The sequence below is a fragment of the Stenella coeruleoalba genome (genome assembly GCF_951394435.1).
Source record: "Stenella coeruleoalba genome assembly, chromosome: 8".
NCBI lineage: Eukaryota > Metazoa > Chordata > Mammalia > Artiodactyla > Delphinidae > Stenella > Stenella coeruleoalba.
The window spans coordinates 91,049,450-91,121,538 of NC_137154.1; positions in this window are offsets into that span (position 1 = coordinate 91,049,450).

A 72,089-nucleotide genomic window follows, 5' to 3' on the forward strand; every position below is an offset into this window, starting at 1 on the left:
GCAAGAAAAAAGCCCTGCCCTAAAGAAGCTTTTACTACACTGGGGAAAAAAATTTCAATAAAGGAGAGATACCATAAAGAAAACAAGAAGAGTATAGAGTGATGGTGTAATTGGGAGGGTATGATTTTATACAGAATGGTCAGGAAAAGTCTAACTTTCTGTGGGGAGGACCCATGTGATACGGAGGATAACTAGTGCAAAGGTCCTGAGGTAGAAATCAAATTGGCACCAAAAGAAGGCCATTGTAGCCATAATATAGTGAAAAGCTGTCCCTTTTACATAGGGTTTGTATGCTATCATTAAGATATCAAATTTTGGGCTTCCCTGGTGGCGTAGTGGTTGGAAGTCCGCCTGCCGATGCAGGGGTCGCAGGTTCTGTGCCCCGGTCCAGGAAGATCCCACATGCCGTGGAGAGGCTGGGCCCGTGAGCCATGGCTGCTGAGCCTGCGCGTCCGGAGCCTGTGCTCCGCAACGGGAGAAGCCACAACAGTGAGAGGTCCGCGTACCGCAAAAAAAAAAAAAAAAAAAAAAAAAGATATCAAATTTTATTCTAAATGCAGTGCATATTTTAGATACTATTTTAAAAGAGTACTCTCACTGTCTGGTGAATAATAGACCGTCAAAATGACAGTGGTCTTGATTTAGGTGAGAAATGACAGTGGCTGCGATTAGAGGAAAACAGATCCATGGTAGGAATTGGTCAGATTCAGGGAATGTTTTCGAGTTATTGTTGATAGTTCTTACTGGTGGATAAGGTGGGAGGGGTAAGGAAAAGAGAAGAATCACCTGTGATTCTCCATGAAGATACCTAGGCATGCAAACAGACAAAACCCCCAAAATGCTGCAGAAAACTATGACCTAGACCAAATCTCAAGAAACTCTAGGTCAGTCTCTCTCTTCCCTTCCTACCCATACTCAGATTTTTCTTTAAGCCATCAACCCCTTCCCCAAGGGACCACATCTTCACCGCTAGGGATCGGGGGACCATCCCCATTTCACAGTGATTGTTTTAAGAGATGCAAGCCAGTCACTGCATGCATTTCCTCAAACACAGTGATTAATCAATCAGAGTGGTTAACCAAAGGTGGCCAATCAGAGTGAAGCTTAGGGCTTCCCCCCCACCCCAGTAATTGTAAGAGGTGGTGCTCTTTTTTTTATGTGGATGGATGGTGCCTGCTTCACATCTCGGAAAGCCAGCTCGGTGAAGAAATTGGCATGTGCAGGAGGGCAGAACAAGAAAATCACTGAGGCCTGGAGCTGAGCTCTGTCCAAAATGTCCCTGAAATGCTTTGCTGCAGTGTAAATTGGTTTTGTGTTATTTGCAACCTAAAGCATCCCAAGCGCTACAAGCTACTTGCTGTTTTCATTGGGATGTAAGGACATGGTCTCCTTGAAATAGGGCCTGAAAGCCAGTGGAAAATAGCGAGTTTGGGTGAGAGGATTAAATAAGGATATGGACCAAGAAGAAAACAGGCTGAGTTAGGGGTGGATTCCATGGATACTAGAATTGCAATAGAAAAATTAAAATCCCATTGGAAGCAATGAAGAGCAGATATGACTTTGTGGAAAATTAAAACAGTGATGCTTACTACACACAAAAAAAACTCTTGTCTATTGCAGAGAAAGCTTGAAGAGAATAGAATAAATGTGGAAGAGAGAGAACAGAATTCTGCTGGTGTCTTCAAGGTACAGTCAACATCAAGTGTAGCAAACTCAATAAACAAGGCAGAATGGAAGAAACCTTTCCAGAAATGAAGAACACTCTGCATGTGCAGATCACAAGGGCTCACTTTGTTCTAGGAAACCATCATGGAAAGTACACCATGTTGCCACCATAAGCGGCATCGCAGGAAAACAAAACAAAACAGCCACCACCACTGAGGACAACAACAAGACAGGCGGCTGCCAAGGGACAAAATTCCTGCTGACCTTTGACTTCCTCTCAGCAACACTAAATACGAAAATCAATAGAGAAATTTGTATTTGGATTGTCTGTGTCGAGAATATGGCTGACTCAAGAATTATATACCCTGGTCTGCTGTTGTTTATGTTCTCAGATGTTCAAGGTCTTGTAAATTGCACAAAGTGGGGACAATAGTACTATTAAGTGACTTATATAGAACTGCAATATCATGTAGAGTTATTTTGAATCTTAAAAGATATAATCCGCATAAAGCATTTAGAAGACTGTCTTGCACACCTATCAGCTCTAAAAATGTTAGCTCTCATTGTTGGTAATAATAATAATAATATTCTTCATTGGGAAAACTACTTGAGGATGCACTTCATCTGATTAAGATGGAACAAAAGTGTGAATTCAGGAATAAAGAATTCATTATGCAAAAGAATTTTATGAGTATCAAAACTACTTAGACATGTAATTAAAAGCTATAGGCTAACTAACTCAAATTCATGAAGAAAATTAAAACTATCAATTTTTATAATTATGTCAGAATAACATATATAAACATTTCAAGTTTTCAAGAAGTCTTGGCCAATGGATTGTTTTCTCAGAAATAAAGATTCTCAGTCCAGGGACTTTGACCAGTGGATAGCTTCAACTCTCAAGAAACACATAACCTTTGTGTTATATGAACTGTCCCAGAACATCAAAATAGATCGATCTCTCTACCTAATTCAGTTTATGAGGCTTTTGAGGGACAACTGTCACAATGTGTGTGGTAGTGCCTTTAGGCTTCATGGGTAGAAATTGAATTGCAGGGCCAAATTTTCGTCCTCTCAAGTTTTCTGCCAACCACCAATTTCATCTGCTCAAAACAAAATAACTGTGAATAACCACATATTTAATAATTTTTCTTTTCTTTTCTTTTTCGTGTCCCTAGCTAATTTCTTTAGAATACTTGTAACTTTTAAAATCCTTCCAATAGAAAACTCAGATCCAGGTTTATATAAACTTTAAATAAGTTGGGGTTTTCAGAGGGCACAAACAAGCTCTACACATCAAAGAAGGGATCCTATACATGAGACAGGAAGGCATGTTTCATATCTGGTGGGAGGGAGTGCACGGTGTTGGAAGGATGCTAAGAAGCTACTGGAAGAGTCATGCTTAAAAATCATTGCGAGTTTGATCTTTCTGAGTCCAACCTGGGCTCAGTTTGCTACCCAACCAAACTTCGGTCCACTCACACCCGTGCAGCAAAGCCAATCTACTGACACTGGGTTGTGGTGAAGGGAAGTGCAGAGTTTATTGCAGGCAGCTAGTGCTCAAAACACTGAAATTCTCTGATGGGTTTCAGGGAAGCATTTTTAAAGGCCAGGTGAAGAACGGGCAGTCGCAGGGTATGTGATCAGCTCCTGCACAATTCTCTGATTGGCTGATGGTGGGATAACAGCGCATGTCACAGGGGTTAACATTATCAATCTTTAGGCACCAGTAGGTCTGGGGGCTACGTGCTCATGGTCATCAAGTAGTTAATGTCTTCCATTTGGTGGAGGTTTTCACATCTATAAAACACCTCGGGAAATGTGCATCAGATAGTGTTATCTAGGTACTTCAGAGAGGAGCTAAAGTAGAGAGTGTGCAGGGTCCTACTGGGTTACAGAAAGAGCTTTAGAAGGACAGGTTGTAGGAGAGACTAGAGTGTTAGCAAGAATGAGGTTGAGAAGGCTGAGTCTGGATTTCAGGCTGATATGAGGAGGCCAAGGAAAGCTAGGATTTGTCCTGGGAAGGTCCCATAGGGTCCTGCCCAGTTACAAGTTGTTACTCAATTTTCATGGCATGGTGAATGTCTCATGATCAATCAAATTTTCTAAGATTCATACAGCTAGTTCTCACTATTGTTATGTTTTAGTGTAACATCTCAAGGGCTAATGCTTCTGGAGGAATGGATCGTCACTGTCGTAACAGCCTAACTAACGTGGTGGAGGCAGCTGAGGAGGAAGTAAGACATGCCGGTTTCTAGATGACAATAGTGAGCTACAGCTGTATTGTTCCAGACATACAAGTGACCTATTACTAATTCCTTTCTTTCTCCAGCACAATAAACTACAGTTATCAAAGAAGCCTGAATATTATTTTTAAACTCTGACAGAGACTAACAAATGCCAAAGATTACTTTCTGCCAGTGTAATTCCTTGCCCTAGAGAAACGTTTCATCAATAGCAATAGAATTGCTATTGGAAAAGATGTTCTTGCAGCTTCTTCAACAAAGGTATTAACGTTTTCAGTGTTATGCCATTTTCAATGGACTAAACTTGGTTATTTTGTTTTCGCTTACATGTTTTTTCTTTCAAAATGTCCAAAGTATTTTAATGTTCAGAAAATAAAACTAACATCAGTGTACCCACTATCCAGAATTTTTAAATGCTAATACTTTGTATATTTTGCTTCACATTTTTAAATAAAATAAATAGAACAGTACAGATAAAACTAAAGTTTCCTTTTTTCTCATCTCCCTTCCATTCCTCACCCTCCCTTTCAGAGAAAACACCTATCATGAATTTTCTCTGTATCCTTCTGGTCCATGTTTTTATGCTTTTTCTACTTAAAAGTATATCTATAAAAAATAAATGGAGTATTGTTTTGGGTTTTTAACATCCGTATAAATCTTTTATATTGTGTGTATCTATTTTATGCTTTTTAGATATTTTCATGTCGATACACAGATCAAGCTCATTCTTTTTAGCTATTGTACTGTATTCCATTGTGTGTGACTATATCACAATTTATCCATTCCTCTATTGATGAACACTTTGTTTTTTAAAAAATTCTTCACTATTACGAGCACTGGTGCAATGACATCCTTGTATGTGTGTGTACGACAGTGTCTTTAGGGCTTATGGGCAGAAAATCAATTGCTGGACGATAGAGTGTGTATTTTCTGCTTTACTAGATATTGTCAAATTGTTTTCCAAAGTGGTTGTATCAATAAACGCTATCAGCAGCATTAATCTCAAGACTTCTCCCTGTCCTTGTCTCCTCTGCCCCTCTGTCCCCAATGGCTTCTGTCGGCTTGGGGCTTCTACTCTCATGGGCTCTGACTAAACTGCCTTCTCTACTGCTTCATCTTACCTTAAATGGCACTCTTTTGGAAAAACCAGCCCCACTGGGTCCACTTGTGTTCTAAAAGTGCTTACCACAACTGTAACTCATAAATCATTGTGTGTTTATTTAGTATTTGTCTTCCCATTAGGCCCAAAGCTATATGAGAGCAAGAACCTTTCTGCCTTATTTATTTCTCTACTCCCAACACCTATCATGGTACTTGCTAAATAGTTATTAAAGAAATGAATGCATTCAATGCCCCCTCTCCCAAGAAAGACTCCGACTGTGTTGTCCAGGCATCACTCAATACGAGGTGCCTCTGTTAGGCAGAGTACGGTGTTGGATTAAGCACAGGAGTTTGAGAGCCAAGGAGACTTGGGCGTGAGTCATAGCTCAGCAGCTAATTAAATGCCTATGACATTGGGAGAGTTATTAAAGCTTTCTAAATCACAGTTTTGGTCTTGATAAAAGGGAGTTAATAATATTACTTGCTTCACAGGGTTGTTATGAGAATTAAATGATATAGAAAATATAAAGCACTTAAATGGTACCAAACATATATTACACACCAAAAAAATGTCAGCTGTAAAGATACAAATAGGCAATATATATAGAAAAACCCTAAAGATGAATAAGCATATGGAGAGATGCTGAAATTAATTAGTGATCAAAGAAAGAGAAATTATACCTAGTAGAATGGCAAAATGAGGATAATGCCAAGTTTTGGTGGGAAGGGGTGCAGAGCCCTTGTGCCTGGCTAGAGGACTATTGAGTGGTGCAGCAGTGTTGACACACTTAAGCAAATTACAATCTAGCAAACTCTATGTCCAGCACTTGTGGAATATAACTGAGACAGATTCTTACACAGATCCATAAGAATGAGGCAGGCTGGGACCTGGGACCTGGGACCCTTTGCTGCAGTGCTTGCACCTGGACAAACCTCTCCTCAAGCAACAGAATACAAAGAAACTATAGGGACTGAAATAACTGGGTGCATGCACAATTGGGGCAAATTATGAACAAGATACAAAAAGACCAAATCCCAGCTGCCACTTCTGAGGTGCTGGGAGCAAAAGCAGGGTACTGTGCATGATCCCTGCACACGGCACCATCAAGGGGGTGGGCTGACCACCTGAGCCACGCCTCCAACCCAACCCACCCATCTGCCCCTACGCTCACCACATTTAAGGAAATAGCCCACAGTCCTCGGAAAGTGAGCAAGGGCACCTCTTTCTTGTTCTCGCTCCCTCATGCTGCAGCACGAGTCCCAGTAAAGCCTTGCCTGAATTTCTCATCTGACCTCTGATCAATTTCTCCTGATTAAAACATCCAAGGGCTCAGGTCGGTAATCCGTTGCAACACTTGTGGCAAGGGAGTTGAAGGCATCTGGTGTCCATTGCTGGGAGTGTGGGCAGATACGATGGGGTGGGAGCACATGCTAGAGTACCAGCAACACCAAAGAGCGGCAAACTGGATATATTCATGGTTAGATCCTAAAAACTTTGCTAAGGGGAAAAAAAAGAAAGAAAAAGAAGTTGATATATAATGCAATACACATTTTACATGACAAAAAGGACAAAAAATACTTAGTAAACACAATACTGCCTGTGAGGTTGGAACAAGAATGGAAGTGAGGAATTGGAATTAAAAGAGATAAAATTTTAAAAATATATCACAATAGAGGGGCCCTGCACAGACAATAGTATGGTGGTTCACTGAGGACTATGTTTAGCTCAACTCTCTATACCTGAAGCATAAAAACTAATTAGCAAAGGGAATGGCCTGGCACATCCTGTGGTAAAAGCAGGATGATCTATGTGGACTATCAGTTTCACTTCTGGCATGACAGTGCGAGGAGATCCAAGGAGCTGTCCCCTTGCCAAACTGGTGAAAATTATTTTAAAAAAAGTTAAGTTCTTTAGAAATGGTCCTGAGGGCATACAGAAAAAAAAGAAACATTTATTTAAGAAAATCTACTAAACTCTAAGAAAAGCAAAAGTCTTGGTGCTGAAACCAAAACCTGCTCCTTCCTCCCAGTCCAGGGAGACAGAAACTCCACTCCAGGCTGGGGCAGCAAGCTCCCAGAGGGCTAGCTTCTGATGAGGGGCTGGTCATCGGCATTTCTCATCCTGCCCCCAGTCAGCTGTGGCTGCGAATAACTTCTGTGCACATGGTTCTTAGTTTAAAGAATAAAAGGAATAAGGAATATCTTTTTTCACTGAAGTATAATTGGTTTATAATGTTGTGTCAACTACTGCTGTACAGCAAAGTGATTCAGTTATAAATATATTCAGTTATACATAAATATATATATACATATATATATATATTCTTTTCCATTATGGCTTATCATACGATAATGAATATTGTTCTCTGTGCTATACAGTGGGACCTTGCCGTTTATCCATTCTCTCTCTCTCTCTCTCCATATATATATATATATATATATATATATATATATATATATATAATAGCTTACATCTGCTCACCCCACCTCCCATTCCCTCTCCCCCAACCCCCTCCCCCTTGGTAACCATCAATCTGTTCTCTATGTCCGTGATTCTGTTTCTGTTTCATAGATAGGTTCATTTGTGTCGTATTTTAGATTCCATGTATAAGTGGTATCATATGATATTTGCCTTTCTCTGTCTGACTCACTTCATTTAGTATGATAATCTCTAGGTCCATCCATGTTGCTGCAAATGCATTATTTCATTCCTTTTTATGGCTGAGTGGTATTCCATTATATATATATATATATATGTACAACATCTTTTTAGGAATAAGGAATATTCTTTTTTTTTTAACATCTTTGTTGGAGTATAATTGCCTTACAGTGGTGTATTAGTTTCTGCTGTATAACAGAGTGAATCAGCTATACATACACATATATCCCCATATCTCCTCTCTCTTGCGTTTCCCTCCCACCCTCCCTATCCCACCCTTCTAGGTGGTCGCGAAGCACGGAGCTGATCTCCCTGTGTTATGCGGCTGCTTCCCACTAGCTATCTATTTTACATTTGGTAGTGTATATATCCCATGCCACTCTCTCACTTTGTCCCAGCTTACCCTTCCCCCTCCCCATGTCCTCAAGTCCATTCTCTACATCTGCGTCTTTAGGAATAAGGAATATTCTTGATGCCTCTGTTATTCAAGCACTATTCTAGGTGCTGGAGATTAGCAGGAGGAGAAGGGGCCAAAGTGCCTATCTTTGTACAGCTTACATTTTCAGTGAGGAGAGACATACAATAAACAGAGAAATAAATACATAGATAATATGATATCAGGCAGTGATAAATTCTATAAAGACAGTAAAGCAATCTAAGGGACAGAGATTGATGGAGGGGGTGGGTGCTATTTTGGATAGGATGGTCAGGGAAAGCCTCTCTGACAAGGAGCATTTTGAGCAGACACCTAAGTGAAGGGAGGGAGGGAAATGTGAATATCTGGGGGAAGAACATTTCAGGCATCAGGAGCCTCATGGTCAAGGGCTCTAAGACAGGGGTGTGCTCGGCAGCTTGCAGGACCAGCAAGGAGGCAGTGTGACTGGAGCAAAGTGGGAGATGGGCAAAGAGGTCATAGGTGAAACCACAGAGGTAGGCAGGGAACAGACTCTAATATTATGGTGTCCTTGCAGTTGTCCCAGGAAGGGATAACTGGCTTGGACAAAGGTAGGAGCAAAAGAAAGGGGGAAAGTAATTAATTTCTGGCCTCATTCTTAAAGCAGAGTTGACAGGCTTTGCTAACAGATTAGATGGGGAGTCAACAAGAGAGAGTCAAGAATGAAAAAGAGAGAGGGAGGGAATAAAAGAGGATTGAAGAATGACTCCAAGTGTTTTGGGCCTGAGCAACTAGGCAAATGGAGGAAACACTTGTTAGGATGGTCCTGACTCGGGGAAGAGTACTCAGTGTTTATGTGGTCACATCCATCTAAGGGCAGCCTAGTTTCCCCTCTTTACACAAGTCTAGCATTGTCAGAAATTTGATTTTGGTTGTGTTAAGTTTAAAATGCTTATTAGTCATCCAACTGGAGATGTGGAATAGGCAGTTGGAAATATCGAAATATAAATCTGGAGTTCAGGAAAGAGGTCAGACCTACCAAAATGAAATGAGAAGTGATCAGTATATGGATGGTAACTAAAGCCATTGGACTACATGAGATTAGAAGAGGTCTGTGGCCTGAGTCCAAGTGCACATGATCACTTAGAGGTCAAAGAAATGAGGAAGAACCAGCCAAGAGACTGAAAAGGAGCAGCCTGTGAAGGAGGAAGAAATTAAAAGAGAGGAGTGTCCCCCAAACCAAGTGAAGACAATGTCTGCAGTTGGAGGTGTTAATCCACCTTGCTGAGTTACTGCTGAGATATCGGGTGACAGGAGGAGTGAGAATTGACTCTTGGATTTGGAAAAGTGGAGATTGTTGCCACCTTGCAAAGAGGATTTTCATGATATCATGGAAATGAAAGCCTAGTGGAATGATGCTCAAGAAAGAATGGGAAGAGAGGAGACTTGGAGAATAGACACCTAGTAAGTAAGGGGTTTTGTTATAAAGCAACAGAGGAAAATGGCTGGAGAATGCTATGAAGTCAGTGTACTTTTGCGTTTTGTTGTTTTTTTTAAGTATGAGAGAAAATGAAGCTTTTTAAATGTTGCTTGGAGTGATCCTTTATAATGGAAAATGCTGATGATGCAAGAGAGAGATGAAAAACTGAAGGAACGAAATCCTTGAGTAGATGAGAGGTAGGCTCTAAAGCACCAGTGGAGGAACAGGAACAGTTGGGTTGGTCCACTATCAAGAAAGGATGGCAGAGGATGTACATACAGATGCAGGTAGGTTGGTAGGTTTCGTGGTGGGCGGATGTGGAAATTCCTTTATGATTGCATCTATTTTTTTGGCAAAATAAGAAGCAAGATTATCAGTTGAGAGTAAGAGTAAGAAGGGGGGTGTTAGACGTTAAGGAGAGAGTACGTATGGGTTAAGGCAGCGGTCCCCGACCTTTTTGGCACCAGGGACCGGTTTCATGGAAGACAGTTTTTCCACAGAGCTGGGGGGTGGGGGGATGGTTCAGGCAGTAATGTGAGTGATGGGGGAGCGGGGGGTTGGTTCAGGTGATAATGCAAGCGATGGGGAACGGCAGAATGAAGCTTTGCTTGCTCGCCCGCCACTCACCTCCTGCTGCGTGGCCCAGTTCCTCACAGGCCACGGACTGCTATCGGTCTGCGGCCTGGGGGTTGGGGACCCCTGGGTTAAGGTATTATTTTTCTATGAGTAGCAGAAGCTCAAAATAACAGTGGCTTACATAAGTCAGAAATTTGTAAGTAGGCTACCCAGTGCTGCTGTGGGAGACCTCCTCCGTGGGGCCTAGGGGTCTAGGGGTCTTCCAGCTTTCTATTCCACCATTCTTGGGACATGACCCTCATCCTTATAGTCTGAAATGAAGGTCCAGCTGTCAAAAACATGTTTCAAGTGGCAAAATAAAGAAGAGAGAAGAGGTCAACTGATTGGCCACCTGCAGTCTTTTAAAGGAAGTATTCAAAAGTTGCCACATGACAGTTCCACTGGGCACAATTGGGCTACAGTCCCACACATGGAAGATGGGGAAATGTAGTCTTCTGGGCAACCATATATCCAACTAAATATTTGATTACTAAGGATATTACAGATATTGTGGGATGACTACCTGTTGGTACCACAATATGAAATAGTTATTTTGGAGAATGGGATAAGGAATGAAGGAAAGGTAGTACAATTTTTGAGTAGCTATATCCTACTTCTTCAGTGTGAGTGAGTAGGGAGAGGTGGGGTTTTGCCAGATGCATTTAACAGAGGAAAAGAGCAAGGGAGTTGAGGGTATACTCAAGGGAAAGATTATAATGATGTGATTTGGAATCCAAGCTGAGTAACAAGGAGGAGAGGGCAAGAGACAATGGAGAGAAGTTTCAGAGAGCAAAATAACGAAGAGAAGCCAATGCGTAGAAGTTAGTGATGGGATTCAAATAATTTTGGAGGAGAGGTGTTGACATGAGTGAGAGAAGGAGATTAGCTGGGAGTCAGAGTGGGAAGGCAGAGCAGTTACTGGGAGTGACAAAGTCTAGGGCATGAGTGAAGTTAGAGGATAACTCCTCACTTCGTTGGAATTGAAGGGTTCAAAGATATGAAAAGGCCAGGTGTTTTGTGAATCATCCATGTAGATGATGAAGTGGCTAAGACCGATGACAGGAAGAGATGAAGGGAATCATTCCAGCGAGGATGGCTAACAGGTAACTGCAACGGGGGCTGACAGATAACATGTGCTTCAAAGGAGCTGGTGATTTAGAGGAAGGGTGGAAGAGAGGTGGCCTGGAAGCAGCAAGAAAGAAAAGGGGAACCCTTGGTGCATTCCAGACTGCAGTAGGTGGGCTGTGGATGCACCAGCAGCCACCATTTGGAGGGGTTCCTGGGAAGCGATGCTTCGGGGCACAGCGAGGATTGACTGAGCAAGAAGGTGTTGAGCCAGGATTCACTGAGCAAGTCGAGTAGAGCTTGAGCATCCCCTAAGGGGATGTTGCCAGTGATAGAGACCATGGGTTCCAGAGGTGCAGGGAAAGGTCTTATGGGTCGAAGAGGTGGGAAACTGAGTGGCATCTGTATTGGAACATTTTTGTGTGGGGATATGAGTAGAGTGGGAAAGGAGGTAAACAGTGTTGTAGGGCCTAATGAGATTAGCCCTGAAAGTCTTTAGAGGAAGATGTATCATCGGTTCTACATGTAGCCTCCTTTGGGGATAGTTGTGCCGGGAAATGTCTTCACAACAGGGGTGGGGTGTCTTACCAGGGACAGATGGAGCCCTAGGGGCTTCCCTTAAATCTTCTGAGGACCATGTCACAGCCACAGGTGGGCTGTCGAGCGCTGACAGCCTGGAATTCTGGATGCACTCTTGATAGAGTTCAGGGCGTGGGTTGCAGCAGGGGGGCAGTCAAACCAGGATAATCCTCCTTGGGATTATCTCAAAAGATGCTGAATGAAAACACACTTGACAAAATGCAATTCCTGTTCCTGATTTAAATTCAGAAGAGAGGGGCGTTTTCTTCATGTAGAATTAAAGCCAACATCATGCTTAAAAGTTAAAAAAGCATTTCTGTTAACGTCAGGAATAAGAAAAGGATGCCCACTGTCATCACAATTATTCAACATTATTTTGGAGACAACGATGTACATACTGGAAAAAGTAATACATTTTGAAAAGGAAGTTGAAAAATAACCATTTTTAGATATGAATGTAAGTCTGGAAAAACTAAGAGCAGCACTTTAAAAACTATTAACAGCTAAAAAAGAATTTAGCAAAATGTCTGGTTAAAAAATTCAGAATGTGAAAATAAATGGCTGTCTTTTATTTTATTATTTTATTTTATTAACATTAAGTAGCTAGAAAATATTACCTCGTTTAGCCTCACAATGATATACTCGCGAAAACAGTGTTACTCCATTTTTTAAAATAGATGAAGAAATTGGAGCTCAGAGTAGTTAATTTACTTGTCCAAAATCACACAGTTGGTAAGTGGAAGAAGTGAAATTTGATCTCAGGTTTTAAGCTGGGTATCTTCTGTATGCTCACCCGGATCCTCTCTTCACCTTCCTCACCCTGATTTGTTCCCTGGAGAATAAGACTCAGGTATTTTGTCAATGTTCTCCCCTGCCCTCGGCTTCCTATTGTGTTTTGCCAATGGGAGGCTCTGGCAGCTTACTGACTTGGGGGGAGTGAGGTCAGGATATTTATCTCCCACCTCCCTCCCCACTGGTGCCTCTTCGGAAGGCCACAGTGCAGGTCTGCTAATTTCCTTTTCACATCTTCTTCTGCAGGCTTCCCTTCTTTTGCCCTTCTGACCTAGGGGTGGTAAGGCTCCCTGCTGCTGCTGGCTCTTTTCTTCATCACCCCTGTTGTTTTCCCTAAGGCTGCCCACATTTAGGTAAGACAGTGCCTATATTGAGTTCCCCATCAATTACCTTGTTTTCAGTGCACCCTTCTCCCTGCTGGGGCCCCACTGATACAAACCTGATTCTAAAACCTAGGCTCTTTCTTAGCAGGGGTCACATGTAAGCACAGGGGTGGGAATGAGTCAGAGGCTGGTGTGTGGTCTGATGGAGGGGGCTTGAATAGGCAAATGTTCCGGAATCAGACGAGGAGAGTGTTAATAACACTGTTGAGAAGTTTCAAGACTTTCCAAGTTTTCAAGCAACCAAAACCAGCGATTCATTGGCAAGGCTGGCAGATTCCCAAGGGCCACACTGGCTTGGGGGGAATGAATCAAGCACGTGTGTGTCTGTGTTTTGGTGTGGGGTGGGTGGCTGTAGCATTCCACAAAATCTCTGCTCAAGATTGATGGCTTCATAACCTGCCTGGAGTCCTTGTGCTACTGCGGCTAAGTCATGAATCATCAATGCCTGATCACTGCACTCCCACCAAAGAAGACCCGAAGGACACTCCTGAGCGTGGGCAAGCGCTGGAACTGCTCCTCCTTGCCGGACACCGGAGCTGTGGCTGTGAGGAGGGAGGGTGGTGTGGCGCTGCAGGCAGGTGAAACTGCTTTCTGGGTTCCAGGACCCAGCAGCTTTGAATCAGAGAGCTACAGCAAGATCTCAATGAAGTGCTCACATCTGCCTGTCTTTTCAGCATCTTTCTTTGGTATTCATTTAATAGTTATTACAATCACAACAACAGGAATTAGCAGTTTCAATTGATAGAATCAGGTGCTTATGTCAAATTGGGCTTTTACATACATTTTCTAGTCTGATTTTCTTGGCAGAAATGCGAGCTCCGTCTTCTCTCCCATTTTACAGAGGGAGAAACTGAAGCATGGTGAGTGGGAAAACAGAGTCAAACATGGCTCTGATCCAAAGCCTGAGCTCTTTTGACTACGGCTTTGGGGCCAAGAAACAGGAGAGACATCTCTCCTGCATCCTTTCTGTGATGGCTTCCATTGTCCCCTCTGTCTCAGGAATGACCTGGTTAGGCTAGCTACTGTTTTCTAGGGTGGCTGTAACAAAGTACCACAAACTGCGTGGCTTAAACAACAGAAATTCCTTGTCTCACAGTTTTGGACGCTAAAAGTCCGAGATCAGGGTGTCAGCCGGGCCCTGCTCTCTGAAGGCACTAGAGGATGATCTGTTCTGGGCCTCTCTCTTACCTTCTGGCAGTTCCTTGGCTGTGGCAGCATAGCTCCAATCTTCCTACGGTGTTCTCTTTGTGTGCAGGTCTCTGTCGAAATTTCCTATAAGGATATTTTTTTCGACAAGGACTCCAGTCCTGTTGGATTCAGGCTCACCCAAATGATCTCATGTTAACTTGATAATCAGAAAAGACCTTATTTCTGAAGGTCGTATTGACAGGTACTAGGGGTTAGGACTGCAACATCCTTCTGGGGGGCACAACTGAACCCATAAAATATTCCCTTCCATACTTCCTGGCTGCCCTGCTTGCTGTGCTCCGTGGGCTTCTTGTCAAGATATCCAGTCATCCTGTTATGTCTCCAGCCTCAAGAACATCAAGAGGAGGCTAGGAACATGGGCCTCCTTTTGGAAGGTGGGGGTAGGGAACGAAGCCAAGGGAGGGAAAGCAGCAAATCCATCTGCCCTTTGCTGCCCTGGAGGAGAGTTAGTACCGTAAGAGGCTTTGTGGCCTTGCTAACTCCCCAGCATCTCCATTTTGTGAAATGAGGGTTTGCGGCCGAAGCTCATCCAAGTGCACAGATTACTCTTAGCAATAGCACGTCACAAGCACTGTACCTATTGTCCCGGCTGGCTCTCCAAATGCCAGACAGCCCTCCCGCCAGGGAATCTCACAGCGAAGAGGGCCCTGCTGCACCAGCAGGCTCAGTATCTCTCCCTGCCTGACAGCCCTGTCACTCAATATCCTGGAAGATAGAGAATCAATCCCAGTGCACCAGAGAGGAAACCGATCAGTCCAGGAAGAGAGGGCCTCGTGCAGAGATTAGCAGATCTTGGGGAAAAAAAAAAGAGTAACAGTAGCTAATTCAGTCACACTTAATTTAAAGTCTTCCCAATAAGAGGTTTAATCTAGATTGAATAAAGTAGGATCTGTGCATTTGCCAGTAACTGGAAAACTCTTGATGAAATTTTGCAGGAGTTGTTGATCACCCAGTTTTCTTATTTCCTGCATATCTCTAGTCCTGTGGATGATTATTGCTGAAGTGCCAGACTCTGTAAAAGGTTTTGCACTTGATAACAACATCGAATAAGATGGGAGACATCATATTTGAATACAAATGACAGATTCAAGTACACATACCACTTAGTTATTCTTCATTCACTGTTCATTCAGCAAACGTTCAATAAGCATCTGTTACGTGCTGGGTGTTGTGGTGGGCAGGTGTGGAGGTCACAGTTATGAATACAGTATGTTTTCTTTCCTTCAAGTGCTCTTGGTCTAGAAAACAGAATTGTAAGTGATGAAACCATCACTCAGAGTGATAAGTACTCTGGCAGATATTTGAGCAATGTGATTTGGGAAATGAAGAAGAGGGACAATTAATTCAGGGAGGGGGACAAGTTGCTGGTTGGGAAAGGAGTCACAGAGGAAGTGATATTTGAGCTACGTTTTGAAGGATGAGTAGAATTTTCCAGGAAGACACAACTTATTTTCAATCTCTTTTTTGCAACAGAGGGGCAATAGTGTCAAGTAACGTTTCCAAAGGTCCAGGCTGAGAATGGCAGAGCCACCCTTGAACCCTAGGTGTCTGACCTCAGAGGCAACATTCTTGTATGGCTCCATTCTTGCCATTTTTAGCCCCTTTGAGCCTGGGATTTGGGGGAGCTGGAGGCAGAAGCACCCAGAGAAGGCCCTGTGATGCCAAGAGAGGCTTGGAGTTCAGGATGGTCGGGGGCAGCCCCTCTGGCATGTGGTAGTGATGAACGCCATCCTCCCAGCACAAGCCCGGCTGCATTTCTTCCTTCAACAACTGAACTGATTAGAAGGAAACTTCGACTTGATTAGTGATTATTGTCTCAGTGCAGCCGTGGCTGTAAGCCTGCTCATTTTGGGGAGGGGAGGGATGTTTTGCAAAAACACGAGCAGGCATCTTGCTTGTTGCCTGAGTGAAAGGCAGGCTTCTTTCAGCCCCTCCCCACATCTGGTCTTTCTCTGCTTTGCTTCCAAACTGGTGTCAGCCTTTCCTGGGAGAGGACTGGGCGGGCAGGGCAGAGTGGAATCCTTCCCTGAACCACCGCTCTGGGGGCATGTGCATCTGGGATTGTGTGCCATCTCTGAATCCAGAGTCACAGAAGCTACACTTGAGCTGTGTGAAGTCTTCAGGCATCACACATCTGCTCAGTCTGTAGTCAGACCTGCCTGGGTTCAACCACATGGGACCAGGGGAAAGTTGCTTGACTTCTCTGTGCCTCAGTTTCCTCATCTGTAAAATGAGAATAATAATAGTATCTGTCTCATAAGTTTGTTGAGAGACCCAAATGAGATAATGTCAATAGTGCTATATGTTCACCATTATTATTAGTGTTGTTGTTGTTAAATATGGAAATCCCAGCTTGGCTTCTTAGGATCTGTGTGGCTTTGGGCAAACTCCTCCCGTCTCTGGACCTCAGTTCTCTCACTGATAAGAGAGATGCTATACTCACCTCTTGGGATTTGGGGGAAGATTAAACAGGACAATGAGTGTGACATGTCCTACACAGGCAGGATGTGGAACAGGACAGGGACTCCATATACATTAAATGGATCTGACATCAAGTTCTGTTGGACACAGTCATTCAGCCCAAACACCCCCAGGACCAGGGTCCGGGAGGGGGATGTACTGTGGAGGTTTAAAGAGAATGGGAGGTGCCGTCTCTATGCTGGGGAAGTTCAACCAAAGGGACAGAAATACAACACAAAGACTTGAGGATCTCTAAACCCCTGCACATGGGCAAGGCTGAGCCTAGTGCTTAAGGCTGAAGCATCGTAGAGGGAAGGCGTGATCAGCATGGGAAGGGGCTGAGGACAGGGGTGGGGGGAGGATTAAAGACACAGGAAAGGGCACTCCTCAAGTAGATGTGGGAGGAGGGAGCGGGCATTTACTGGATGCCACGAGTCAGATGTCTGCTCCGGGTCTCTCATCTATCACCTCACAAGTCTTTGAAGGGGCAGCATCAGTCCAATGTGACAACTGAAGAACCTCAGAGAGGTTCCGGAATGGCTCAAGTTCACACCATCAGCAGCGCGGCTCTGGGCTTCACTCTGCCTCCCAAACTCGTGTTCTTGCCACTGCATTTGCTATTTGGAGTCCGGTCCTAATTGAGCTCCCTTTTTCAGGCTGTGAAGCTGTGGGCCTGAGCTAATCTGAAGACTCCAGGCCCATCGTGGTACCTCACCATGCTTGTCTGTATCAGCATCCCGTTCCCGCACTCAGCAGTTCTAGGTGCCGAGTAGGTACTCACTCAATACGTCTGTGCTGCACAGGGAAAAACATCAGATGCCCTTCGTTGGGCCCCTCTTAGAAGAGGGCACTTGTGGCATTTTAAGAGCACATAGAGGCAGCATCCCTGGTGTCCCACTCTATCATACACGTTCCAAGGATGGGCTGCCCCTGGCCCAGTGCTGCAGAGTCACTCCCCCAGCCATGTCGGGCCCCAGCTTCCCACCTCCTGGGCCTCCTGTGCACACTTCCCCTCTCTATTTTCCTCATCTCTCATTCTCCTGTCCATGGCTCTTGCCCTTTGATGTTCCCTTTCTTTTCTTCCAACTCTTCCTGCTTCCTTTAGTCTCCTTACCTTTTTCCTCACCGTCTTTCTGTTTTGGGGGCCTGTCCCCGGCAGGCCTGAGCCTGATCCAGGGTCTGAGGGAGCTCACTCTTGTTTTGGGGGCCATAGGTGGTGCGTCAGCCTGGCTTGCAGCCCAGGTAGAAGAAGTACCGGATGGGGTGTTCCTCAGCCCAGCTGCGCACCAGCCTTCAGACCCCAGGCAGGCACTTCAACTCTGAGTCATATTTTCCTTTTTGTTCCATCTTTTCAGGGAACTATGGTGGGAGTCAAACACGGCCAATGCAGACCCTGTGATGTGAGTGACAGAGCACTGGAGTTGTGACGTCTTGATTCAAGTTCTGCCTCTGCCGTGTGGCTTAGGCCAAGGCACAATCCTTGAACCTCAGTTTCCCTATCTGCAAAAGTAAATACCTTGCCAGGTCGCAGTGAGGGTTCTGGGTGGCGACTATGGGAAAGTGCCTTGTAAATGCTAAAGCTTGGGTCTCAGCTGCAGTTTTGTGGACAGAGGCCCAAGCCATCCTCCACCCACAGCTTCCGCCTGGGAAAGGGCTGGCCACTCTCTCAAGGCTGCCTATGAAGATGCCCTTCCCCTGCCCTCCCAATGGGACTCTGCTCTGCTTCTCCCCACCGCCAGCCGCCTTCTCTGCCAGCTTGGCCACGTCACCTGAGGGGTGCCCCTCCCAGCAGGCCCCGTGTCCGAGAGTTGAGAGCCTGGTCATGTTGGGTTTGTCCGCAAACTCCTGGCAGCCAGGCCGCTGATTTATCTCCCGATGCACTCTTTGCCATCTGTTTTTATATTGCTTTCAGCACAAGATAAGTGGCTCCCATACAGCACTGAGCTTCAGAGATTGCAAAGTTCATGAGTTTGCAGAATTTATGATAAGGCAGAGAATTGTCTTAGCGCATCATTCATGGGCGCAAGGTCCAGAACAGAATGCTGCTGCTTCCAGATGTTTCTTTCTTCCCTCCAGTCTCCTCCTCAGGAGGTGAGATGGCCAGCCAGCATCCCCACCACTTGTGCCTGGACCTCGTGGGTGCTCAGTGCCTTACTAGCTTCTGCAGTGACACAGTAGGGTCACTGTGGAGGAGGAAGAGGAAAACAGGCAGGAGGTGGCTGGTCACCATCCCCTGTGTCCTCCAAGGGTGGTCGCTGACAACTGAGGTGCTAGGCAAGTGTTCCGTGAGCAGAGCGACAGTGAAAACCATTGTTCAGTGTTTTATTTCTCTTTGAGTTTTGGTTCTGTGAAATATTTCACCATCAAGAGTGATGATATATATCATAAATTATAAATAGGCAATAAAAAGACCACAAATGATTGTTCAAAGAGTCTACATCACTGCTCTACCATTTGAACCTGATCGTGTCATTCATTCATTCCTTCATTGGTCCTTGCATGGCAGGGTTACGTGCCCGGGCTTTGGGGTGAGATGACTCCAGGTTGGAATCTCCACCCCCACACACAGTTGGTTTTACCAGGACAAGTTATTTAATGCCTAAATGCCTCAAGTGCTGAAAAACAGAGCTAATGACAGTGTCCACTTCATAGGTGACGGAGGATTAGGTGATCCTCCCTGGAAACAGGGTAAGCACTCACTACATATTTGCTCTTCTTAACTATTTTTTCTGTGTCAGGCACAAAAGTGGCCCTGCTCTCAGAGTTTTGGTTTAGAGGTTTCAGCACAAAGAGCAGAGATACGGCCAAGGGGCTGACGATGGGCCTTAGACTCTGCAGAGGGGGAAGCCCCGCGTTTCAGGTGGAGCGTTAGGGAAGGCTTTGGAGGACATGGCTTGGGGGCTGATTGGTGGGTATCAGAGCCAGTCAGGTGAAGACGGTGGGAGAGAGCATCCTAAGAAAGAGAGGTGGTTTGTGCAAAATCTCAGTGGCAGCAGGGCACGTGGCTGGTTCTGGAACGATGTGTGGTTGAGTATGGATGGAGGGAAGAGGATCTGTGGCGAATGTGAAGGATGAGATGGAGGGGATGCAGGACCAGCTTGCTCAGGGCCTTGGGGGCCAGGCTAGGGATTTTGCACTCCATCCATCATCAGCCACTGCAGGTGTTCACGTGTGTTTAAATGAAGCTACCATGGATGAAATGCTTCCTACATGCTAGGTACTGAATGCACTTTACATACTCTCCTTTATATCTCCTGGCAACTCTGTAAGATAGATCTTATTACACCCATTGCACAGAGGAGAAAATTGAGATGATTAAGGTTGTACAAGTGGTAGAGCTGGGATTTCTATCTGAGTCTTTCTGACACTGAAGCCTTTCATTGGTAGCCTATGCTACCTCCTAGCTGGATCAATCCAACCCTTCCAAACGGTAAGCATCCGAATATCCTGACTCAGGATTAGGTGGGCGTGACCTGTAAATTAGAGCAAGGCTGGCGAGGCCATGAGCTGGAACGACTGGGAGGCATAGGCACTGGCTTCAGGACGGCCACGTGTGCTGATTTAGCCGCCACAGCCCACTGAGTGGCTGGCAGTGATGGGGACAAGTCCAAGTTGAAATGGCATGTGTTTTCAACACATGGGCAGGAGTGTTTGCAAGGCATATGAGGTGTTTGCAAACGCTGGCAAACAAACAAGGAGGCTTTGGGCACTCCCACCCCCAAGATCCTACGTAGGCCTCGAGGGAAAGGATTGTTCTGAAACCAGCACCTCATTTGCACACTTAGCTTCCGGGACTGCCTGACCCATTCATGGGTCATTCCCTTGTTTCTCTTGACAGCCCCAGACTTCTGCTCACACCTCTCCTCATGCCATTAGGCCTTTCACTGGTCTTCGTGGCTCAAAGCAGTACGCTCTTTTTTATGGACTTTTCCTCTTGACTATGGCTTTTCCCATTTATCCCAGAAATCCACCCTTGGCCCTTGGATAGCACTCAACATGTAGACCTTGGGCCCCAGGGCTCTTCTACTTGTGCTCACCTCCACCCATGGCCTCTCACACAACTTGCCTTTTCCTCATTGGTGGGACAAGACAAAGTCAGGTGACAGACTGTGTGTGACAAAGTAACAGAAACAAGTCCTAGGCCCTGGAGAGGCAGCTTGTAGAAGGCAAATAATGAGAATAGGCATTAGTGGATGGACCAGAGGGAGAGTCCACTTCTTGGACTGGGTCTGATGGGAGCCAACACATTGAGGGCCAGCCTGCTCTACCCCATGGCCCAGGAGCAGGGACCCAGGCAGGGGTAGAGAAGGGGTACAGAGGCTGAGACCAGGTTCCAAGGGAGAGGCAGAGTCATAATGGACCTCAAAATCATCGGACCAGTACTGGCACTGAAACAACCATTATAACCATGATGCAATTTTTTGGGAGCCCCTTCATGCCTCATGTTCTAGGAACATTGACTCTCAACAAATCCTTGTGAGAGTCAATCAAGCAGGGCCCCAATAATGGTGACTCATCTGGGCAAAAACCTTAAAGGGGTTTCTATGCAATAGAGGAGAGGTAGGGAGAGGGACACACAGTGACACAGAGGTCGATGGAAAAGGAGGTGAGCTGACACTTTTTGAGCCCCTGTCCTGGCACTGCAAGCCTTCTCTCGCTCGATCCTAATGTCTCCTTATCTCACAGATAAGGAAACTGGGCTCAGCCATGTTAAAGGACTCAGCCCAGGTCACAGTCATGATTGGAACTCAGGTCTCTCCAGCTCCGGGATTCACATTTTTAACCACCGAAGGTATTTCTGAGTGTTGCCACTAGTCTAAGATGCAACATTGGCCCAGCTTCAGCATTAGTTGATATCTCCCAGAAGTATTTACATTTTAATGATGAGCTGTTGAAAAGACAAAATTCATCATAACTCAAATAGCGGAAGTTTGACTTCATAACAGGATTTTCAGAGAGGGTTTTTTTCTTAGATCTGCTAGATCTGTGTTGCCTGATATGGTAGCTATTGGCCACACATGGCTTTTGAATATTTGAAATGTGTAGTCCAAAATGAGAGTGCTCTAATCCCACTATTGGGCATATACCCTGAGAAAACCATAATTCAAAAAGAGTCATGTACCACAATGTTCATTGCAGCTCTATTTACAATAGGCAGGACATGGACGCAACCTAAGTGTCCATTGACAGGTGAATAGATAAAGAAGATGTGGCACATGTATACAATGGAATATTACTCAGCCATAAAAGGAAACAAAACTGAGTTACTTGTAGTGAGGTGGATGGAGCTAGAGACTGTCATACAGAGTGAAGTAAGTCAGAAAGAGAAAGACAAATACCGTATGCTAACACATATATATGGAATCTAAAAAAAAAAAAAAGTGGTTCTAAAGAACCTAGGGGCAGGACAGGAATAAAGATGCAGACGTAGAGAATGGACTTGAGGATATGGGGAGGGGGAAGGGTAAGCTGGGATGAAGTGAGAGAGTGACATGGACATATATACACTACCAAATATAAAATAGGTAGCTAGTGGGAAGCAGCCACATAGCACAGGGAGATCAGCTCCGTGCTTTGTGTCTACCTAGAGGGGTGGGATAGGGAGTGTGGGAGGGAGACACAAGAGGGAGGGGATATGGGGATGCATGTATATGTATAGCTGATTCACTTTGTTATACAGCAGAAACTAACACACCATTGTAAAGAAATTATACTCCAATAAATGTTTAAAAAAAAAAGTGAGAGTGCTCTAAGTATAAAATACAAGCCGGATTTTGAAGACTTACTATAAAGAAATAAAGTAAAATATCTTATTGAGATTTTTATATTGATTCTGTGCTGAGATAATAAAATTTTAGATATACTGGGTTAAATAAAGTATCTTGTTAATTTTATTTTGTTTTGCCTTTATTAGAAAAATTTAAATAACATGTATGGCTTGCATTGTATTTCTATTGGATATACTACTCTGGATGACAAATTCTTTATTTCTTTCATTCAAAACATATTTATGAATGGTAACCACTTTTTATTGGAGCTATATTATGTTCCAAGAATCTACATAATTAATATATAATTATTATATATACATATATAATTTTTGAGTATTATTATCCCCATTTTACAGATGAAGGAGGTGAGACTCAGGTTAATTAAACCCAAGGTCCATCAATCAGTAATGGACAGCCCAGCACCTGGTTACAGGTGTGGACTCAGGACCAGTAGACTTGGGTTCAAATCTCACTTCTGCCCCTTACAGCACTCAACCTCTCTGTGTCTCTGTTTCCTGTTCTGCACTTGGAGATAAAAACAGAACTTACCTAGACTAGTCAGGGGAATTCAGTAACTTCGTACATGTTAAACACTTTTAGCAGTGACTGACACACATAAAAATAAATGATGATTAGCTATTATTGTCTTCAAGTGACAAGAGCTGGAATCTAAACCTGCTTTGCCCAATACTCTTTCCACAAGACAGCCTAGGGAACATCTTGCATGTGCCAAGTACACCATTTTGATGCTACGGGGTATGTGATATTAACAAGAAACAGGTCTTGCCCTCAGGGGGCTCACTGTCTAGTAGAAAAGATAAGACATGTAAAAATTACCACACAGGGTAGAAAAAGGTAAATGGTGACCCCAAAATGATGACATGAGGATATAGAGATAAAGTCCTGCAAGAGCTTAAGTTACGACAAGATCACTTTGACTTGGAGGCAATCAGAGGAGGCTTCTTGGAAGAGGTGGTATTAGAGCAGGACCTTAAAAATGTACATGGTAATGTTAGGCAAAGATGTGGTTCGGGCATTACAGCTAGAAAGAACAGTAGTAGCAAAAGTATAAATAAATGTGAGGATGTGAATGCAGGCTTGGAGAATGGTTAGGACTTGCCTTCTGCTGGAGGGTGGGTTTGTGGCTAGAGGTATGAGAGATTGAGATGGACAGTCAGAGTGGGGCTGCCTTACGGAGGGCCTGGAATGCCAGGCTAAGGAGTTTGTTTATCAAAGGCTGTTTTTCATGGCTGCTGCATATGGCTGGGCAGATGGTACTCTGAACAAGTGTGCCCAGCCAGGGGGCCAAGTGGAGGCCGACTGCATCCCTCCCCCACTTTCCATCAAGCCATGCATCCCTCACTAGTAGGACAATGCCTTTTTCTAATTCAAAGGCGCCTGAGCCCTGCCAGCTTTGTCACCAGTTTGCCCCTTTACCAGACTTGCTGACCACTGGCACACCTCGGTGTCACCTTACCCATCCTTAGCAGCTGCAGCAGTTAAGAGGCTCCCCCCCTGCCCCATCCAGGTACAGAGCCTCCTCAGGAATAGGCGCTGTCCCTCCCCGCTGTAACCGTAAATGACAGCTCTATCCTGTAAATGACAGCTCTGTCCCCTGCTGCTCAGGATCATTTCCATACAGGTTGGCATTGCTGACGAGCCCTAGGATGTCTCAGGGTCACGGCAGGAGGAGCTGCAGGGTTACCTCCCAGAGGCCCTCATTCGTGTTTATTCAGGTAAAAGTGCCCAATACCAGTCGCTGCTGTGACCCCAACAGCAACCCGGTCCCCATGGGGCCAAACAGAAAAATGGTACTTCTGCTGTCGTTTCCCCGGGAGCTTGGCTCTCTCAAATTGAGTTACTCACTGCTCCTAACTTTGCCGTCATCATTTCCTTCTGCAGCCCTATTAAAACTCCATCCCTGACTAATGTAGCTGAACACACTCTCCCACTCTGTTCTGCTGCCAGCAGCATCTGTACAAAAAAAAAACAAACAAACTCAGCTTTGTCAGGCGAGCTCTTCTTTCCCTCTCACTCCCTCTCCTCTCCAAGAGCCCACCCAGTAATTGTCCTCCCCAAATATTCCAGAAAGTTCCCCATGTCCTTGAGCCGTCCTCAGCCTGGATTCCGCAACTCTGGGGCAGGCTTCTCGTCTCTCAGCCTGGCAGGCGGTAAGGTCCTCACCCAGCTGTCACCTCCACCAGCCCATATGGGCTCACAATATACTTTCTATAGAAGCCCTCATAGCTCCATCCAGTGCAGGGCACCCGATTTCCAGCACTGCCTGACAGGGTTTATATGGAAGACAGGAACACATGAGACAGTTTGCTGACACGTTCAGCACATGTGGGTTGGCACTGTTTCAGGGTGAATATGTTTGGATGTGTGTTAAGTATGTTTGCAATTTGCAGCCTTGGTTTCATGCCTGTACGTGTCTCACACACACACATTGATATTACAAAGCCATATAAACACAAAACCACAACATTTCAAAGTCAGCAGGCAGCAGGCTTCTTTGTAGATGCTGCCTCTTCCAGTGATTGCCTGTTTTCTTTGATTTCATGGAATTCTGTGCTAGTGAATTCTGGGGATATTGGCCACAGACCTTGAGAAAAAGATCAGAGGCGTGTCAGTCTTGACCCGGGTTGGATGGGATGCAGGCATTTTGCACATGTCAGAGAGTAGAACGCATGAAAATATTGCTTCCATCTGAAGAGCATTTTTCTCTCTCTCTTTTTTTAAATATGCCTCATCTAAAGATAGAGGCTGACTAATGTCCACAGCAGGAAATAAGAACAAGCAAATCTGTCTATTAGAATCTTGTTTGCACTTCTGTTGCCCACGTCAATCATTTCACTAATTAGTTAATTCATTCATTCATTGATTTATTCCCTTATTCATTCATTCAACATCAAGTTATTTTTTAAAAATAACATTTTTTTCTGATTATAATAGCAATACATATTCATCGCAGAAATTTGGGAAAACCATTAAAGTACCAAGAGGAAATGAAAATCACCTTTTTCTCTCTTAACCCAAAGCTAATGTTTGCTTACTATTTTGGCGCATTTTCTTTCATAAAGATCTGGTAGGCACGCCGGGCCCTCTGGTACCCTTGTGTCTTGCCCCTGAGCAAGAGTCACGCGGTGGACATCTCCTTTCAAAGTAAATCTACCTTCACATAGAAGAGAAAAACGGAGATTTTGCCAAAGTTTTCAGGGGAAGGCAAAGGAGAAGGATGCAATACATACTGCACAGCAACATGGAATAAGAAATCTCCACCCTACATCTGAGCTCTCTGTCATCAGCTGTCAACTGCCTCAGCTCCTTGCTTGTCCTAAGTCTTGCCACAGAGAGCCTGCCTGGTCCCCAGCCCCAGACTCACCTCTCTTCACATCTTCACATGTATCTCTCCTCTCTGTAGACGAAGTATCTGCCATCTTTATAAGCCAGAAGGGGCTTGAAAGAAACATGTGATTCTTTCCCTTGTAACAGATCATTTTTTTTTCTGTTTTGTTCAGATACATATGCATGCATGTAGGTATGTGTGTGTGTGAATATATATGTGTACATTTATATCTGAATTTTATTAAAATGAGATTTTATTGTACCTACTAGTTTTTTAACTGCTTTTTCTCCCACATAGTATATTTCATTTTCCCTTACAATCAAATGTTCTTTGAACGCATGGTTTTTCATAATTGCATAATATTTCATTATATGATATGCTACTATGTATTTGACTAGTACTCTGTTGTCAGATATTTTAGTTGTTAATATTTTTGCTATTACATATAGGACTGAGGTAAACATCATATATATCTCCAATTATTTTCTTTGTGAACATCTCCAATTATTTTCTTAGGATGGGTTTCTAAAATGGGAATTTCAGGGTCAAGTTGATGAGCATTTTGAAATTTGATATAACATGTTAGCATGAAACATTTATTGAGAACTTACTGGGTACTTAGTTAGCTGCTGGAGATCCAAAAATATTTAAGACGTGTTCTCTGTTATTAAGGAGCTTGTGGTTGAGTATTTGCTTTAACTAAATGGTAGACCCCTGCTCCCCCTCTAAAATCTCTGTTTGAAGTTGTACTTAATGATGTGAATGAGAAGGTGCTGGATATGACCTTAAATTTTTTTTAATATGTCTATGACATACAGAGAAAAACCTAATTCTTAAAGCCAACCAAAATCTTCTGTATACAGTATTTGCCAGTTTATAAAATACATCAGCATACAAAATGCTTCTAATTTCACACAAAAAAAATCATGTGCTTTGAAGAAAAGGTAAATATTCATTATTTATGGATTGAAATTTATTTCATTTGGTCATAAAGAGGAAACCATTGTGTTCTGCATATAGCTATTATATACTGAAATATTGCAGGAGATCTGACATTCTGGTTCTGCAGGATTATTAGGATTTGAAATTTGTGTCTTTGTGAGGATACTTCCTGCTACATGACTCCATCACAAGCATCATCTGTTGTCTCTAGGTGCACTTCCTATGTAGATCATATATAAGTATTTCTTAGCATTCTTACAGTAATGGAAATAACGTCAGCAATGAACTTGACTTATACATGTCATGGTAGGTTGTATTTTTACCACCAGATATTTGCAGGGATTTCACAACCTTGACTCAGTGATGCCCATCTTGGCCATGTGATCAACTTTGGCCAATGAACTGTGACATTAGCTACTTTCAAACATAAGCTTTAAGAGCCATGACTTGGTTCTGCCATCTCTTTCTTCCCTCTGCCTCCAGATCAACATGATAGGAGCTGCTGCTTCAGCCTGGCCCAGGGAATAAAGGTGAACCAAACACCCACATAACATGAGTGAGAAATAAATCCCTGGTGTGGAAGCCACTAAGATTTTGGGATCATTTACTACCACAGCATGATGTAGCCTAAGATGATTGTCATATATGCTGAGAAGAAGATGTAGTGAATAAGACAGGATCCTTGTTCCATTCTTAACTCAATTCATTCATTTATACCTGCAGCATGCAGTTTTCCATACATAATATTGGTACATTAGACTGAGTACCACAATTGTGCAATACACTTTTTGAATTAAAGACTTTATAGTTTTTCCTGCTCAGTTTCATCTCAATTTGTTACCCTCACGGCCCATCGTGTTAAGATATAAAAATCTGATTCTTTGATCTTTAATATTAGTTATCAGTTCTAAATATGGTAGAATCAAACTTTCTTGTCTAGGATGAAGGACAGAACTTTTAGGGTGCCGTAGACATACTCTCTGCCTAGCCATATGTGCCCTTAAATGGTAAATTCCAGATAGGCAGGAGTGACTGGTGTCTTCTTGCCATTCCAATTGATGAAAACCAGAGCTGCCTGATCTTGTATTTAATCCTGTCCACTATCTATTAAAATTCACTAAAGCTTGCTAAGCCTCATTTCCTTGAAAGCCTATCAGGTTTCGGTTTCATCAAAGTCAAGTGTATTTAATTAACAAAATCCAATTCATTCTGGAAGTGGTCAAGTTCTCCGAAAGGTACTCAACAGAGTTACTGGTGTTTTTATGGGAATTAAACATATGATACAATAGACAAAAATAAGCATGCTTTATACATGCCATTCCTACCACCTCTTTTGCATACAATTGAATAAATTACCTTTTGTTAGGAAGCATTAATCCTCTTTGCTAAGTGGAGTAGTTCTCATCTGAGATTCAGCCTGCTAAGCAGTGCCTTGGGAGCCAAACTTTAGCCATCTTGCACTGGCATAATGAGGAGGGGACACAGTCCTTTGGAGAGGACTGCTCATTTTGTGATGTCAAAATTTTGCCCTCTGGCCTGATCTGGGGCATTTAAACCCCTCACTCGCTCTCCCTCCCTGGTACTCTAACTTCTAAGAAGAGCTCACAAGATGGAGGCACAAGATTGCCTATGGGAAGCCCAGGCAGTTACAATCAAATAAACCCAGCAGGACGCGGTCAGCAGGAATTGTGTAAGGAACTGGTGTGAATATTTCAGTCCCCATGCTTCAAGGAACTTCTCTGTAATGAGTTAAATAGTAACTTGAAAAAGATATGTCCATGTCCTAATCACTGGAACCTGTGGATATTATCTTACAGGTTAAAGGGTTGAATGTTACCTTATTTGGAAAGGGGTCTTTGCAGATGTAATTTAAGCTAAAGATCTTGAGATGAGGAAACCATCCAGGATGATCCAAATGGGTCCTAAATCCAATGACAAGTATCCTTAGAAGTGAAAGGCAGAAGGAGACAGGATGCAGACAAGAGAGGAGAAGACACAGAGGAGAGAGTGATGGGAAGATGAAGGCAGAGATTGGTGTGATGCAGCCACAAGCCAAGGAATGCCGACAGCTACCAGAAACTGTTAGAGCCAAGGAAGGATTCTCCCCTCGAGCCCCCAGAGGAAATGAAGCCCTGTCAATGCTTGTTTTCTGTCTTCTGGCCTCCAGAACTGTGAGAGAATAATTTCTGTTGTTTTAAACCACCAAATGTGTGCTAATTTGTGACAAAAGCTTAGGTGGCTCCATAGGTGGCTGAGTAATATCCGGGAAAACGTCAAAAGGGAGAATGCGGTGATGCCTCCCTCATGTGTCCCCCAAAGTGTACATTTTATACTCAGCCTAAAGCTGCCCTCCTTGTTTCCAGCAAGGTCCAGGTGTTAGACTGCCCTTCACCCTTTACTGAGACCTCAAAGTCTGCGCACGGCTATCTTATAACTTAACCCTGCTCAGGGCGGTTAGCTGTTGCTGTTTATGTTGGTCTGGTTTCATATGGATACAGATTTTGGGAGGGGGTGGAGGAGACCATTGAGGAGGGTTTCCCTAATTCAACAGGCTCTGGGGATGGAAGGAATGCGAGTGGCATCAAATAAGGCCTGGGCCAACCAAGCCACCAGCTGCCCAGAACTCCAGTCAAGAAGGGCCCTTAAAACGTAACGTGAATTCGCTGGATATACAGGTTCATTTAACTCAGGTTTTTCATACCAAAATCCTGACATACATACCAAAATGTACCTTTGTTCCTCTCTCCTCTCTCACAAGTGTAGACAAACTCATCAAGAAGAAATAAAGAAAGCTCTGTTTCCACACACCTCTCTAGAGATGTGGTTGTTTGTTTATCCGTCTGTTTTTCAATGCATACAAGCAAATGCATCCCAGGTCAACCATTCTTTTTCTTTTAATTTCAGCACTCACTTTTTGCATTTCAAGAACTCTTTCCTATTTTCTGATCATCCTGTCTCATAACACCCAATTCCTTTTTCTATGGATGTAACATTGTCTTGACTTTCTCTGAGCGGCACTAATAAGTTTTGAAGCTCTGATCATTTTGTTTTGTTTCATAGAGACTTTCCTACCTTTTGAAGAATGTTTATGCTCTCCAAGATCTTTAATTTTCTACTTATTTTTCTTCATCTTCCTTAAAGTGCAGGTTTTTCTCTAGGGCTTGTAATAATTAATGTGGTAGACTGTGTTTTCAAAAGATGGCTGCAATGATATCTTACACCCCACATGCTTTTCTACAACATAATACACTCCCCCATCAATCTGGATCTGGGAAGACTGTGATTGCTTTGACCAATAGAGTAAGGCTGAAGTGCTCTGTGACAGTTCTGAGTATGCCCTTAACTGGCTCTGCACTTTTTGCTTTCTTTCTCTTGGAAGCCAGCCTCCAGGTAATAAGTGTGATTACCCTGAGACTGCCATGCTGTGAGAAGGCCAAGCCACACACACACACACACATACACACAGAAAGGCCAAGGAGAAGTAAAGCACCAGGCTTGTAAGTAGGAAGCCATCTCAGACACTCAGCCCAATGGAGCATTAGATGACTCACTGCCCAGCGGCCACCTGATTCTAAATGTATGAGAGATTACAAGGGAGAACCACCTCGGTAAGCTCAGACAACCTAGAGAACCATGAGAGATAATAATAAGTTGTTATTTTAAGCCACTGAATTCTGGAGTGGTTCTTCAGGCAGCAATAGATCACCAGGACACTTGGTTTCTCATTCATATTTAAACTGTGGCAAGAGGAAGACTGGAAGCATCTGGGCTGAGCTTATTGGGCTGGTGGCCTTCAACCTAAAGATATTGATTGAAACTTATCTTTGAGGCCTTCAATACTGCAAGGTGGAGAGCTTTGCTCTAGAGCACCAAAACCTATACCAGTTTCCCTAGTTCTTTCTGGAGTGTTCTTTAGAAAAGAACCGTATGATTTTTTTCTTGGCCTGCTGCAGTCTTCTCTTTGGGCAGGTGAAGGCGAAGGAAGGATGGGACAAGATGCTTTAACTATTCCATATACACACCTCAACTCTCCTGCTGCTTGCCTAGGCTCAGTCCTAAGACTCTGGGGCACTGAATGGCAGACACACTCCCTTCTCAAAAGCAGTCACTTGGGTAGATTTTTCTCAGCTCATCTTCTCCCCTCCACTGCTTCTCAGTCATGACTTGTTGGGGGCAGGGTTGGGGGGGTGGCTTTCCATCTTCCAGAAGTTTGTTGAGCTCTTTCTCTGGTTAATGGCTCATCTCCAACTCTCTGCTTTATTCTTTCATGTGTGTGATGCTGGTAGTTGTGTGTGTGTGTGGGTGATTATTCATTGTTTTATTCCCTCAGAATCATTTTAAATTTGGTTTTAGATCATTTAAAATTTAGATTAGAAGATTAGAATAGATGTGTTCATTCTACATCCTAGAATCTATGTTTTATTTAAATTTAAATCATTTTAATATGTCTCCCAAGAAGTTTTTTGGCTTGAATATTTGAAAATAATTTTCTTAAACTAGAAACCAAAAAATATTTAAAAAAAATTTAATTTCGCTTCTGGTTTGGATATACAATTTTGCAGGAGCCTCCCTTTCAGCCTAACCACAAAACAGCCCAGGTAATATATGAAACCATAGATTTAAAAAGTCCATCAGAGGGAACACAGAGAAACCCAAATGAAATAAACTTCAGAATATTAGGAATCCTTTATAGAAAAGAAGAGATTTGCTGTTACTCTCATCCCTGGTGAAACTTCAGGAGGCAGAGAAATCCACAATGGTGGAGTAAGGAGAACTTTGAAGGAAAGTCTAAAGAACTTGTTAAGGCCACGTGTGGACAAGCATGATAGAGTGGAGTCCTGAAGAACCATAGCCACAAAGCAAGCCACCCCCCAACCCAACTCCAATTTTTATAGGTTTTTGCAAAGCATTTGTGGATAGTATGCCAAAAAGAAGGGGGCAAAGGAGAGCTGAGTGTGATCCACCATGAGACAGATGAGACCATCACCAAATGCAAGGTATATGCCATTTGAAATCAGAAGGAGGGATAGAATAAAAGAGCTGAGAGAAATGCAACAAAAACATTCTAGGCTCTCAGGCTGATGGCAAAGAGAAGAGCTGAAACCATCAGCATCTTAGGTACTCCAGACTTTAACCTAAGGAAGATTGGAACAGAGGAGAAAAAACAGACAAACAAAACAGAGCCCAAGGCACTTAAGGTTTTCAACTGCCAAAGACTAGGTGAGAGGCAGAATTTCTGAAAGAAATCCCTTCATTCATTCCAGGTCTTTGCAGAGGGTTGTGATGCTGCCCTAAGAAGACCTAGGGGTAGAACAACAGGACTGATAAAGATATTCCCAGGCTCAGAAAAAGGAGGGCTAGGCTCAGGAAGAAAGAGAACACCTCGGAGACCCAAAAGACAGACCACTGGGCTGTAAACCAAGGAGAGATCTTGCATAGTTCAGAAACCTTTAATAGTTCTCAGAGCTCAGGGACTACTGAAGAATATGTCCTAATTTCATCCGCAAAATATTTGCAGTCAGTGATAAATTGAATCGAACTAAAACCACAACAAAGACCAGACCCAGTTCAACTACAGATCTGGTGGCCCGACATAAAACAGGGCATGCCACTCCCTGAAGTCAAACATTATTTGTCAGTCTCTACTTTGCTTTCATGCAAAATGTCCAGAAAAAATTTTAAAACTCACAAAAAGAAGAAATGAAAAGGATACCCATGGTTAAGAGAGTAAAGAGTAGTCTTGGAAGCAGACACAGAGATGACCCAGAGGACAGAGAGGGACTTTAAAATAACTCTGTTAAAAATGCTAACAAATCTAGTGTAAAAGATAGAGAAGGTGGATGAAAATATGGAACATTTCAGTAGAAGCATGGAAACTATAAAATAGAATGAAATTAAAATGCTAGAAATGAAAAACCATATAAAAAAATGAGTTGATTAAATGAGGTTAACAGAAGAATGAACACAACCAAGGAAAGGATTGGTGAACTAGAAGACAAGTTAAAAGAAACTATCCAAATTGAAATATAAAGACAAAAAAAAAAGAAAAAAGAGTGGAGGGGAGAAAAACAAAAAGGCGTTCGAGATCAGTGGAGCAATGTCAATAGTCTAACATGTATAAATGGACTATCAGAAGGAAAGGAAGGATAAAAGAGAGAAAAAGAAATATTTGAAGAAATAATATCTAAGAACATGTACCTGGGAATATTGACCTATAGCAATCAACTCTGAGATACATGCTATTAATAGTATTGGAAAAACTATCTTAAGCATACAAGGAACAAAGAATATTATACTCATAAGCCTTGTGAGAAGTCTACTCAGGACAATCTTCATCCAACAAATAGATGACTGGAGAATCTTGGGCAAAATGACTGATGATGAACATTGAATATATTTAAGCATAGAACGAAGGCTAAAATGATGATGAAGACAAGAGTGGAAGAATAGTATGTAAATGTTATAGGTTCTGAAAAAGAAGAAACCAAACAACTAAAATAGGGAGAGAGGGAAAAGAAAATGAGAGAAATAGAATAAACTCATTGATTGACATACAGACAGTAAGTAGGAGACAGAGGATATTATTTAAGTCTTATAAACTCAGCAGTAGTAGCCTGTGTAAGAAAAAAGGGAACTTTAGGCATTAAAAGTTATCGGTATAAAGGTAAGTTCTAGAACAAATAAAATGAGACTTCCTAAATACCAAAAGAGTTACAAAAAAAAAAAAAGAAAAAATATCACATAGAGAAAAATGTTTAATCAATAAGAAAAGGACATAGCAATCTTTTTTTTTAAATGGGCAAAAATCTTAACAAACATTTGCAAAAAAAAAAAATATATCCAAATGACCAATATGCCTATGATGACAGGCACAACAGCAATAAACTACCTACATAAATGCTTCAGAATGACTAAAATTTAAAAATTAACAGTATGAAATGTTGGAGAGACTGGGCAGTAAGTTAAAATTGTGTACACTGAAGATGGGTGTGTAAATTGTACAACTACTTTGAAAAATTATGTACTGTAATCAGTATCTACTAAACCTGACCTAGAACTTAGGCTCCTGATATGTATGTACCCAACAGAAATGTATGCATATGTACACATATTGACATGAAAGAGCATATTTATAGTAGCTTTACTTACAACAGACTGAAACTGGAAGAAATACAAATATCTATCAACTGTAGAATACCCAAATAAAGGGTAGTACATTCATGAAAGGTAATATATTACAGTCACAATGCATAGCTAAAAGCAGTCATCTCTGAGACATCAATTTTGAGCAAAAAGGCCAGACATAAAAGAGTACAAACTATATCAGTCCATTTATGTGAAGTTCAAAAGTAAACAAAACTAATTTATAGAGATAGAAGCAGAATTCAAGAGATATTGGCTACCAAACAATATGCTGGATGCTTCTGGAGTGATAGTAATAGCCTAGATCTTGATCTAGGTAGTGGTTACCAGGGTTTGTCCACTTTTAAAATTCAGTCATGTAAAATTTGTCTACTTTATATGTCCTAATTCAATTAATTTTTAAAAAAATCAAGGCTGAAAATGAATGAAATTTCCAACACAAATGGCAAGAAAAAGAACAAAAAATTAAACAGAAATAATGCAGAAGAAAGGAAATGGTAATAATAAAACCAGAAATTATTGACGTAGAAAACATAAAACAGAGAAAGTAATAAACAAATGAAAATGTTTCTTTCTTGAAAAAAAAATCAATGTAATGCACAAGCTACTATCTAATCTAATCAATAAAAAGGAATAAAGTACAAGTATAAAACTTAATGATTAAAATGTGGAAATAACCATTGAAATAGAGGAAGTAAAAGTGAGACACTACTTAGCATAATTATGCAAATAAACTAAATAGTTAAATGGATAAATTTGCAGGACAATGTAATGTACAAAGTTTGACCTCAGTGAAAATAGAAAGCTTACATAAACCACTTTCCATAAAGAAACAAAGAAAGCTGTCCTAGAACTATACTACAAATAAATGTCAGGCCCAGATGATTTTATAGGTGAACTCTACCAAGCCTCCAAAGATCAGAAAACCTGAATGCCACCTAAACTGTTTCAGAACACAGAAAAAGAAAGAACACCTGCATAAACTGAATGTTTGTGTCTTCCCAAAATTCATATGTTGAAATCCTAACTCATAAGTGATGGTATTAGGAGGTGGGGCTACTGGGAGGTGATTAAGTCATGAGGGTGGAACCCTCACAAATGGGATTAGTGCCCTTATAAAAGAAACCCACAGAGAGCTCCCTTTTCCCCTTTTCTGCCATGTGAGGATGTAGCAAGAAGATGGCCATCTATGAATGAGGAAGCAGGCCTTCACCAGACAATGAATCTGCCAAAACCTCATCTTGATCTTCCAAGCCTCCAGAACTGTGAGAAAAAATTTCTGTTGTTTATAAGCCATCCATTCAGTCTATGGTATCTTGTTATATCAGCCTGAATGAACTAAGGCAACACCCAAATTCTTTTTATAAAGCAAATATAACATTTCTACCAAAAAATGGTGCCCCCACAAAATTACAAACCAATGTCACTTATAAATATTGATGTAAAAAAGCCTAAATAAAAGCAAACAGAATTAAAGATCACATTAAATATAGAGAGAATAGGGCTTCCCTGGTGGCACAGTGGTTGAGAGTCCGCCTGCTGATGCAGGGGACACGGGTTCGTGCCCCAGTCCGGGAAGATCCTACGTGCCATGGAGTGCCTGCGCCCATGAGCCATGGCCGCTGAGCCTGCGTGTCCAGAGCCTGTGCTCCACAACGAAAGAGGCCACAACAGTGAGAGGCCCGCGTACCACAAAAAAAAAAAAAAATAGAGAGAATATATCATGACTAAATAGGATTTATTCCAGTAAGGCAAGGATAGATCAATATTAAGAAATCTATATCATTTAACATATTAATAGAGGCAAATAGAAAATGAATATGATTTTCTCTAAAGAACCTACAAATGCCTTAGATAAAAATCCCAAACATAATCCTGGTAAGGATTGATGAATATCTTCTTAGCAAAATAAAAAATGCATATCTCAGTCCTGAAACTAGATTTTTATTCAGTGTGGCAACATCAGAGGTATTCCCTCAAAAGTCAGGATGGAGCTTCCCTGGTGGCGCAGTGGTTGAGAGTCCACCTGCCGATGCAGGGGACGCAGGATCGTGCCCCAGTCTGGGAGGATCCCACATGCCACGGAGCGGCTGGGCCCGTTAGACATGGCCACTGAGCCTGCGCATCCGGAGCCTGTGCTCCGCGATGGGAGAGGCCACAACGGTGAGAGGCCAGCGTACCACAAAAAAAAAAAAAGTCAGGATGAAGGCAAGGTAGCCCACTATGTATTGGAGGTATTAGGCAATGCAATCAGATAAGAGAAAATCTTTTGACATTTATGAATTAGAAAAGAAGTGTATCTATCTATATTCATTTGATAATTACCTGAAAGTGTATGTCAAAGACAATCAATACAAAAAATAAAATACTTCAGTAAGATACCAGGATATTGAATTAAAATACAAATCAATAGCGTTCATGTATCCAATCAATAATTAATTCAAATATATAATGAAGGCGAATACTCAGTTTACAAAAGCAATGGAAAAAATCAGGAACTAAGCCTAACACAAAGTGTGCAAAACCCATATAAAGGAAACTTGAAAAGAGTCCTGAAATCACAAAAATAGACTTGAACAATGGAGACATCGCTTTTCCTTGGATAGTGTGGTAGATAAAATAATTGTCCCCCAAAGGTGTCCATGTCCTAATTCCCAGAGCTTGTGATGTATTACCTTATATGGCAAAAGGGATTTTGCAGGTACAATTACGTTAAAGATATAGAGATGGGGAGATTATCCTGGATTATCTGGGTGGGTCCAACGTAATCACAAGCGTCCTTCTAAGAGGGAAGTAGGGGGATCAGAGTCAGAGAAGACAATTTGAACATAAAGGTAGAGGGGGGTGGGATTTAAAGCTGCTATACTGCTGGCTTTGAGGATGGAGGAAGGCCACAAGCCAAAGAAGATAGAAAGGCAAAGAAACAGATTCTCCCCTAAGTCTCCAGTGAGACTGACCTTGGACTTCTGACATGCAGAATTGTAGGATGATAAATTTGTATTGTATTAAGTCACTTAATTTGTGATAATCTGTTACAGCAGTCATAAGAAAACTAATAAAGATTTAATGACTCAACAGCATTAGAAATACCAGTTCTCCCACATTAGCATATATTTAAGATGATCCCAATAAAAATATCATTAAATTTTTATTTTCTGGAATTAGAGAATTTGCATCCAACTTGTTCACTTCATATATATGTGAAAAACTCTGAAAACAAGAGAACTGAGAAGAGGCCAGCCATACCAGAAACTAGAACATACTACAAAGCCATGGTAATGAAAACATTATGGAAATGATCACGTAGTAGACAGACTAGTGGAAATAAATAGCAAATCAAGAAATAGACCCAAGTCCATCTGGAAACTAACTGTATAAAAAAGATTGCATCTCAAATGACTGGGATAAAAATGATTTTTTAATAGATGGTAATGGGACAACTAGTATTCATTCCTGAAATCATATACCAAAATAAACTCTAAATGGATCAAAGATCTAAAATTAAACTATTGAAGAACTAAAAGAAAATATGGGTGAATTCCTTTATAACCGAAAAGTGGAGAAAGACTTTCTAAACTATAACTCAGAATCCATATAAAATAAGGATAAATTCAACTACTACATAAAAAAATTTTGCATGACCAAAATGAAAAAGAAAAATCAATGAACAAATTATCAACTATTAAAAACAATTGCAAAATATATCATGTATAAAGGACTAATCTTCCTAACATGTAAAAACTCTATTTTTTAAAATGTGGGAGATGGAGCAAAAAGCATGAGCAGATAGTTCACCAGAAAAGATACACAAATGTCCTTTAAATATGAAAAAAATGCTCAGCTTCACTCATAATAAGAGAAATGCAAAATAAAACTAAATCAAGACATCCTTTCTCACCATCAGATTGCCAAGAAGTCAAAAGCTTGACAACATTCTGTTAGCAAGGCTGTTGGGAAACCAACAATCTCACACGTAGCTGGTGGAAGTGCAAAACAGTACAACCCAGTGGAGGAGGAACTCACAATATCAAACAAAATTGCATACATCTTAACCCTTTGACTCTGTAATACCACTTCCAGTGTTTTACCGTTAAGATACACCTTAAGAATCACTATGTGAGGTGATGGATGTTAGCTAAACTTACTGTGATAATCATTTCAAAAAATATTCATCTATCAAATCATTATGCTGTATACCTTAATGTGATACCATATGTCAATTAGATCTCAATAGAAGTGGAAAACATACACCTCCAGAATTTATATGAACTTCTGGTTCCCAGTTTGACATGTAAAAAGCTTGGAAATGATCACTTTCACCTCCATGATGAGAAAAAAATGCTGAACAAACTGAAAATCAACAACTCTTCTTATGTCCATCAGAGAACTGAGGTCAAAGGGGAAAATCACTGGCCTGAAAACTGAACAGGAAAACATAGAGAACCACAGCCTCAGGGAGCAGAAACCAGTGTTGGAGCCAGCAACTGGTAGGAAATCAGTAGGAAAACAAAGGTAATTGACTAATTGCTGGGGACTGAATGTGCACTAGTTTGAGAAAAAGTCTTGGGGACCATCCATAAGGGGGCCTACAGTTTCCTGAGTTTTATCTCCAGGAGGCTTATTAGTTCTGAGGGTAAAGAACTGAGAATAATCCCCTTGTATTTCCAGGAGCCGGAGGGGGAGGGGGAGGGGGAAGGGTAGATTAACTATTTAAAATACACCCAAAGTTTTCCTTTTTCCTTAGCAAAGGTCTGCCTTCAGGAAAAATATTTTGTCAAGGCCTAATTGACATGAGGGAAGGGAAGTGCCCAAATTCAGCCTCCTCTGGTCTTTCCGTCCCACCTAAAGGTAGGAGGCGGGGAATAAACTGAGAAGCACTTGTGAAGGTCACAGCCTTGGGCAAAGACTCTCTAAAAGACTGAGACCTGATCATAGGATTATAGAACATTTCCCCTCTTTCCCTCCCACCCCCTCGCCACCCCAAAAATAGGGCTCCCATATAATATCAGGGGAATATAACTGGAAGAACTGCAAGTCTCAGGTATTGTTTAAGAAGAAGTCTCTTGGGAAAACCAAAGACAGCAGAGTAGACAAAAATAGAAGGATATCAGGGGGAAAGTTTTAGCTTCTGACACCTGCAGCCACAGCAAACAGTAATCACAGCCTAACTCCCAGCCAGATAAACATAAAAACTCATACTAATGGCCTGTTTATCTGTGTCTTTTATTTGGTAGAGTATGCCCAATTTTCAAACAACAACAACAAAAAAAATGCTAAAAGGCAAAACATACAGTCTGAAAAGACAGAGCAAGCATCAGAACCAGACTTAGATATGGTACATTTTGGAATTATCAGACCAGGAATTTAAAATAACTATGATTAATGTGCTAAGAGCTCTAAAGGAAAAAGTGGACCACATGCAAGAACAGATGGGCTGTGTAAGCAGAGAGATGGAAACTCTAATAAAGAATCAAAAGGATATGCCAGAAATAAAAAACACAGTAACAGAAATGAAGAATGCCTTTGATGGGCTCTTCAGTAGAGTGGACACAGCTGAGGAAAGAATCAGTGAGCTTGAATATATCTCACTAGAAACTCCCCAAGCTGAAAGACAAAGAATTAAAAAAAAAAAAAAGAACAGAATAGCTGAGACAATTACAAAAGATATAACATATGCATGATGAGAATGACAGAAGGAGAAGAAACAGAGAAAGGAACAGAAGACATACACCTCCACAAACACAAAACAACATATGCACACGGCCACTCAATGCAGCACTATTTGTAGCAGCAAAATATTGGAAACAACCAAAATGTCTATCTATGAAAGACTGAATAAATAAACTATGATTTATCCCCTGACAGCTCAGTACTATATAGCAGTAAGAAAGAATGGAGAAAATCTCCATTAGCTGACATGGAGAGATTTCTGGGATATATTGTTATATTTTAATGAAAACATAATTTAGATTTTCTTTAAAAGTACAAAACATATACATATTATTTGTATCTTTACATATTACATGATATATTATTCATAGATATATAGATATATAAATAGATATAGATATTAGAATACTATTTTTTTTTTTTTTGGTAAGAAAAACGGGCTTAGTTTTGCAAAAAGAAACACAAGAAAGATGAATTAGAAGTCAGTTATCTTAGTGGGTGAGTGAAAATGGGGAGGAAAAGATGGGGATGGAAGTGAGACTTCCCTAAATGCAACTTTTGCATGATTTTGACTATTGAGCCATGTAACCCTTTTGCATATTCAAAAGTAAAATTACATCAAAAAAGGATGAAAAAAGCAGATCCAAAAAGTGAATGCAAACAGATATAAATGAACCTAACAAAATATTGGAAGCAACCTAAATGCCTGTCCATAAACGATTGTGTGATTAATTGCATCACAGTATAGCACTATATGGTACTATTTAGCAGGAACACAATCACACACAGAAAAAGAACTTTCGAAGTAGCTCTGAAACATAGCACTCAGGTTGTATACCCTCGTGGCATATATGCTAAGATTTTTAAAGAAGCAAAAATATCTGAACATTATTTCATAAGTTTGCTATTAAAGGTGGTATTGGTAAATCTGAAACTCTTTATTGTACATAGTAAATGTATAAATGAATAAATATAGCTATGTTTTGGGGAATGGGGTTCTCAACGTGGACAGGGGAGAGTCAAATTTGGAATGGGTGAAGGTGGGTGGTGTTCGATTTCATCTGCAGATATTAATTATAAACTCACAATTTTGTAATGTTCCCTAGTTCTGTCCACTGAAAGGGCCTAAAGGAAATGACTCCCAGCATATTAAATGATATCCTCAGAGAAGCTTCATTTCCATGCCTAGTTCTCCAGTCCATTCCCAGCCACTTCCCACAGGTGCCAATTTCCTTTTGTTTCTGATTTATCCTTATTTAGTTTCTTTTTGCAAAATAAGCAAAAACATACATAAGTATACAAAACATTCTCATTTCTCCTTTCTTACACAGAAGGTGGCATATAATGAAACTTCATGCCCAGCACTTGATTTCTAAATACCAGTCCTCACTAAAAGAAGTCTCCTTAAAAAATGACTGATTCCATATCTGAGGAGTAGAAATTACAAAGTAAGCTTAGAACATTTTTTGTGCTAGAAAGCAAGGGAGACTCAAAGGATGAAGAGGATATAAACAAAGGACATAGGAGCTAGCTTGAAAGGGCTCTGATTAGAAAAATGTTGGATAATTTGAACATCAAAATTAGTAGTGAAGGTAATAGGCCATAATATATTGAATTAAAAAATCCATAAATTCATAGTCATACTCAAAGAGAGCTAGAAAAGGTGAGGGGAGATGAAGAATAAAGTTCTTTATGGGAGCTTGCCATCTAAGAAAGACAGAAAGGATGAGAGTTAGAAAAATCATGATTTTGCAGTCATCAATATAATCATTGCTTCCAGCAAGGATCCTCAATGGACGCTAAATTGGATTGGATTAAAGATTGTTGGGGCACAGTACATTTACAAGATTTCAAAGTCTCACCCACCCTTATCCCCCACTCTCACACTCCAGTTTACTTCTTACATATAAAGATAATGAGCTATGTTTAAAATAGAAAGATCTGGAATACACCACCTTACCCAAGTGATCAAATTTAGCAACACCAGTAATGAAACTACCTGATGTTATATGCCTCCTTACTCAATGCATGACAAGTATACAATATCAACGATGTAGTATTATTGCTAAATATATATTGAATGTATATATGCATATATATACATATGTTCTTGCTAAATATCTATATTCAATACTATATATATATTATATATATATACTGACCCCAAGTCTAAGCATGAAGAAGTAATCATACAAAATCCAAATTGAGGCACTCTACCAAAAAGCTAGCTTAAATTCTTTAAAATGAAGAGGTGAGGGACTCCCTCACTAAGGTGAGGGAGTGTTCTAGATGAAAAAAGACTAAGGATAAATGATAACCGCATTCAGTACTTGATCCTTGATAGGATTTGGGACTGGGGGAGGGGCAAACAACTTTAATGGAAATGTTTGGATCAATTAGGGTAAATTGAAAATGGGCTATACATTAAATAGTATTATTGTATTAACATTAAATCTTTTGGGTATAATAATGGTGTTGTGGTCATGTAGGAAAATAGTCTTATTCTTAGAAGAATCATGCTGGTAGTTTAGGGATGAAATGTCAGGATGTCTGCAACTTACCTTCCAGTGATTGAGAAATAAAAATATATGTGCATAGAGTGAAAGACACAGAGAGAACTAAAGCAAGAGTGTGAGAGAGAGAAAGCAAGTACAAATATGGCAAAATAACAGCAATTGATAAATTAAATGTGAGTATATATTGATGTTTATTGCAATTTTTCTCTAGATTTGAAATTTTTCAAAATAAAAACTTGAAAACATATACAAAAGTTAGAAATAGTTTGTAGACTTATAAATGAGTGAAAATGGGAAATTGAAATATATTGTAGCATGATTTGTAACTATAACCATGTAAATTACTTCTATTGTAAATAACTGAGTAGCCAAGCTACAGCTAAGAATGATGATAAAACTATAAAATGTAAAAAGAAAAAATAATAACATGTTATTATCACATGTTATGTGATTTTGAGTATTAAGAAAAAGTGTATAATTTTAATAAAGAAAATTCAATTTTCTCATGTCTCCGCTAATAAAGCATTGAAAAATGTAAACACTACCATTTTGCTCTTTTAGTTCAAGACAGAGGATTTAACATATGCATTTAGCTCTGCTCTCCTCCGGATTCCAGATTTATTTTATTTTAGCTTTTCAAAGGAGCGCATGGGGACTTAGACTGGAGAGGTAACTACAGTAACAAAATTCTGAAAGCTAAAAAATGGATGGGCAGATAGTGCCTAACTCAGCAGCTGAGAAGTCACTGCGTCCTAAACCTTTGTGATGGGGAAAACCACAAAGCAAGTCAGTTTACATTACAGAGCCCATAAAAGAGGTTCAGAAGTAGGCAGCACAAGGTATTTTGGGAAGTGGGGGGTGAAGGTGGCTTAAAAAGAGAAGGACTGGCTACATGTTTATTTTAAAAAGCTGTATCTCTTTTGCACTCTTAGTAGCCATGAGTCTGTCCCTTCCCCATAAACTGGAGGTTTATTCTCTGGAAAGCATAAAACAGGCATGTTGAGGGTAAGAGTACCATACTGAAAATAGAGAGATTAAATAAAAGTTTACATCAGACTACTGAGAACTGGCCTCCAAACTTCTTTTTCCACTTGTCTTCCAGTAAGCTGGGAGCCAGGCATTTAACAACCAAACAGGGAATTCGAAGTCCAGGCTAAAGTGACCATCCCCCAAAGAGACTTAAAGATAGTGACACAGGGGGTTCCCCCATACTACAGCCCAGACAGATCACACTAACAGGAGAGCCACAGTTGACAATTTCCACCACATAACCAAAGTGCCCCAGGCGTAGATATAAACAACCAAGGATCATGAACATTTGAGAAAACGTTTAATGTGAAAAAAGGAGATCAAAATAACAAGGGGATGGAGGAGGGGATAACTAAGGAAACAAAAACAATTCAAGACAACAAATCTTAATTAAAAAACTATCCTTAGGGCTTCCCTGGTGGTGCAGTGGTTGAGAGTCTGCCTGCTAATGCAGGGTACACGGGTTCGTGCCCTGGTCCGGGAAGATCCCACGTGCCGCGGAGCGGCTAAGTCCGTGAGCCATGGCCACTGAGGCTGCACGTCCGGAGCCTGTGCTCCACAATGGGAGAGGCCACAACAGTGAGAGGCCCACGTACCGCAAAAAAAAACCCCAAAAAACAAAAAACAACTGTCCTTAAAATCCTCAGAAACAGCGACCATATTGTATCAATGAAACAAGAATAGAATGCTGTAAGAATGGAACATACAGAAAATTTTAAAACTCAGTGAAAGTAATAGGTACAATTGAGGAAAAAGGCCCAGTAATTAGAACAAAAATGCAAATAGAAAATAGGAGAGGAAAAGTATAAGAAAATTTGAGAACTAATCCAGCATTCAGAAAATGCAGTTTCAAAGAAAAAGCAAGACAACGAAGGGGAGGAAATCATTAAGATAATAATAATAATAATTTAAGAAGTCCATGGCCAACTCTCTATCCTTTACCACCCCTCCACATCTGCGACTCCTCAGATCTTGCCCGACTCTTCAGATGACACCTTCCTCTTTCCTGTTGCTCAGAAAAAGAAACTGTCATCAATTCTGATTCTTTTCTCTCTCACATAAGCCCACATCCATACCACCCCAAAATCTTGCTGGTCCCAACTTCAAAGAGAACCAGAGCTTGGCCAAATGTTTCCCATTTCATTCTGAGTGAAAACCAAAGCATGTTTAATGGAGCATAAGGCCCTAGGTGATCTGACACCTCTCACCTCTCTCCTCTTATCTCTCACCTCCTCTTATCTCCTCTGCTGGCCCCTCTGCTCACTCTGTTCCAGTGACACTAGTCTTCTGTGGTCCCTTGAGTCCACCAGACATGCTCTATCCTGACAGCCTTCACCCTTGTGTCATGTCAATATGTTCTTCTTCCAGATATCAGTACAGTTTGTCCCCTCAGCTCTTTCAGGACTTAACTCAAATGTCACCTTGTTGGGGCTCTCCTTGATTACCTTACTTAAAACTGCAACTATCCAAACTCTCTACCCCCCAGAATTCCTTTTCCCTCCTCCCCATTTTATTTTTCTCCGTAGTCTTTGTCATCATATAACACACCAGCTGTTTTACTGTGTTTGTTTATGATCTTTCCCTTTTAGTAGAATGGAAGCTCCCTGAGGGCTGGGAGTTTTCACTGTTTTACTCCCTGTTGTGTCACCAGCATAGAGAACAATGCATGGAGCTTAGGGAGCACTCAATAAATATTTGGGGAATGAATTATTGAATAAATGACTGCTCACTGAGTGCACAGCACAGTGGTTGGAAATAGATCTATACCAAGAATATGGTAAGGAGGAAGGGGAAAAAAAGACCCTGCAACTTGCAAAAAATAGGTCATTTATAAAGGATGGAGAATCAGAATGGCATCAATCTTTCAACAGTTATAACAGAAGGTAAATGCAATGGAGTAATTTCTTCAAAATTCCTAAAAAAAAAAAATCCTTTCTAGAAATCTATATCCAAAATGTCAATTAAATGTAAATGTACACTAAAGACACTTACAAACATGCCTTAAGGCCTTTGTACCAGTTAGTCCCTCTTCATGAAATATTCTTCCCCCAAATAACATTACAGTTAACTGCTACACCTCCTTTAAGTCTTTTCTCACATGTCAGCTTCTCAACAAGGCTGCCCTGAGTTCCTCTAACTCTGGCCTAGTGCCCTTGATCCCAATACTCCCCTAAGATCCAGACAAGAGGGCCTCTGACCTGGGTCTAGGTTTTGTAGGGCCCATTGCATCACACACACACACACACACACACACACACACAATTATTAAAAACTATATGCATACCTCTGTCAATTGGAATCTGGTCCTCCAAGCTGGCCCAGCACTCTCTCTAACTGTCAATGTCCACTCTCAATACTAATGCCATTCAGGCCCCAGGAAAATGTATCTCTCCATCTCTTTCTTCCTGTCCTTGAAATAAAAGGAAACTATATCTGAAAACATGAAGTTTTGTGGATTGGGTCATTGTCAAGATCAAAGAGGGACACTGCTTTGGAGTTCAGGTAGAATTTGAGCTGCAGAAATACTTAAACAAGAGACTAATTAACCTGTCAAATCTTTTCTCTCAGATAGCGTGCATACAGTAGATTCTTACATAAGACAGTAAGAAAGTGCTAGAAAGTACATTTTCTAGCACATCATTTTATTACTTTTCTTTGAATTCCAATTTGTGGTTCTAAGGTACTCACAAAATCAAGAGATACCCACAGCAGTTGCACATGGCAGCTGAAGAATACTTTGCAATATGAAATGATCCACATTGCTCTTAAAGTTGTATATATCTAGGTCTACATAAAACATAAGTCAGGTGTGATGCTAATTAAATGGGTCCTTACCTGATCTCTTGCTTCAGGCTCCACAGATGTCAGGGGCAGGGCTGATCCCCTCGTCCTTCTCTATTTTTTCTTTCTGTTTGACACTTACCACTTTCTAAGATACTATATAATTGACGTATTCATTATGTTTATTTTTGTCATTAGACTTTCTCTCCTAGAATGTAAGATCCTCAAAGGCAGGAATCTTGGAATATTATTCACTGAGGAGTCTCAAATACCTAGAACAGTGCCCAACACTTAAAACACAATTCCTTCCTAGAATTCTTCGTAAGAGCTCAATGAAGTTGAATGAACTAATGCGTGGCTTAATTCTATGTGTTTTCTTTTAAGAAGCAACTGAAACATGTGCACCCCCAAACAAGGGCTAAATCAAATGATAGGAAGACATGGGGTTCAAAATCCATGGATCATGTATAAGAGAGACTCAGAGGGCCTATCCAGGATGATGAGGAAAGAAAAGCCCAGTAGCTGTGCAACAGGTGGGAGGCTGACAGGTCCAGACTGGAGCAACTTACAAGGCTCCCGAGAGATTTCAAGAAGATGAAACTGACTCAATAACTAAGATGGTGGAATATATCAAAAGGAAATGTATGCAACTGAGGAAGTATTTGATGTTGAATTATTGACAGTAACAGGGAAAAACAAACAAGCAAGACAATTATTAACTCCAGGGAACAACATGTTTGACAGAGAGGAAAAGTTGACACATGGTGTACCCCATGGCCTATAACAGTCATAATAACATAAGCACAGAACATCAATGTGAGTGTGTCATGGGGGATCAGAGAGGACGACAACCAAACCCTTATTTTCCATATGGGGAGTCAAAGGATTATGCCTGAAACAAGAAACTCAAGAAGCAGTAATATAAGAAATGTATTTGCAGCCCATGCAGCTCAATAACAAGAAAACAAACAACCCAATCCAAAAATGGGCAGAAGACCTAAATAGACATTTCTCCAAAGAAGATATACAGACTGCCAACAAACACAGGAAAGAATGCTCAACATCATTAATCATTAGAGAAATGCAAATCAGAACTACAATGAGATATCATCTCACACCAGTCAGAATGGCCATAATCAAAAAATCTAGAAACAATAAATGCTGGAGAGGGTGTGGAGAAAAGGGAACACTCTTGCACTGTTGGGGGGAATATAAATTGATACAGCCACTGTGGAGAACAGTATGGAGGTTCCTTAAAAAACTACAAATAGAACTACCATATGACCCAGCAATCCCACTACTGGGCATATACCCTGAGAAAACCAAAATTCAAAAAGAGTCATGTACCAAAATGTTCACTGCAGCTCTATTTACAACAGCCAGGACATGGAAGCAACCTAAGTGTCCATCAACAGATGAATGGATAAAGAAGATGTAGCACATATATACAATGGAATATTACTCAGCCATAAAAAGAAATGAAATTGAGCTATTTGTAATGAGGTGGATAGACCTAGAGTCTGTCATACAGAGTGAAGTAAGTCAGAAAGAGAGAGACAAATACCGTATGCTAACACATATATATGGAATTTAAGAAAAAGAAAGTCATGAAGAACCTAGGGGTAAGACAGGAATAAAGACACAGACCTACCAGAGAATGGACTTGAGGATATGGGGAGGGGGAAGGGTAAGCTGTGACAAAGCGAGAGAGAGGCATGGACATATATACACTACCAAACGTAAAATAGGTAGCTAGTGGGAAGCAGCCGCATAGCACAGGGAGATCAGCTTGGTGCTTTGTGACCGCCTGGAGGTGTGGGATAGGGTGGGTGGGAGGGAGGGAGACGCAAGAGGGAAGAGATCTGGGAACATATGTATATGTATAACTGATTCACTTTGTTATAAAGCAGAAACTAACACACCATTGTAAAGCAATTATACTCCAATAAAGATGTAAAAAAAAAAAAAAGAAAGAAATGTATTTGGCGATATGGAGATAAATACCCAAAGAATCGGCTAAGAGGCGACACATTGATTGTTTCTGGAAAGAGGGAAATGGAGGGGTGGGCATGGGGGAGGATTTTAGTTTTTCATAATAAGCCTGGAGGAATAACTGATTCTCTAAACTATATGCATGTAAGACTGTAATAAAAATAAAAACTAGATTAAACGTAAGCAAAGCCCACCACAAATCACATGCATATATAGACATATAGATGTACATGGATCAAGAGGTGTGCGTGCCAAGCACAGAGATCAGTTACTTTCCTCTCAGTGAAGGAGTGAGATGTGGGCGTGGCGAGGAGGTTGGGTGAGGAGGAGGTGGATGACCCGTGTTTTGCTCCATTTACTTCAATATTGGTTTTGGTCTCAAAGAAAATGCACTCATGTATAATTTGAGAAATTAGACAAAAAGATACCTATGGGCAAAAGAATGACATTTGGAAGAAGTACCAAATTAACAGTTAATCTGAGGCAGCCCTTTATCTAACTGTAAATTGGAATAGGAGACAGAGAAGGGGAAAAAGCAAGAGCGTTCAGTGGAGATTGGAAAATGACGACTGGAGTCCTCCAGAGTCCTGGGAGAGGACTTTCAATCCGGAATGCAAACATGCAACTTCAGGGTTCTATAGAGGCACGGTACTTTTGCAGAGAGACTGGTCCTCACACTGCATCTTTGATGAAACCCCAAATCATCCCCTCCTGGCTGAATGTAACAGCAAAGCTCCCCCCCCATCCCATCCCCAGAAATTTAGGTTTGCATCACTCTGTGGGTTGAGTTTTTTCTAAAGGAAGGAAAGTACCTTCCTAGGAATAAGCTGCATCATGTCTGCCTCCTGCCCTCTGGCCAGCCTCACAGATGGACCACTCTGGCCAGCAGCCACCCAGTGCTGCCCTTGAGTGTTCTCAGCCCACTCAGCCCTGGCCTGCTCCCCTTCCAGAGGCCCCTGGGAGCTGTAATGTCGTGGGCCATTACAGCAGAACATTGCCTCTGCTGCAGGGGCAGCTGGCTCGCCTCTGGAGAGCTGGGCCTCAGCAGATGTTACACCTCCCTCCCCACCATCACCAATGAGCAGGGGGAGGGTGTCTCTTACTGGGTAGATCAGGGCCATCCGGCAGGCCAGCAGGATGCCTGAGAGGCAGTGCCTTTACCTAAAGGAACACTTCTTGCATAATGGTAGGTCAGAAAAGAAAACATGATGGTTTGTGGGTTTTGCTTGATTTTTGTTTGGGGTGGGGTGACTGAGGAAGAAAAGGGACTGTCAAATCACAACAAATTATTATCCATCTAGGCACACATTAAGCCTTGCTAATTTCATGTACAGACTCAATCAACACTAGTTGAGAAACAGGCATAATAACTAACGTTTGTTGGATACTGAATTGTATACCATGCTCCATGCTGATTCTTCATATGCATCATCTCAGCTAATCATCACAAACTTATGAAGTAAGTTCTGTGATCACCCTAATTTTATAGATGAGGCAGTGAGACGTGGGTTAAATAACTGGCCGAAGATGACAAAGCCTGAGTGCCAGGATTGACCCATTTGTCCCTGGTTCTTGGATATTACACTCTACTACCTTCCAAACAATTAGAGGCTAGGTTTTGAGCTAGACACTCTAGGTCAATCAAAAAGCTTATGTTTACTTTAGGCTGTGGTCTTTCCAAACCATTTGGGGTTGAGGACAATGAAGTTAAGTATACATGGTTGGGGTTAGGGTAGAAAGGCACTGGTTTGGGGATAGCCCAGGTGGACTTAGGGTAAAGGATGAGTCCACTTTGTCCTCACTCGTGGAATAGCAAATCCATTAACTGCATGCCTGTGTCTCATTGGCTTAGGAACCATGCCAGACTGAGCATGCAAGAAGCTGGCCTTCAGCCCCTGTAGCTGGGCAAGGTAAGGGCAGGCAGGCAGAAGCAATGGATGGGAGGGATTGAAATGGTCGGGAAGGGAGAAGGAAGTCTTAGAAGATTAGTCAGTGAAGGTTACCTGAGATGCTATCAGAGCCACTGAAGACTTTTGAGTAGGGCAGAGTCATGATTTAAAATAGTTTTGGGGGGCTTTCCTGGTGGTGCAGTGGTTGAGAGTCCGCCTGCTGATGCAGGGGACGTGGGTTCGTGCCCCGGTCTGGGAAGATCCCACGTGCTGCGGAGCGGCTGGGCCCGTGGCCCATGGCCGCTGAGCCTGCACGTCCGGAGCCTGTGCTCTGCAACGGGAGAGGCCACAACGGTGAGAGGCCCGTGTACTGCAAAAAAAAAAAAAAAAAAAAATTTTTGTCTAATGACTGTGTATGTAAGCGTTTGTATGCAGAATGAACAGGAACAAGAAAAGATGGGAATTAAGGAAGCAGTTCAAATGGTCATGAAGCCATTCTTCTAAACCTTAAAAACCTCATGTCTATGAAAATCATGGAAATGACATTTAAAATGATCAAAACAGCCTTGCAAAGGAAAGAGAACCCCGGCTTCCACCACCTTCTAAAAGATGCCCTCTGAACTGCCTCCTTGCCAGCTTCCTGCTTCACTCCTTCTGTCCTCCTGCAGGAGAATTCTCCACTGACAGTGACCACGGAGGGGGCAGGAGGCCAAGGAGGATTTCGTTTCCGTGAGGACTACTTTGCAATTGCCCAGTGCCAGCAATACCTACGCAGCTCTGTGTAGAGAGGAGTTTGCATTGAATCTGGTAGAAAGGAAACTCAAAAAAACCTCTGTCAGAAATGACAGCTCTTGACAAGATGAAAGGAAGTGTCTTGCTCAGATCTTCACTTAAAACAATCTGGAGTTCCATTAGTATTCATGGAGGAGAGGCAGCATGGAACAAGTGCAGCCCCATGAATAAAATTAAAACTGGTATTGACTCTCGGCACAGAAGGAGGGTGGGAGGGGGCTGCCGAGAGCGGGCTGGGCTTCCACAGCCTTGATTCTTCGTGGCCAGATGTGACCCATTCAAGGCACTGCATGTACGTTTCAATGGGGCGATTTACCGTTGTCAACAGCTGCCCATCACCATGCCTTTCAGCCAACCGCATCCACCTTCTGATTTCCAGGAGTGAAGTCAGCCTCAGATACCTCCTCTGTTCATCCCAACATCACCCCAGGTGGACCCTGTCCAGGTGCTGCTTCCAACCGGCTCCTGATTCGGCTCCATTCTGTGTTATGATTCTTACCCTGACCTTTGAGGTCCCTGTTGGTATTTGTTCTCACTAATTCTGATACTTGTCTCTTCTTAAGGCCTTTGGTTTTTATGTTTTCCCCTCTCCATCCTGCCAGCCCATTCTACTTGAGACCACAGAACACCCAGGCCTGGTCTTCCTGAGCTCCAACCCCAGCTCAAGCCCAGTCTGCTTTGTCCTTAAGTTGAAACTTTTTGTACAAGTGGGCAATAGGGTAGGGCCATCTTCCTCAAGCTGTCCCTTGCAAAACCCATCAGGCTGGTCATCCCCAAGGGTGACATGCCCACCTACAAGGGATCAGGAAGGAAAAGCGAGATATTTTTCCAGGAAAACAGCGTTGAAAATTTTCGCTTGCCTCTTCTTGGCTCCCTTTCGTGGTTCCTACAGGGTTAGGGTGACCCGGTTCTTTGGAGGTCTGGTATGTGATCAGCGCTTATTTGCAAGGCCGTGTTAGCCCTTAATTGCATTTGCAGCTGCAGCTCTTGACTCCAGAAGGTGGTCCCCTGTTCAGAAAACCACCTCCGTCTGTCACTGCCGCCCGTATGTTTCCCATTTCCTAGACCCGCCTGAGCAGCTGTCTCCAATGAGCCGCAGACAAGATTTCTTCTCCAGAGAATCCAAGCTGAGCAGGGCATTCCTAAGAGCAACAACCAGCACCAGGGCGGGGCCTGGGTGCTGTGAGCGCTGGGGGCCTGGGAGAAAGCAAGCGGTCACTTGGCAGGGGCCCTGCCCCGTGCTGGAGGGACCTTACCAGCTAACCTCCAAAATGACAAAGGCACCATTTCCAGCCACTCTTTTTTTTTTTTTTTTTTTTTGCGGTACGTGGGCCTCTCACTGTTGTGGCCTCTCCTGTTGCAGAGCACAGGCTCCGGACGCGCAGGCTCAGCGGCCATGGCTCACAGGCCCAGCCGCTCGGCGGCATGTGGGATCTTCCCGGACCGGGGCACGAACCCGCATCCCCTGCATCGGCAGGCGGACTGTCAACAACTGCGCCACTAGGGAAGCCCCCAGCCAGTCTTAATACAGTTTTCATGTTTATTTAATGATAAAGAACAAAAATGACTCTCTCAGGAATGTTCAGGGACTCCAGAAAATGCTATTACAGACCCACTTGCCCTCACACCCCCCTTACTTCCCCACCCCCTCACCTGACTTTACTCTCCGGCCCTCTGCTCTATTCTCACCGCACGTGACAGCATTCCCTCTCCTCATCTTTGCCTCTTGAAGGTTCACCCTGAGTCTGAACAAAATAACTGGTTCGACTTGACTGTGACTCTGCTTTTCAGAAGATGTGTACATGGCTCTTGGTCTCACTGAGGTCAGAGGCTAAAGCCCTTCATGATGGAATGACAGCAATCCTCTTAAGGCCTGAGAACCCAGGCTCTGGAAGCCATGGGACCCTGGAGCTCTGGACAGCTACTGTGCGCACGTAATTACTCTGACTGTGAGTCTCCCCATTGACCGTAGTCTATACCTGAAAAGGATCGGTTTGTAGCTGGTTTGGAAAGAGCAGCTAACTCTTCTTTCTGTTGTCATCTGGTTAACTTCAGATGTTGCCATGTCCTCGAAAAATGATTCAGACCTAATATGATGCCTCTCTTAACTAAGCTGCGTTTAACAAGGTCACTTCTGTACCCCATCACCTTCCAGAAGCTGCTACCAGAAGACACGGCTGGAAAAGTTGGATGATGGTCATTTTGGTGATAGAGGTGGAGACACCTTGGTGATATTAACCAGTCATAAAGACTGGATCTCTCCTCTGAATGATGTAAGTACTCTCTTAATGATGCAAGTACTTCTGTAGTGCTTACTATGTGCCTTGCATTGTACTATACACTTTACAGGTATTATTAACCCGTTTGATCCCCACAACAGCCCTTTGAAGCAAGTTCTCTTACTATCATCTGTATATTTTAGATGTAGAAACTGGCAGAGAGGTGAAGTAACTCTGTGTACTAGCAAGTAGTGATGCCTGATTGAAGCATGGAAGTCTGGCTTTACAATTCAGGTTCCATAAGTATCAGAATAAAATTATTTCTATGACAACATGCCCTCATCCATTTATTATGTGTTGCTGATTATTCATTGTTGGTCATTTTTGGTGTCTATGTTTCATCTGTAATTAAATCATAAGATATTTGAAGGCCAAGACCATGTTTGATGCATCTTTGTATTTCTCACAGCATTCTTATTATTTATTATTATTTCTCACAGTGTCTTACATCTCTAATTGCTTAATAAATGATTACTGATTAACGTGGTGAAGAGAAAAAAAGAAATTAATCTAACCAATTTCAGTCTTTTCTATAAGTTATTGTGCCTCCTGAGAATCTCTCCAAGAATATACTTTACTCCCCCAGGAGAAGTTATTTTTAAAACTAAATAACCAAGTACTTAAGAAAAATTCATCCCTCCTGATGAACTGATGTTCATGCTGTTTCCCTTTTTATTTCTGCTGCCAAGAAGCTCAAGGCTATTTTTTTTTTCTTTAGAAGACTTGTTATATTTAGTCTAAATATTCTGGTACAATTATATCCCCCTTTTTATTTGACCTTAAATATGTGTTATCCTTGTACTCATATTAATAGCTTTATGAATTTTTTATCCATGTATTTTATTATAAGCCACCTCACTTTCTTTTTGGATGTCTGATACTAGTCTGGACTAGGTGGACCTCAATTTCCTCATCTGTAAAATGGGTAATACAATAGTCCCTACATCACAGGGTCGTTGTGAGGATCATATGAATTGAAACTTGAAACACCGGAGAAAGAGCCTGGCATATTATAAACACTCAAATGTTAAGGAAGATGAGAAGAGGGAGGAAGGAGAACCAGAATATTCTTCTAGGTGTCTGTAGAACATTTATGTACATGTGTGTTGAAAATAATTTATATCTCTAAGCCAGGACTCTTTCCTGAACTTCAGCCTTGCATATCTAACCACCTATGTGTTACTTTCACTTCTATATCTAATAGACACCTCAAACATGTCCCGAACTGAACTCCTTATATTACCATCCCAAATATTACCTTCCTACGGTCTTCTTCCTCATTTCAGGCAAATGGAAACCCCACTCTTCCACTTAGGCACAAAACTTTAAATCTCCTTTAAATCTGCTTCTCTCACACCCCACATCCGATCCATCAGGAAATACTTTGGCTCTACCTTCAAAATAGACCCAGAAGTTGACCACTTCTCACCCCTTTATTCCCGTCACCCAACTCAAGGACACCTGGATTCTTGCAGTAGCTTCCTAACAGGTTATATCTTTCCCAGTCCCCAGCCCCATCCATCTGTTTCCAAAGCAGCACCCAGAGTGATCCTGCCAAAATATGACTCAGCTTCTCATTTCACTCATAGCAGAAGCCAAAGCCTTTACCGTAACCTACCGAGCCCCAGATGACCTGCCCTATAGGTTATAGGTCCCCCCTGACCCTCAACCCTTCCTGGCCACTCACCTCCTGCCCTTCCTTGAGACAGGTAGGCACGCCCTCACGTCAAACTGTTTTTCTTCCCTCTTCCCTAGATTCCTGAAGGCTCTCTGTTACTGCCTTTAGGTCTTAAATATCACCTCATAGGCTCGTCCCTGACCACTCTGTCTAATATCACAAGCTCCCCAACACACACACAGACACCCTACCCTTCCGCTCTACTTTATTTTCTCTGAGAAGCACTTAACACCATGCAACATTCTATAGGGAGACAAGATAGAGCTTACTGGTCAAGTTCATGAAATCTAGAGCCAAATTACCTAGGCTGAGTCACAGCTCCACCCATTAAGAGCTGTGTGATCTTTGGCAAGTTAATAAGCCTTTCTGTGGTTGTTGGGATGATTACATGAGGTAACATATATAAAGCATCTAGAGCAATGTCTGGCATAAAGCAAGCACTCTATAAGCATTAGCTGCTACTTATTCGGTTTATTATGTGTCTCTTCCACTAGAATGCAAATTTCCATATAAAAGGCAGTGTCATGTGTGGTATTTTAACTGAATGAAAGATTCTTTACATTCTATAGTGCTTTACAATTTTCAAAAGTTTCACATCCATGATTTCATATAATCCCATGATAACTCTTTTTTCCCTACCCCTATCATGCCCTCCCACCTTCCCTCTCCCCACTGGTAACCACTAGTTTGTTCTCTGTATCTGTGAGTTTGCTTCTTTTGTGTTTTATTCACTAGTATGTTGTAGTCTTTAGATTCCACATATAAGTTGGTATCATATAGTATTTATCTTTCTCTATCTGACTTATTTCACTTAGCATAGTGCCCTCCAAGTCCATCCATGTTGCTGCAAATAGCAAAATTTCATGCTCTCTTGTGGCTGAGTAGTACTCCATTATAGATGTACCATACCTTCTTTATCCTTTCATCTGTTGATGGACACTTAGGTTGCTTCCATGTCTTGGCAATTGTAAATAATGCTGCTATGAACACTGAGGTATCTTTTCAAATTAGTGTTTTTGGTTTTTTCGGGTATATACCCAGGAGTGGAATTGCTGAGTCATATAGTAGTTCTATTTTTAGTTTTTTGAGAAACCTCCATACTGTCTTCAGTGTTGTGTGTTTTGTTCACTGCTCTGTTACCAGTACCAGGGAAAGTGCCTGGCATTTCTTAGGTGCTCAGTAAATGTTTGTCAGATGAATGAAGCTAGACCCTGGGAGAGACATCATGCACAGACATTTTTAAAGAAATGACATGAAGTTTTAAAAGTGAGAAACAGAATAGAGAGAAAGAAACTACAATGTAAAAAGAAATTAAGGTCTGAATTTTTATTTTTTCTTGACATCTGTAAGAAGAAGTAGAAGTAGGAGAATCAACAAATAGAAGTAGAAGTAGAAGAAGAATCAACAAATGAGGCCAAGAAATGACCACCAGGCTGGATGAGACTTGAGATAGTAAAAAAAAAAAAAAGTCATAAAAACCAGGGGGGAAAAACCTTTAAGAAGTGAGGGTGAGAAACAGCACTGAACATTAACAAGAGAGGGACCAGATTGGGGTCCAGGTATGACCCCTGGATCTGGCAAGCAAAAGAGCACCAGATACTCTCAAAAAAGCAAATTTAGTAACAGGAAGGAAGCCAAGACCAAACTAAGCCAAGGAGAAACGGCAAATTAGGAAGAGGAAGCAGCAACTATTGACTATTTTTGACATTAAGCAGTGAAAGCAAATGGAAACAAATGAAAGAGGAAAGCTGTCAAAATAGAACTCTTCTCACTTCACACAAAGCCAGTCTTCACTATGACTTTTCACATTGTTTTCAAGGGAAGCATTGTTATAATTTACTAAGTATATATTTAATACATTTACTGATCACTACTTATGTACTGTTTTTACATGTAGAAACTCTCTCCCTCTCCCTCTCTTTCTCGTTTTATATTAGAAGAGTTTTTTTTTTTTTAAGAATATGTGTAGTATGGGTATATGTGTATATAACTGGCTTCCAAACAAGATTGGTGGGTAACCTTTATAAACTCTCATTTTCTTTTCCCTCTTAGGACTCAAAATCTCTTTGTGGACTGAATCCATAAATAAATGATATGTCCAGATGGAAAAAAAAATGCTGTGTTCTAAAGTGTAGTGGCTTGAAAGAATGCCCAATCCTCACCTACCCTACACAGGTACTAACTGATTTTCTCAATTCTTTCAAGGCAACAGAAACAACTAGAACTGCAACTCCAGTCCATCTCTTTTGTTGTCTGTGCTGGGCTACAATAGTTGCAACCAGCGAACAGCAAGGGGGCCCATGGGCAGCAGCAGGCCTCTTGGGCTCCCTGTAATGGACTGCAGAGAAATGGGAGAATACAGAAGCCAAATCCTGGAGGGCCTCTGGCCTGCACAGAGGCCAGAGGAGTGTGCCAGCTCCCCAGAGTTCTGCTCTGGAGTTAAATCCATAACACGACCAGGTTGTAAATTTCAGGCCATAGTTCATTAACTCCAGAAGTTCAAAACGATACCCCCTGCTTGCCCAGTCGATGCAGCTGAGAGTTTTCTCGGCATGTGATGATCCATCAACAATTGGATTCCAATATCTTTTGCTTCATTAATAGAGTCACACAGGCCCCTCCTATGGAGCTGAGTAAGGCTCCTGCCTACGTGCCTGCTTGTGGCTGTGATTGTGCAGGGCTGTATTTTGAGCCTCAAGCTACAGGCAGACCCCAGGTGCACATTTTCCTGAACTCTGCTAGCCCAGGATCTCCAGTTGGACCAAAGTTAACATGAAAATGCTTTCCATAGGGCTGGTTTAGCTTTAACGAGATGATTCCAGTGCCGATTCAAGGCAGTGCAGGTCTTAGGAAACCCTATGCAGTTTTAGGAATCGGTATTACCTCCTAAGACTCATACCTGTGGCCTAGTTCACTTTCAGCCTGATGGCTATTTAGAGTCTAGGAGGCATGTCACTGACCCACTGGGACCCTGGGAAGTAACCTCCCCTACACATGTTCACCAGGCAGTAATCATCCGCCAGGGTGAGGCAGGGGCAAATCATGCCAACAGGGACCACATGAGCCACAGCTAAGAAGGGGATGCTAGGATCAGAGTTTGTTAGGCTGAGCGCGAGCCACAGCAGCCGAAAGCACGGTGAACCACGGATGTGAGCGCCAGCCATGTTCAGGGGACAGTGGTCACTGTCAAGACAGGAAACCACAATCTAGCACTAGGTCTAAGGACAAGCTTGAACTTGGAAATAAGGCAAAACCAAAGCCAGGAGCCAAACTATACAAGATCCAAGGCAGCCGTGAAGGCAATGAATTCTAAGCTCTATGCTATAAACATGGCTTCTTGTCCTGGCTTGCAGGCACAGGGTGGGATCCTGGCTTACCCGCACAGAGTCAGGAGGCTGCCCCTTTTCTTCCCCAGATTCCCTTCCCCCACGCAGACAGCGCTTGAAACAATGAGGGTCTGCAGTACAGACAGGAGGGCACCACCACCACGATTTCCAAAACCTTTGTGAAATTCAAATGAGGCTCTTTTCCTTAGCAACCCTCTCCCAGTGGGAATTCATTCTTTTTTTCCAGCTCCTAAAGTATCTTGCCTTCTACACCACTGAAACTACATATATTGTGGACCCCGTAAACCTCCATTGCCCATAAGCAGTAGTAACATTTTCTGCCTTCTGTTAATAAATTGTTCCTCTCTTTGCACAGCAGAGAAAAGATGAAGACGAAATTGGGGGGGAATTATTTCCCAAGTATTGTTTCTCTAACAATAGCAAGCCCTGCTCCTGAGAACTCTATTTTGCTTAATAGTTTCTTTCTGCAAAGTGGTAAAATGTGACAGTGTAATAACCCAAAAAGCAGTGTGAAGGGCCTGATTCCCCAAAGTGTCCACTGAGAAAACAGACAAGTGTTTCCATCAAGAAGGAATTGTGTGTATTGAGAGAAGCTAAGTGCACAAAATAAGGGTCTGCTTCAAGTGGGTTCCAGATGTCAAGGATTAAATGTTTGGGTACTTTGCTTCACAATAGAAGCATTTGCAGGAAGAATGGGGCGCTGTTTCTTTCCTTAATTGGGATAATGCACACACACACACACACACACACACACACACAGCAAGTGTGTGTCTTCTTCAGTATAAAAAGAAAAATGGCTGGTTTAAACATAAAAAAGCACCTGGCCAAAAAACAAGCAATAATGCTGAACAAAATCAGAATAGACTTCAAAGGCAGTGGGCCTTGGAGTTAGATACTGGGGAGAACCTCCAGACATCTTGTGTCTGAACCCCCGAGACATAGAGCCAACAGGTATTTTGAAGATGGATCCAGGGTGACCTTTGTAAGTCAGTTCAAATATCTGCCAACGTCAGACTGGTGGAATGGACTAGCTAGATCATCATCTCCGTGGATTCTGGAAAAGACTTTCCTCTCTCAGTTCCTTGTGATTTCCCCTTTTTCTAGTTCCTGACTCCTCCTCAACATACCTTTGGATCACGTCATGTCCTGGCATCACCTTACCAGCTGGGAAGAATGCTTGTAGGGGCTGAGAGATGGGGATACCTCCTAAAGGGGTCAGAGGAGTCCATCAACGGAGGAATGCATAAGGATTCCATATATACAATGGAATATTATGCTGCCATAAAAAGAATGAAATAATGCCTTTTGCAGTGACGTGGATGGACCTAGAGTTTGTCACACTGAGTGAAATAAGTCAGACAAAGAAAGACAAATATCATACAATATTGCATATAAGTGGAATCTAAAAAAAAAAAAAAAAAACCGGTACAAATGAACCTATTTACAAAACAGAAATAGAATCACAGATGAGGAAAACAAAATTATGGTTACCAACGGGGAAAAGCAGGGGGATAGATTGGGAGATTGGGATTGACATATACACACTACTATATATAAAACAGATAACTAATAAGCACCTACTGTATAGCACAGGGAACTCTACTCAATACTCTGTAATGACCTACATGGGAAAAGAATCTAAAAAAGAGTGGATATAGGTACATGTCTAACTGATTCACTTTGCTGTACAGCAGAAACTAACACAACATTGGAAATCAACTATACTCCAATAAAAATTAATTTAAAAAAGAAGCGGTCAGAGGATGATTTGCCATGAGAGAAAGCCAGGATACTGGTCTGAAAATACAAAAATCACCAGCAGTAAGACAGGAGTTTGTATCACATCCTAAGTGGTAAATGCAGCGAGTTTGAGGCAGACACAGAATGAGACGCAAATTCAGGCTGGGCCGAGAGATCAGGGCTCAGACAGAACCTCTGAGCCAGGCAGGGCTGCAGCGTCTGGCCAGACATGTTGTGTCCTGTACATGGTGCCTTCCTGCATTAATGGTACCACTTCTTCACTCTGTACCTTGTGACTCTATAGTTCCTCTCACCAAAGAGTCCAATTATAGTTCCCTACTCTTTGACTTTGGATTTGGCCATGTGACTCGTTCTGGCCAGTGGAATGTTAGCCAACGTAAGGGTCAAGGGCTTCAAAGCACTTGGGCCTGCTTTCAGCACTTGGACATTGTCAGGGGAATACTAGGCAGGGACTAGCCTGTTAGTCCCAGGAGGGGGATGAGGTACTATGGAACAGGGGGAACTGCCCAGCTGAGCCTTGCCTAATCACCCAACCCGTGACCACTCCAAGCATGCAAATGAGCCTCTCAGGAGATCAGCAGAACTGCCCAGCTGAGCTCAGCCAACCCCTGATTAACCACCAGATTCACAAGAATGTAAGATGGCCACTTTAGGCCACAGAGTTTTGGTGTGGCCTGTTATACGGCATTTGGTGGCAATAACTAACTGATACAGATGTCCAGCTGAGGGGTGAAAATCCAGCCTGCACTCTGCTGTGCAGCCTGTCCCTGAAGCTGTGTCCCCTGAGTAAAGGACTCTACTTTCTGACGTGCTCAAAGGCTCCATGTGGGGCTTCCCTGGTGGCGCAGTGGTTGAGAGTCCGCCTGCCGATGTAGGGGACGCAGGTTCGTGCCCCGGTCCGGGAAGATCCCACATGATGCGGAGCAGCTGGGCCCGTGAGCCATGGCTGCTGAGCCTGCGCATCCGGAGCCTATGCTCTGCAACAGGAGAGGCCACAGCAGTGAGACGCCCGCGTACCACAAAAAAAAAAAAGGCTCCGTGTGGGTTAGTGGCAGTTCCTGTAAAAATCAATGCTGTCCATTCCCCACCTCTCTTCCCCATTCTCCCAGTCCTCCCAATTTAAAAGCCTCTTCTTAGCTTTCCTTGGCCTCCTCATATCAGCCTGAAAGCCTCATTCTTGCTGACACTCTAGACTCTCCTACAACCTGTCCCTCTGAAGCTCTTTCTGTAACTGAGCAGGACCCTATGGGGCTTTCCGGGGACAGACTCCTCCCCCACATTCTCTGCGGTAGCTCTTCTCTGAAGTACCTACATAACACTCTCTGATGCACATTTCCTGAGTTGTTTTACAGATGCTAAAACCACCACCAGATGGAAGAAATTAAGTACTTGATGATCCTGAGCCCCAGACCTACTGGAACCTAAGGATTGATAACGTTAACCCCTGTGACACAGCCCTGTTACCTCACCATCAACCAATCAGAGAACTGTGCACGAGCTGATTCCCCCCCACCCCAACTCCCCTCCCTCACCTGGCCTTTAAAAATGCTTCCTCAGGTGTTCTGAGCACTAGCTGCCCTGCAGTAAACTCTGCACTTTCCTTCACCACAAGCCGGTGTCAGTACATTGGCTTTGCTGTGCACGGGTGAGCAGACTCAAGTTTGGTTTGGTAATATTCCTGTGACCATCCCCTGCCCCGGCCAGCCCCAGGCTTTGCTTTCTCTTTCTGCCTCTGCACAGTTGGATGAAGGGTCTGGCTGGTGAGTCTCCAGCAGCCATGGTCCCGCAGCGTGGCAGGACTGTTGTAAGCAGCTCTTTGCAGGAAACCGCTGTTAGCAGGAAACCCCTTTCCTTGTCACTTTAGCAAAGCTATGTTGTAACTAACTTGTAACCAGGCATCCCCATGCTCTACTCATTTCCCTCAGCACACCTTTCAAATCTTTTTTTTTTTAACATCTTTATTGGAGTACAATTGCTTTACAATGGTGTGTTAGTTTCTGCTGTATAACAAAGTGAATCAGCTATATGTATACATATATCCCCATATCCCCTCCCGCTTGCACCTCCCTCCCACCCTCCCTATCCCACCCCTCTAGGTGGACACAAAACACAGAGCTGATCTCCCTGTGCTATGCGGCTGCTACACACTAGCTATCTATTTTACATTTGGTAGTGTATATATGTCCATGCCACTCTCTCACTTTGTCCCAGCTTACCCTCCCCCCTCCCCGTGTCCTCAAGTCCATTCTCTACGGCTGTGTCTTTATTCCCATCCTGCCCCTAGGTTCTTCATGACCTTTTTTTTCCCCTTAGATTCCATATATATGTGTTAGCATATGGTATTTGTCTTTCTCTTTCTGACTTACTTCACTCTGTATGACAGACTCTAGGTCCATCCACCTCACTACAAATAACTCAATTTCATTTCTTTTTATGGCTGAGTAATATTCCATTGTATATATGTGCTACATCTTCTTTATCCATTCATCTCTTGATGGACATTTAGGTTGCTTCCATGTCCTGGCTATTGTAAATAGAGCTGCAATGAACATTTTGGTACATGACTGTTTGAATTATGGTTTTCTCAGGGTATATGCCCAGTAGTGGGATTGCTGGGTCGTATGGTAATTCTATTTTCAGTTTTTTAAGGAACCTCCATACTATTCTCCATAGTGGCTGTATCAATTTACATTCCCACCAACAGTGCAAGAGTGTTCCCTTTTCTCCACAACCTCTTCAGCATTTATTTTTCTAGATTTTTTGATGATGGCCATTCTGACCAGTGTGAGATGATATCTCATTGTAGTTTTGATTTGCATTTCTCTAATGATCAAATCTTTTAATCTCACAATACCTTGCCTAACTTGGTTCTTTCCGTAGATCAAAGTAGGAATAAAGAATAAGTAATTAACAGATGACCAGATCTCTCCCCCAGCTTCCCCTTCAGGAATTTCATGAACAAACAGTGTGACCAAACTGCGTGAAAAAGATAACATCTGCATAGCACAGGAAGATCAGCTCCGTGCTTTGTGACCACCTAGAGGGGTGGGATAGGGAGGGTGGGAGGGAGGGAGATACAAGAGGGAAGAGATATGGGAACATATGTATATGTATAACTGATTCACTTTGTTATGAAGCAGAAACTAACACACCATTGTAAAGCAATTATACTCCAATAAAGATGTAAAAAAAAAAAAAGATAACATGTAGAGGAAGGTCACAAGGAGTCCACGAGCGAGCGGGCAGTCAGTGGGGGATGGTGACCTGTCTCAATGATTAACTGAGGTTACTTCCCTCCTTTCCTTTAAAACTTTCCTGGCCAAACAGAATCTTCCGAGGTGGTTCTTTTGGGACAGTGAGTCCACCATCTCCCCACATTGCCGGCATTCTGATTAAGGACAACTTTCCCCTCTACCAACGTTTATGAGTTTAGTTTTGTAAGTGGCGAGCGGCAGGGCCGGGTTCATTCAGTAACACTGTCCCCGTGCTGAGCAGGCTCTGGGCTGCCCTGTGTTGACTCCCTGCTGCAATTAGCCAGCTTCCGAGCCCCAGAAGCCAAGGTCAGCCACATTCTATGAGCAAAACAGGGTGCAGATGCCCAGTAGGCAAAATGACTGCCCAGCTCCTCTCATCGCCTGGGAGGAGAGGCAAGACAACCCAGCAGAAGTGTTAGCCTCACCAATGAGCTCCAGATGAAGGGCCGTCAGCATTCAGGAGAGAAGTTTACTTTTAGCTGAGGCTCTCAGGGGAGCTCTCAAGGAAGAGGTGACTTTGAACTTGATCTTGAAGGACGGAAAGGCTTTGCAGATGCAGAGAAAGGGAGGCTGGGGAGGGTGAAGCCCTTCAGGCAGGGGAAGCGGCAGGAGAACAGGCGCGTACGCCTTCTTCAAAGTTCCAGAATCACCTTAGCGCTGCTGAAAGCTCTTTGGCACCGGGCCATAGGCAGCGTGGGCACATGCGGATGGGGAATCTCCTTCCATAAACCTAATTTGTCAACACCCTCGGTTCAGAGGAGGAAAACAGGAGCCAGAGTCTCGTTAGCTTTGAACGTGCACAGGACGTAGCAACAGAGTGGCTGCTGCGACGTGGACACGGCCTCTGTAAATAGCACCGGAAGGGCTTGCAGCTAATAGGGTTATTAATACCTGTCACACCCCCGGATGGCAGAAGAATGTGGAGGTTTTCTACTATAGATTAAAACCAACCAACAGGGACTTTCCCGAGTCTGGCGGTCACAGCTCTCTCTTCAGACGTCTTTTCCTGCAGCCACGCAGGCGGGGGTAAGTAATTGTCCCAGGGAAGGATTGTCACCGTGGTAAATGCAAAAGCAGGAACAAACTTGCCTCCCTTCACCTCAGGCAAAAGCATGGGGTATTTGAAATTCATACGTCATCCCCAAACCTGGCTTCCATGGGCAGCTTTGACCTCTTTCCTGGCCCAGGCAGTCACCCCAAAGAAAAGCCACCTTTGTCTGGGCTTCACGTCTCCGGCTCCTGGGAAGGATCCAAACATGGCAGGAGCTGAAGGGAGAAGGGAAGAGAACGTAAGGTCTGGATGTTCTGCAGAAAACTGGACTCTGGAGCTGGGGCTCAGGCAGGGGGGCTCCTTGGGGACAAGTTCTGCCCAAGCTGGCGACACTCATTTCCCCTCTGGGCCCTCAGACAGTGGCTGGAGGGAGGCTGGGGAGAGTGAAGCCCTTCAGGCAGGGGAAGCGGCAGGAAAACAGGCGCGTACGCCTTCCTCAAAGTTCCAGAATCACCTTAGCGCTGCTGAAAGCTCTTTGGCACCTCCTCTCTATTGCCTTTCACAAAGATGCCCCAGAACCCTCAAGAAAGGGCTCCAGTAGCAAACATGTCAAGGGGGTAGAGCCCTGCTGGAGGCTTTTCCTTAAATAAGACATATCAGCCCCCTCCTCACCTGGGAGAACTTCCAAGGGCAAAGGCAGCAGGTAGGAGCACAAACTCCCCTCACTGTTGTGCCCTTGACTGGAGGGTTACCAGACATCCCAGGAGAGATGGCACATAGCTTCGTCCCGCTTCCCCTGCCAAGTCTATGTCATTCACTCCTCTTCTCAAACAGAAAGCTCTGGACGCTAGTGGAAGGCCATGAAGGCCTGAGAGGGGCTTTCGGGACCTGTGCCACCCTCACAAGCTCTCTGCAGGGTGTCTGTCCTCCCAGGGCTCATCTGACAAGGGGTCCAGGCAAGCCTTGGGGTAAACCTCAGATGCCCAGTAGAGCAAGAGAAACAGGAGGAAACGTGGGGCTCACACTGTCCTCTTTGGATGGAACCTGCCCCACAGTCCCTAGGCTCCAGCTCCCTGGAAGAGCCAGGTTCTCTGAAGAGGCCCTGCCCTATGATACAGCAAGGTCTGGGGCTCCCTTTGGAGAGGGAGGCTTGGTTGTGCCTTTGTTTTGGGGGTCCTTCCTTCTTTCCCCTTTGCATTTTCAACCATTCCTGGCAGTCCAGCTCTCCACTCTCTACGGTTGTGGGCTGAATTGTGTCATCTCCCCACCCCACCTATCAAATGGAGCCCTAACTCCAATATGACCTTATAGAGATGGGCCTTCAGGGAGGTAATTAAGGTTAAGACGGGTCATAAAGACAGGGCTCTACTCCAATATAACTGGTACCTTTATAAGAAGAAGAGATACCAAGAGTGCATGTGCACGGAGGAAAGGCCAGGTGAGAACACGGTGGGTAAGGTAGCCGACTGCAAGCCAAGGAGAGAGTCCTCACAGGACACCAGCCCTGCCGGCACCTTGACCTTGGGCTTCCAGCCTACAGAACTGTGAGAAATCAATATCTGTTGTTGAGGTCCCCCAGTCTGTGGTATTCTGCATGGCAGCCCGAGCTGACTAATACACCTACCTTGTCTCTCTGCCTCTGGGCACCTTGGTGTCTTCCTGGAGAGGAGGAGAAGTCATTCTGACTCCAGTTAACCACCACGAATTGGTGTGGAGGACAAATGCTACACACTGGATTCAAGGATGGTGTTGCCTAATGGTTAAGGATATGAGCTTTGAATTAATGAGCTGAGCCCATGGGAGGTTATTTTTCCTTTCTCTGCCCAGGGATCCTCATCTGTCAAATGGGATGATAATTGTTCCATTATCATAGAGTTGTAGTAAAAATACAATTAAATAACAGCACAGAGTAGGCACTCAATAAAATTTCTGTCATGCTTATTGATATCTTGCTACCTCTGATATACAGTATGACCTTGGTCCTGGGTTCTCCACTCATAAATAATGATGAGAGATGCTTCCCATCTTCCAGGTATGGGGAGAGTTTGAAAAGAAGTAAAGATAAGGAAGAGCCAGGGAGGAAAAATGCCTCAGCAATTGAAGACGGCTTCTGTTGTCAGTATCATCATCATCGTCGTCATCTTCTGGCTCTGATGCTGCATGAGTGACGCACAGCGGTCTCACCCTGAGACTCCACCCTGTGCTCTGGCTATTGCTCCTGCAGCAGACTCACAGGTATGTCCCAGTGGAGGTCTGATGGCCTGCTGTTTGCTTCTACAGACACTTGCACACACAGAACCCCCGCCTTCCCCTGTTTTCCTGCACCACCCAGCTTCCAGCAACACAAACAGTAGTCAGTGGGAGAGCCAGCAAGAAAGCAGAGTGAGTCACTCTTGCACCATCCCACCCCCATCCCTGCCGGGCCTTGGTCCCATGCCAGCAGGGAGGGAATGCCCTTGCTTCTCTCCTTCCAGTGATGTGAGATAAATGATGGGGGGAGGGCAGGGGGTGGTGGAGTGCATACAGGGAACCCACAGGACACAGCCACGATCCAAACGCAAGCCACGGTGTTGGGAATTGAGTGACAGGCCTGCCTTTTCCATCTCCCCACCTCAGCAGGGCTCTGAGAAAGGACACTGCCCAGCAGCTGGTGGCCCTGAGAGCCATCCTGGGTGGCCAGCTGTTTGCAACCCAGCCCTTTCCTCCTTTCCTGGTAAGCCTTCTGCACATCCCAGCAGCTGAGGCACCATGCCAGTCCCAAGTCCAGACATTTCCAGATGACTCACTGCCTAGTGGAATGTTCCAGAATGTGAGGCCTTTGGGATGGGGGCAGGGGTGTCCCAGGTGGCCCTGGAGTCTCAGGATTGAGATCTGGACTGGCTTTTTCTCCAATGGCCATTGGCATTCCCTCCCCTTCTACCAGAACCTGGGAGGCCCAGGGCAGAGGAAGGCAGGGCCTGCTTGGAACGAGAATGAGGACATTCTGGAATGCATTCTCCATGGCCAGGGCCAGCTTACTACCAATGGCCTTCGCAAGGCCCTCCTCCTCTTCCCCAGCTCCTCTCAAAAAAAAGAAAAAAAAAGAAAAAGAAAAATGGTAAGAAGCACAATCAAATCAGCAGGTGACATTGGTATCAATCCCAGGACTCTGGCACCTGGAACAGTGTAAGGAGCTGGTAAAGAAGCGCACGAGAAGTGTTACTTCTGAGCGGGGACAAAACACTCCACACTGCCAGGATGAGGGAGGCCCCACTCGCTGCCCTCCACCTTCTCCACTGTTTACAGTAAAACTTCTTCACAAGATGCTATTAAGCTTGGCAGTTACTGTGAATGCTACGCCGTTGACTTCCACAGCCTCAGGAAATTTTATCCAAGACAGAGTGGCTTCAACAGAGAGACCCAAACTACCACTTGTTTCTCTTCAGAAAGTAGAAGGTACCCTAAAGAGAGAGAGATGAGCCATCCTTGGGCTGGGGAACGTCGGCCCCCTTCCCCCACTCTGTGGGCTGGAAGGACGATTATGAAGTCGGCTGGGCCAGTGGGAGAGATTCCAGAGCAAAATGAAAAGCAGTTTGTCCATTAGGAGGAGGCCAGAGAGCGTGGTCCAGCCTCTCCTAGCTGTCTTCTCAGGTACCTTGACGGGAGCAGAGAAATTGCCTATTCTGGGATCTATAAATAAAAAATGGACACAGGACCAGTTTGAATGATCCGGGGTAGGGCGACAACAGGATCCACACTTGCCTGAACAATGGTGACAAGACACAAGGACACACCTGAATTTGTCAGCCACCTACACCACCTCCCACCTCCCTTCCCTGAAGCAGGTACAACCTCCGGATATAAGCCACCGAGGGACTTGTTTAAAATTCTCTGATTAATTCATGGCATTTATCTTGCTTTCATCTGATTTTTAGAAGGGAGGAGAGCTTTGGGGCCTCACCCAGCATCCCGAAGCAAAGCCTTATTCATCTCCATGTCTCAGGTGACACATCCAGTCATTCACTAAACACTGCTTGGATGGTGTTGCACGTTTGAGCCAGATGTGGAAAGAGTGGTGGGCTTTTAACAAGAAACCCTGGGGTCAAATCTTGGCTCTGTGATTTGCGAGCTATGGAACTTTGAAGCATAGGTCCAATTTCCTCTTTGGTAATTTGGGGATAATAATACCTCCATTACGAGGCCATTGGGCAGATTAAACGAAATAGAGATGTTAAAGTGCTTATCACAGTGCCTGACACATCAATAAATCTTGTTGAATCTGAATCTGAGGGATCAAACGTTGACCTCACCAAGCCCCACAGAGAAATGACCCCATACCCCTGAATGGGGCCCAGTCAGCAACTGGTATTATCTGCTACAAATCTAGGGTCACGTACCACTTCCTCCCAGCACCTCTGAGCCACCACTCTCTATTTCCTTCCGCCCACTCCCCAGCAGATGTATGCTCAGGGAAAGCTAACAAAGTTTAATACCATCCTAAGTCAAACATCATTATGAAAGTAAACCTGCTGGGGAAAAAGTCATGTAATGCATCCCAAGGCCAAATGTAAATGATTTTTAGATTTCCCATTATTTTAGGTTACCTATGCCCAGGACAGATGGGAAAGATAACCTAAATTCATGCAGATAGTAAGAACTGATTATACTTCGAGATGGCTTGCTTGTTGCAGATTCTAAAGCAAAGATCCTCAACCTGATCCCAAAGAGAATCTACTGCTCATCTCCCAAAAGGCTTATGGTCACTCAAGATGAGGATGGTCAGTGGGTGTGATAATTGCAGCTACTAAGGGCTACCTTTAAGCAGGGGAGAGGTCTCATGTTCTGGAAGCTTCTGAATGAAGTAATTTACCTAACTCCTTTAAATCTGCATAAGTCCACCTGCAGGCTCCATTCTGCCCCAATCTCAGAAGATCAATCTTAACTGTAAACAAGGGAAGACTGGCCTACTTATATTTCCGTAATGAGCTGGTCTCTCCCTATCTTGTATCAGCTGTTTGTCCTAGATGTCATGCGTTATTGTCTCACCCATGAGGAACAGTTCCTGAGGCCAGTTTCCTACCTGATAATCCAACTACAGTGATGTTCTTCTGTCTGAGCCAGGGCCCCAACAGCGATCTTCTGCATGCCTGTAGCCTGCCACCTCCAGTTTTGCCATGGGAACCTCTGCAGATTGTCAGCCAGGAGTTTAAATAGACACCCTGGATCTAACGCTCAGCTTTGCTCTTGGCTGGTACCACTCCATAGATGATAAACTCAACAAAGGCAAATTTTTGTTCAATGCATTTATTCTTATATACCGCGTGACTAGGATACAAGAATATTGCCTTGCACAAAGGAGGTCTCCACAAATATTTACTGACTGAATGTCCTGACTGTCTCTTTCTCTAATCTCCTGGTTTCTCCCAGCCTTTGAACACAGGTTCTTGTGTTCCCATCTCTGGAACACCCAGTCTCTGACTTTACCCTGAAAGAAGGTGTTATGTACAGTGGAAAGTTCAGGACTTTACAGGCAGACAGATCTAGATTTAAGTCTCAACTCTACCACCTCTAAGTTATGTAGATCTAGCTAAGTTGATTAATTTTTTACCTGAGCTTAACTTGTTTAAAAGATTAAGTTATAGAATCCGCCTGCCAATGCAGTGGACACAGGTTCAAGCCCTGGTCTGGGAAGATCCCACATGCCCCAGGGCAACTAAGCCCGTGTACCACAGCTGCAGAGCCTGTGCTCTAGAGCCCGCAAGCCACAACTACTGAGCCTGCATGCCACAACTACTGAAGCTCACACACCTAAAGCCCGTGCTCCACAACAAGAGAAGCTACCACAATGAGAAGCCCATGAGCTGCAACAAAGAGTAGCCCCCGCTCGCCGCAACTAGAGAAAGCCCACGTGCAACGAAGATGCAACGCAGCCAAAAATAAATAAATAAATTTATATATTAAAAAAAAAGATTAAATTATGTACGTAAAGTCCCTAGTAGAATTCCTGGAGCATAGATCAGGTTCAGCAATTATTATTCCTTTCTCCACTTTCCCACACACAGAGATGTCTGTCAAGAGTCAATGGATAACTCAGATACCATTCCTTTCGTATTTATGTTGCCTAATAAATGCTAACTCCTTTGTCCCTATGTTCATTCAGTCATGAAAGAAAACGTTCACTGGGCCCAACGGTGTGCCAGGCATTGTGCTGGGCGCTGAGGATTATGAGGGTGAAAAGACATAAGCACGGAGCTCCAAGAATTCCTGGTCTGGGGTAGGGGGAGGAGCAAATTCAGCAGATAATTACATCAATCTAGGTCAGGACAATAGGAAATGCAAAGTGGATGTGGAGGTCCTGAAACGGGTACCCACCTCTGACCATCTGACTCTGCCTGTGCATGAATCCTTGATCTGGTTCAGGCAGCCAGCACCCAGGCCTGACTGTGGAAATCATTGGCTCCATTGAGGTCCACGATTAACTAACAGGTTCTAGAACTGTAGACATTCAAATACAGAGTTTTCCAAAACCCACGGGGCAGACCATTCCAGACAGTTGTTTACCCCTTCTTTCCACTCTTCCCTTGCCCTTCTGTAGCACGAGGTGCTGCTGCCTTTACCCCCTCCTGGGGTAGGCAAGAGGTTTAAAGAAAAAAAAGTCTCCAATATTATTTTGTGTGGGAAGAAGAAGGAAACTACCACTCACTGTGTGCCGACTTTGTGCCAGGCATCCCCGTGGCATTTCACACTTGCTGGCTTCATTCTCACAGCGGCTCTCTAGGACAGACGAGCACTGCTTTACCCATCCCACAGATATGGACACTAAGAGTATAAAATACTCGTCTGAAGTTAGTTACTAAGTTACATAGAAAGCCTGCTCTGGGCCGACCCAGCTCACACAGTTGTGCAGGACAACCAGTGGCCAGAGGCATGCAGCTGAGGGGGCAGAATCCAATCTGTGCTCTGCTCACCCAGATGAGCACCTGACCCAGGGCTATAGCCACCTGAAGGAAGGGACACCTGTTCCCAGTTTCACAAGGGCACCGTCTGCTGGCCATGCCGTCACCCATCAGGCTGAATCTGCCTTCTCCCTTTCAGACAAAGGTGCCCCGTGGGATAGTAGAGCCTGAGATGGGAGCCCGCTTAGCCCATCTCCAGAGTCTGAGCACTCCCCACAATTCCCTGCTGTCCCCCCAAACTCCAGCATCTTCACTTTACAGATGAGGACACAAGGGCTACCACACACTTACCATGAGCCAATTCTTAGAATAACACTGCAAGTGAGAATTACTGTCCCCACCTAACACACAAGAACACAGAGCCTGGAAAAGGCTAAATGGACTGTCCTATGTCATATGAGTAAGCGCCAGAACAAGGATTTGAACTTGGATTTCTTTGGCCCTGAAGCCTAAGTTCTTTCCATTGTACCAGGCTGCCTCAAGAAAAGAACTGTGCAGCACAGCTAGCATTGGAACCTGGTTTTCTGTTTCCAAGTTCAATGAACAATTGTTACTGACTGGTTGGGGACAGTCCTGGTCATCTACGGGTACCTAACAAGCCACCCCAAAAACACAGTGTGTTAAAACAAAACAAGGATTGATTTTGTGCAAAAGCCTGTCGTTTGGGCAGGGCTTGGTGGGAATGGCTGGTCTCTGATCTATGTGGCTTCAGCAGGAATAGCTTGATTGGGGTGAGAGAATTCACTTCTAAGATGCTGTCACCTGGGAACTGAACTAGGGCTGTCATCCAGGGGTCAGGATTCCTGCACACATGGACCTCTCCATTGGAGTGACTTGGGCTTCCTCTCAACATGGTGGCCAGGTTCCAAGAACAAAAGTCTAAAAGTCCCACTTGGTTTCTTCTGACCTAGTCTTGGAAGTTCCAGAAAGTAATTTTCTCTATCTTCTCTTGACTGAGGAAGTCACAAAGGCCAATCCAGATTCAAGAGGAGGAAAATTAGACCACAGCTGTCAATGGGAAGATAGAAGAGAATTTTCAGTAATCTTTAATCCACACAGGGACCTTGGTTCTAGAGAAAGTTATCAATGACTTTTCCAAAAATAGGCTTTTCATTTTCCAAAACTAGGCTTCATTCAACTGTCACTGTGTCAAACTGCCTTGCTATACAGATAGTTCAATGTTCACGGGTAGGGATTTGGGTGAAGACTGGACAGGCAGCCTCACCCCTGACCTACAGGAAATGTGATCGCTGGAGGAGCTGAGCTGATTCTGAGCCCAGAGCTTTAGGGCACGTCACAAACCTGGCTGCCCCTCACTAATG